This window comes from Balaenoptera acutorostrata, chromosome 2, assembly GCF_949987535.1.
Source record: "Balaenoptera acutorostrata chromosome 2, mBalAcu1.1, whole genome shotgun sequence".
Lineage (NCBI taxonomy): Eukaryota > Metazoa > Chordata > Mammalia > Artiodactyla > Balaenopteridae > Balaenoptera > Balaenoptera acutorostrata.
The window spans coordinates 20,779,558-20,851,646 of NC_080065.1; the positions used below are offsets into that span (position 1 = coordinate 20,779,558).

The window sequence follows — 72,089 nt, forward strand, 5'->3', positions numbered from 1 at the left end:
CTTTCTTCCCACTGCCATAAGAAATTGAATACATTTAATACCCTGCTCTAATACCCGTTTCCCAATTCTATCCACCGTCATTGGATTTATATTGTTTTACCACAATTTCCCTTGTAAGTTTATCAATGACTTCCGTATACTTATTTTTCAATCCTCATATTTCTTTTTTTTTAACATCTTTATTGGAGTATAACTGCTTTACAATGGTGTGTTAGTTTCTGCTTTATAACAAAGTGAATCAGTTATACATATACATATATCCCCATATCTCTTCCCTCTTGCGTCTCTCTCCCGCCCACTCTCCCTATCCCACCCCTCTATTCACCTCATATTTCTTGATTTCAGTCGATCTCTCATTCTTCTTTAAAACTCTGTGTCCATGGACTTTACAGCAGAACACTTCCCTATTTTTTTTTCCTTACAATCTGAACACTTTCTGGATCTTCTGTTTAGATTTCTGTGCCCTCCGCCTTATTTTTAAATGCAGAATATTCTTATCCCTCTAGTCTACACTGTCTTACAGTCTTTTCTTATAACTCTATATTCTCTTGATAATTATGTTGGGGACTCAGCAAACTTTACTCAGTAAAGGACCAGAGAGTAAATATGACCAGAGAGTGAATATGGCTTTGTGGGTCATCTGGTCTTTGTCATAATTACTTAGTTCTGAATTGTAGTGTGAAAGTAGCATAGACAATGTGTAAACCAATGGTGTAGCAATTAAAAAGCAGCATTTAATTTACAAAAATAGGTAGTTTGGCCCTTGGACCATACTTTACTGGCCACTGATCTTGTTCAGTATTGTGAATTTTATTTGTCTCTGTACTATTACAATATATGTACTTTCTAGCCGAGAACACTTTTGTTACCGGTAGAGTTTTTGTTTAACCCATTATTTGATATCCCCATTTGGCTGCATCACAGAATCTCAAATTCAGGATTTCAAACTATAGTCATAATTTTCTATTTCAAAAATTTCTTTCATCTCAGAAAATGCCAATATTATCTTAAACCATTCTTTCAAGACAGAAAATTATGAGCTACATTTGACTTCTTCCGTGTCATAATCTCTTACATCAAATCAGTTTTAAACTTGTGTCAATTATTTTACCTAATTATAATATATATATGCACCTAGATAGTTATCCAAGGGAAAAGAAATCATAGCTATCCAAGAGAAAATAAAACATATGCCCAAATCAAGAACTACACATTAATATTCATAGCAGCATTATTCATGGTAGCCAAAACTTGGAAACAATCAACTACTCATCATTTGGTAAACTGACATACTAATTGTATGTATACTATACATATCCCATAGTGGTTTAATCAGAAGACAAACAAAATTTGGATCCATACTTAAAACAGACTATGTGGAAAACATTTAAATACAATAGACTATGTATAAATTACATGATTCCATTTATATGACATTCTAGGGGGGAAAAAAACCCTATAGTGATAAAACAAAGCAAATGATATAGATGGTTGTGCAGGAATAGAAGAGAAAATTAACCACAAAGGGCCTGGATGGAATTCTTTGGAGTATCTGGTACATTCAATATCAATTATGGTGGTGGTTTTATGACTCTATAAAATTGCCAAAACTCATCAAACTGAATACCTTACAGGGAGATTTTTTTGATATATAAACCATACCTCAACAAAACTGTGAAAACAAAATATAACCAAATAGAAAAAAATCAATCGATTCTGCTCTATTGAAAAACATTTTTCTGACATTTGACTATCATGTAGGTAACATGACCTACACAACTCTTCTTATTTCGACTCCCACCTTTCTATCAGTTTTGTCTCCCACCAGTTGATTCCTGTTTGTCTGCATCAACTGTTTCACTTTAATAAAGGTTTCAGTTTAATAAAGATTCAGTGGTTTCAGTTTAATAAAGACTCAGTGGTTTCTCCTCTGTTCCTCCTTCTCTGCCATCTTCCTTAGCTAGCCCAAACACAACTTTGAATAGATTTGAAATAACTCCATAAGGAAAAACTCTCATGATAAACTTTACTTAGGTCTCCTGTTGTCTGTTCTCATAATGAACTATACAAAAGTTTTTCACACTCATCAAACCTATCATTACATATGCAGTATTAGTTATTCCCACTCTGAGTGTATGTTAAAGTCAGAGATGGTGACTTTCTTGTTTATTGCTTTTATATTGTGGAGAACCTAGTGAAAAGTAGATTCTGAAATATATATTAAATGTATACATTTTTAAATATCAGTTGTAATCTGGTAAATTAGTTTGCTAGGGCTACCATAACAAAATATCACAGACTGGGTGCCATGTACAACAGAAATTTATTTTCTCACATTTCTGGAGGCTAGAATTTCAAGAAATGGCAGTGTTGGTTTCTCCTAGGGCCATTCTCCTTGACGTGAAGATGTCTGCCTTTCTGTGTGTGTGTGTATATCCCTGGTATCTCTTTTGTGTCCAAAATTCCTCTTCTTACAAAGACACTAGGCATAATGGATTAGGGTCCACCCTAGCGGCTTTATTTTAACTTAATCATTTCTTTAAAGACCTTATCAATGTACTAGGTATTAGAGCTTCAACATATGAATTTGGGAGATGGACACAAGTCAGTCCATAATATCTGAGAAATAAAATCAAATGTAGATGGCAAAGTACACATTGGCTTTTTTGGGGGGAAGGAGTAGTCTAACAATCTCTCTGGAGAGTGAGTTCTCAAGGACAAGGTAATGTGTTATTTTCCTTTCCCTCTCTCTGCACCTAATAGCCTGGCACCTAAGTAGAGAATTTAACAAAAAAAAAAGTTTGTTATATTTAATTTCATTAAACTGAATTAAATACAAGGACACAAAATAAGCTCCTTTACCACTGAGCAATTGATATTCACTTAGCATATACATATTCTTAATGCATTAATTATGTGAAATACACACAGAACTTGAGGGAGAATCTGGATATTTTCAGTGCTGTACTTTTTAATTTTCTAGCTTGGATTCTGCTGCAAAGAAGTGAAGACAGGTGAAACCACCAGTATTGCCACAGAGAGGTAATCAAACCAAGTTTTTTTTAAAAAATAAATTTATTTATTTTATTTACTTATTTTTGGCTGCGTTGGGTCTTCGTTGCTGTGTGAGGGCTTTCTGTAGTTGCAGCGAGTGGGGGCCACTCCTCATTGCGGTGCACAGGCTTCTCATTGCGGTGGCTTCTTGTTGCAGAGCATGGGCTCTAGGCACTTGGGCTTCAGTAGTTGTGGCTCGCGGGCTCCAGAGCACAGCCTCAGCAGCTGTGGCGCACTGGCACAGCTGCTCCAGGGCATGTGGGATCTTCCTGGACCAGGGCTCAAACCCGCATCCCCTGCATTGGCAGGCAGACTCTCAACCACTGCACCACCAGGGAAGCCCCCGACTTTATTTTTTAAGATTAGCTTTTAAGAATTAACCGAGTCTTAGTTAATTCATTGCATGTTTGCTCAGCAAACTAAACTTGGGATTCTTTCTAGCACAACTTACTCATTTTATTATTTCTTTAAAATCATGAATTTATGGCAGATTATTTCAACTGTATGGGAAATAGTTAAAGATGCCTTACATTTGTGGGTTTTATCTATTAGTACTCTTTACGCAAGTTCAAGATGTTTAAGTCGTAGCTACATATACAGGGTGAAATTAATCAGGCTTTCTAGAACATTAACATCTCTCAGAAGTGGAAGGGTGTTTGATCATTTTTGGAATGTAAAATCATGATGAAAGCTGATGTGATATGCTTTCACATAAGTAGTTATAGCATGAATAAATCAACTCAAAACGTTTGCTCCAACAATAAATGCTGGAGAGGGTATGGAGAAAAGGGAACCCTCCTGCAGTGTTGGTAGGAATGTAAATTGATACAGCCACTATGGAGAGCAGTATGGAGGTTCCTTTAAAAACTAAAAATGGAACTACCGTACGACCCAGCGGGACTACTGGACATATACCCTGAGAAAACCATAATTCAAAAAGAGTCATGTACCACAGTGTTCATTGCAGCTCTATTTACAATAGCCAGGACATGGAGGCAACCTAAGTGTCCATCAACAGATGAATGGATAAAGAAGATGTGGCACATATATACAATGGAATATTACTGAACCATAAAAAGAAACGAAATTGAGTTATTTGTGGTGAGGTGGATGGACCTAGAGTCCGTCATACAGAGTGAAGTAAGTCAGAAAGAGAAAAACAAATATGTATGCTAAAACATATATATGGAATCTAAAAAAAATAAATAAATGGTTCCAAAGAACCTAGGGGCAGGACAGGAATAAAGACGCAGACATAGAGCATGGACTTGAGGACATGGGGAGGGGGAAGGGTAAGCTGGGACAAAGTGAAAGAGTGGCATGGACATATATACACTACCAAATGTAAAATAGATAGCCAGTGGGAAGCAGCCGCATAGCACAGGGAGATCAGCTCTGTGCTTTGTGACCACCTAGAGGGGTGGGATAGGGAGGGTGGGAGGGAGACACAAGAGGGAGGAGATATGGAGATATATGTATATGTATAGCTGATTCACTTTGTTATAAAGCAGAAACTAACACACCATTGTAAAGCAATTATATTCCAATAAAGTTAAAAAACAAAACAAAACAAAAAGCATTTGCTACTTCATATGAATCAGGCAACAAATATCACCTTTCATAGCAATTGATTTTTGCCATTAAATATTTTCTGCATATATTTTTCAAATTAAAACCTTGAGAAGTATACAAATAGTTTTATCTTTTCCAAGTATATGATATATGTCTTTCATAAAAATTGAGAAACAGTTAATGTTCATTTACTTATGGGATAATTACTCATTTGGGGTTCTTTTTTGTGTTTTGGGGCCAAGATTGGTTGAAATTTTTTAACTGCTTTACCATTTCTGTTTAAGCAACTTTTTCTTGAGCTAGAGTTAGTGCACTAATTTTTCTCAGTGAAAATGATTAAAAGATGCCCAACTTAGACTAGAAGGGAAGACCGATTTCACCTAGGGATTAATGATTGTGAGGAGTGCTAAGAAAGGACAACAAAGGATTCTCTGGAAACAGTAAAAAGACATTAATACAAAAGCACCATTTAGAATAAGAAGTAATAGAAAGTGCTTAGATCAGTAAGGATTTCCCAGCTCTGGACAGACTTCAGCAACCAGCTCCCCAGTGGTAAAATTGCCACAGGCCAAGAGCCATGGCTCTCAGGGGGCTCATTTTTTTTTTTTTTTAATTTTATTTATTTATTTATTTGTTTATTTATGGCTGTGTTTGGTGTTCGTTTCTGTGCGAGGGCTTTCTCTAGTCGTGGCAAGCGGGGGCCACTCTTCATCGTGGTGCACGGGCCTCTCACTATCGCAGCCTCTCCTGTTGCGGAGCACAGGCTCCAGACGCGCAGGCTCAGTAGTTGTGGCTCACGGGCCCAGCTGCTCCGCGGCATGTGGGATCTTCCCAGACCAGGGCTCGAACCCGTGTCCCCTGCATTAGCAGGCAGATTCTCAACCCCTGCGCCACCAGGGAAGACCGGGGCTCATCTTTTTAATTTTGCTTCTCTCTGGGATTGTAGCCTTGTGATGCCTGCCATTCACTAGCCAGAAACAGTTATTTAATGTATATTATTCTTTTTTAAACAATTATTTATGGTGGTAGGGCTAGTCTGGTATCATTTTCTTTACTTTTACTAGAATTAAAGTGTTTATTTTATTTTAAAATGCTCCTAAAATATATTTTCCAAATGAAAAATGATGCTGAGCAACTTTTCATCTTATAGGGCATTCAAATATTCTCTTTTGTTATTTACCTCTTTAACTTTTATTCATTCCTTTAAATGATGTTTTAAGCCCCGAGGTTGTCATCTTTTCTATTTTGCAACTCTCTGTACTTTAAGACACCACCATGGTTCCCGCATCACTTGAACTCCTCATTCAAATTATACTAGTCAAACATACCTGCTCCCTCTGCTGAAGTCTTGTTTCTAGTAGGCTACTTTTGTGATAATGTAACTGTTTTGCCATTGTGTGTCATGCACTATTGATTTCCAGTTCCAAGAAACACTAGAATCATCTTTGCATTCAAACCCAAACAGTTCAGATAAGCAATCCCAGATTTCCAGTTTTGAGGATCTGTTACTTAACTTTATTGTTAAACATTATGTCTATCACTGTTCAATCCAGGGAAGATAAACTATCTATCTATTTTACCAGAAAGAATTAAGTACAAATATTTAGGTAAATAATCTTAGAAATGGCAGTGTGTTAGTTTGCTAGGGCTGCCACAACAAAAATACCACAAATCAGATGGCTTAAAACACAGATTTATTTTCTCACAGCTCTGGAGTCTTGGAGTCAAGATCAAGTTTCTGGCAGGGTTGGTTTCCTCTGAGGCCTCTTTCCCTGGCTTACAAATGTCTGCCCCCTTGCTGCCTCGTCACATGGTCGTCACTCAGTGCATGTGTGGCGCTGGTGCATTTCTGTATGTACTAATCTCTTCTTATAAGGACAGTAGTTAGATTGCATTGGGGCCCAACCTAATGGCCTCATTTTAAATTAATTACCTCTTAAATACCTTATCTTCAAACATAGTCCCATTCTGTGGTCCCTGGGGTTAGGACTTTGTCATACAAATTTTGGGAGGATGCAATTCAGTCCACAACAGGTAGGATACACCAGCTCTAGGTTGTAAATCTAGAAATGGCTTCCAGAAAACCACAAAACTGCCTCTCTAGGGATTTAGGAACACAACTGGAACCAAGGAATTCAAGTACACACTATTAAAACTGGCCTCAAAGTGTTACCGAACTCAGGTTTGGCTCCTTACCACTCATAAGCCAATAATTAAAGAGGCAAGTCTCAATAGAAAGGAAAGCTGCTTTAGTTAGGAAATCCAGCAATCTGGGGAGATGTTGGACTTGTGTCTAGGGACCAACTCCAAAGATTCTGCTCAACCATGACAATTCTTAAAGGAAAAAATGGGGGGAAGAATCTCAGTGAATTATCCAGGCAGGAGGTTGGGTTCTGCAGCAATCTCCATTGCATGCAGACTGGTTGACTCTCTCTTCAGATGTTATCTTGCCCTCATGATCTGCCTGCAGGATTGCTTAGGGGGCTGTTGGGGGTAGAGAGCTAATTATTCTTTACTTAATTCTTCATTCTTACTTTTTATCTAGGAAAAGAATCAACAGGTTAGACAAGGCATGGTGTGCATTCAGGAGAGCATAAATCAGGAGTTAGGTTAAATTGCCCAGTGATCTCATTCCTATAATTAGGTTATTTTAAGGTTAGAGGGGAACAGAAGTGGGCAAACAGGAACGGGGCAAAAGATCTGCTTTCAAAAGGATCAGGAAATGACTGAGAAATGCACTGCATTGCTTGTCTGATACCCTGCTCAGAACTGGTTAAAATACTTTAAATCCTCATCTCTTTTTAAAATGCCTTTAAAAAAAAAATCTTTAGCCTAATTAAATTTCTGATTGCTTCAATTTTTTTGATTCTTTGAGTACAGATAGACAGGTATTATGATTTTGTTTGGTTTTGTCTGGGTGGACATGGCGTTGTAACAAAACAGCTTCAACCGAGGAGGTCAACGGAAGACCCTCACCAGCAATCGGTTCCAAGATAGTAAGCAAAGAATTGCAAACTACCATGTTAAGCTTAAGCACAAAGCAAAGTTTATTGAAGCATAGGTACACTCTCAGAGCGGGAGAGAGAGAAGGAGAGCGGGCTATGTCAGCGAAGTGAAGCAAGCCCAAAGCAAAGTTTATCAAAGCAAAGGTACACTCTCAGAGAGAGAGAGCGCGGGCTGTTTCTGCGAATTGAAAGCAGCATTCCCGTACAGGCTTAAGGGCACCTTTAAGGAGCATTTTGCAGGGAGGAGGGGTTGAGTGACAAGGGATCATTATTTGATTGACAGTCGCGAGCTATGTAACAAGTTTACTGCTGCGCATGCTCTCACCCTTGAATCGCTAAGAAACGCCCACTCGGGGGCAAAACCACATGTAGATTTTATTATAATTATGATATAATGAGTTTGGGTTTACTATAGGTTATACGCCTGCCTGGTCTGGGCATGCGCAGCCCGGGGAAGTCCCCTCATGTTACTGTGCTCACTCTTTATCAGGATAAACTGCCCACCACACAACCATAGTTTCGCCCGTTCTGGGTGTGGTCAAGGGAGAGTTCCCAGATGGCTGGGTGTGAATCGATTTCTTCTTGTCTTTCTCGCCACTGTCTCCTCTTTGCTGCTAATGACTACCTACCAGTTTAATTATTGTCATTAATTGTGTACATATCTTTCTCAATATAGCACCATTTTTCCCATTGACAATTGCATTAGTCATCAATTGTTAGGCTTCACCTTTCAAATGTTCATTTTGCAATTATATTTATTGGGCATGTTAAATATTGTGCATTTGTAAAACAAATTTCCCATATTGAAATAAAGTAGGTTTGGCTCAGAACACCTTCATTTTGTTTATTATGCTGACATTTTGAATCTGTAACTAGGTTTAATTTTAGCTTTATAATACTCCTTCTCAGGTTCACTGTCATTCATTCTATAGATGAATGTCTTAGTTGGAATATTTGTATGAGACATATTCAAATGGAAGTTTAAACATGAGACAGGTTGAGGATGGAAACTGTAAAGTATATTTTATAACAGATTAAATATGAGTATGGAGGAAACATAGAAATCCAGCAGTATAATTTATATATTTATGGATGATCCTTTCAGTTTTTCATTAATTTTGCTACAAGTAATTATACATGTTAATTCCCAAAGTTATGAAAAATAGATTTTACTTAAATACAGTGACTGTTTCACTGAATTCCCTTTTGTTGCTTTGGATTGTTTACCTGAGTGGAATCTATATTGATTGCATTTCTCGTTACTATGTTGGTAGAGACTTAGAAGGAAAAACAGATGAATTTGGGATTAAAAAAAGAAACTAAATTGCCTTTGCATAGCTGATTGTGGTGTTAAAAAGCGTTAACCTAACAAATATGTCTATCTCTGTGTCTCCGTATCCACTTTCTATTTCCCTGTTTCATTACACCTTCAACCCAGAAAAGAGGCAAAGTCCACCTAAGTGAGGAGATTCCTGACCCTGATTGGATCATGTTTATCAAGGTACAGTTCTCTGTGTTGAAAAGTCAAGGGCTTTCTTTTGTCCCTTCTAATTTATGCTTCTTAAGCAATGATATAAAATATAAGGCTATTCCTGTATCTATATGGTAAATTAGTATTCTTGCTTACTTCCTTTTTTTTTCTTCTACAAGATATTACGTACTTTGATATTCTATTCACTTTGGGTTCGTGACCAACTGAAAATTAGAGAGTATTAGAAATTAGGAATATGTCAACTCTTAGAGGGAAACATAGGCAGAAACTCTCTGGCATAAACTGTAGCAAGATCTTTTTTGGTCTACCTCCCAGAGTGATAAAAATAAAAACAAACAAGACATAATAAAACTTAAAAGCCTTTGCACAACAAAGGGAACCATAAACAAACAAAAAGACAACCCACAGAAAGGGAGAAAATATTTGCAAATGAAGCAACTGACAAGGAATTAATCTTCAAAACATACAAACAGCTCATGCAGCTCAATATCAGAAAAACAAACAACACAATCAAAAAATGGGTGGAAGATCTAAATAGATGTTTCTCCAAAGAAGACATACAGATGGCCAAGAGGCACATGAAAAGATGCTCAACATCACTAATTATTAGAAAAATGCAAATCAAAACTACAGTGAGGTATCACCTCACACCAGTCAGAATGGCCATCATCAAAAAGTCTGCAAACAATAAATGCTAGAGAGGGTGTGGAGAAAAGGGAACCCTCCTACACTGCTGGTGGGAATGTAAATCGGTATAGCCACTATAGAGAACAGTATGGAGGTTCCTTAGAAAACTAAAAATAGAGCTACCATATGATCCATCAGTCCCACCCCTGGGCATATATCTGGAGAAAACCATAATTCGAAAAGATACATGCACCCCAATGTTCATTGCAGCACTATTTACAATAGCCAGGACATGGAAGCAACCTAATGTCCATCAACAGAGGAATGGATAAAGAAGAGGTGGGACATATATACAATGGAATATTACTCAACCATAAAAAAGAACAAAATAATGCCATTTGCAGCAACATGGATGGACCTAGAGACTGTCACACTGAGTGAAGTAAGTCAGACAGAGAAAGACAAATATCATATGATATTGCTTACATGTGGAATTAAAAAAAAAATGGTACAAATGAACTTATTTACAAAACTGAAATAGAGTTACAGGTATAGAAAACAAACTTATGGTTACCAAGGGGGAAAAGGGGGGAGGGATAAATTGGGAGATTGGGATTGACATATACACTCTACTATATTTAAAATAGATAACTAATAAGAACCTACTGTATAGCACAGGGAACTCTACTCAATACTCTGTAATGACCTATATGGAAAAAGAATCTTAAAAAAGAGTGGATATATGTATATGTATAACTGATTCACTTTGCTGTACAGTAGAAACTAACACAACATTGTAAATCAACTTTACTCCATTAAAAATTAATTTAAAAAAAAGGAATATGTCAAGGTCTTGGCTGAAATTTTTGCAGAGCTTAGCACTGACACCTGCAGAAAGATATGAGATATATACCTTCTAGATAATAATTAAATATTTCATGTTCCTTCAAGCATCTTACAGAAGAACAGGTGATAGTTCAGGAAGAATTCCTGTATTTCTTATCATTTTTGTCAAATTCATATTGAAACCCTATCCTTATCAAATATATCTGTACTGTCAGAGCAGAAAAACGAATATGTGACAGGACAAGAATCTGGAGATTCGAGTATCATTTTGGCATAAATAGCTCTAGAATTGGTAAAATACTTTCCCTAATAATTGGAAATTTCCATTATGCCACAGACACTAGCAAGAAACGGGTTAACTCTTGGAGTTAGAAAAGATCACCTGGATAACAAAAGTAGAGAGCAGCTATTTTTTTTTTAAATACTGTTCTTGCACTCAGAGGATCATTTTGTCAACACACCATGCAGAAGAGGCAACTGCACTTCTTAGGAGTAGGATTCCATCATGCGGTAGATAGTTGCCACATCTTGCTTTCTCAAAATTGAAACTACGTTTTTAGCAAGTCCTCCATGTTGTAAGTCTGGTGAAATCTCTAAGGAGGGAAACTGTCTTTCTCTCCACTTGTCTTAGTTAGTTCTCAGACATGGTCCTGATGAATCATCACACCTCTCAATACTCACATCTTAGTGTAGTCCCCTCACCTATTAAATTAGTCAGGCCCTGTGATTCACTTTAACTAAATGTGGCAGAGGCAACCTTGTGCCAGTTGCACAGTTTGCCTTATGAAGCCATAATAGTTTACACTTTTCACTCCTGGAAACCCTGAGTTATTATATAAAAATTAAGGAACACTACTGGGAGAACACATGGAAAGGCCCCAAAAAGAGGCCATCTGGACACAGCAAAGCTGCACTGAGACTGGGACTCAGGAATTCAGTGTCTTACTGAGCCCCAAAACCAGCCTTCCCCAGCAACACAAGATACATACACGAAGCCATCTTGGAGCAACCATCTGACCTTAGTTACATAAGAGACTCCAAATAGAAGGGCATAAGGACACCCAGTTGGGCCCCAGTCAAACAACAGAATTATAAGGAATAATGTAATAATGGTTTTTATTAAGCCACTAAGTTCTAGAAAAGTAGGTAACACAATAATAGATCACCAAAAAACTACAGGCTAGCAACTAAGGCCTAGGTACATGACCAATCTTGGCCAGTTGTTTGCTGTCACTGGGAGAAATCTGTCCTTGTTTAACTGGGTTAATTGAAAGTGACAGCACTGAAAATTCAATTCATATTTAGGTATGGGACTTCAGTATCCCACAAAAAACACTGGCAAAGGAAATATTTTTATTATTACTTGGAGACACCTGGAATGTTGTAACATGCAGTGCAGTGAAAGCAGATTTTTGCAGGAAGCTTTTTTACTTTCACTTAAAGGACGTTAGAAATGCAAGAGCTTTGTGGGTATACTGGCTACTTCATTAAGTGAATTAACAAACAAACCTGAAAGCACAAAGTTTTCCCACCAAGAGAATTATAGTATTTAGATAAAAATACTGGGAGTGGGGATCTGGAAAATGTGTGGTACTAGATACCATATTAACAGACCCTGAGGGTGGTCCACTAAAAAGTAAAGAACATGAATATACATGAAAAAAACTTATTTAAATATGTACAAGCAACTAGATACAGTGTGATAGGTCTAGCAGCTTTGAATGGTTTTAATTATTTCTTAGGCTAATTGACTAAGACCTGGCCTCAATAGCTATACATAATAAATTAAGTGGCAATGCAGGAAATTCTTTAGTATAATTTAGATGAAGAAACTGTAAGCCTTTTGGGGATTTTACTTCTTGAGTGACATTTACTTGTTATATATAGCCAATATTACTACTCAAAAGATATTTCTGCTGATAAAGTTCAGAGGCTAGAGGAGCCTAAGGAAACATGACAAGGCGATGTAATGAGGTATACTCATTGGCATCCTGGAACAGAAATAAAAAAGGATATAAATAAAAACTAGTGATATACAAATAAATTAAGGACTCTAATAATAATGATGCATCAATATTGGTTCATTAGTTGTTACAAACGTACCATAGTAATGTAAGATATTAACAATAAGGGAAACTGGGTATAGGGTATTGCAAAAAGCAAGGCTAGATTTTCTTGAAGAGAACCATACAAATATTAGATGTATATCTTCCTTTTAGCTTTCTCTCAAGGGAATTTCAGTCCATGGTAGCTTTGCGCTAAAACAAAAGGATCTGACCTGGCCATAGAATTATAGGACATTATTTGTGAAGTGACGTTAATACCTGTGGACTCAATAAGTCACCTGATATATTGGTGAGAGGTGGAGTTTATAGTGGACTGACTACATAGACGGTTTTGACATGAATACGTCCCAAAGAAAGCCTAGAAAAAAAAAGACTGCATCTTGTGCTTACTTTCTTTGTAATTGAGTTTATACTCAGAATAGTGATGCTTACCAATTGGCAAAACCACTACGTTGGATCACTGAATAAATGGGCAATGTATATTTAGATAAGCACATCCAAATAGATGACTTTAAGCTACTGGAGATCTCCCACTCCATCTTAAGAATGTATCCAAAGGCATCTCCTGCTAGGAATCAAAGTTAAAATCCTGCACTACCAAAAATAAAACAAAACAATACCTCACCACAGAAATAACAGTTACACAAGCAGTAGTGGATGAATACAAAAATATAAAAGAACATGGAAAATTTGCAGGTAAGGAAAACTAGTCCCACCTTCTAATCTCTACAAATGTTGCTCCCAAGCAGGTGAAAATTGTCAAAAATATCAATATTGATTGAAAGAATTTTTTGTAAAAAAAGTAAGAATGGTCTCAAAACAGATATAAAAGACTCCTGATTGACAACAGAAGAGGGTGAAAAATAAGCTAACAAAGTTCAAGAAATATATAGAAGAGAAGTGGAAATGATAATAGAAAATGACCCCATGTAAGAGGCAATACATAGGAAAACAGACACTGCTGAAAATAGAGTAACATAAAAACTAAAACTGAGAAACACAATATTCTATTTTTTAAAGATCAGAACTTAAAAATAATTGAGATTATAAATTGACCAGGGTCTATATGTTTATCTAAAATAGACCAGAGTCAATTTATAAGAAATTGGCATATATGATGATATATCATATATAATTATGATATATGATATCATTATTATAATAATTATAAAGCAAAATTTTTAAATCTAATATTTGGAAACAGTGACTGTATTTTCAGTTGGCCAGAGCCTTGGATTATGTGGGAAGTCCCTAAAGCAGTGAGTGAGTTAACATTGAAGTAAGAAGGGACAGATCTTACTCAGGGGGAAACCACTTGAAACTGTTTGGAAGATGCACTCATGGTCCTAAATGCATGTCCTGTATCCAATATCTCAAACTCAGATTGCTCAAGATGGTAATCTCTGGATTGATAACAACTCTCTAGTAACTGTTATCATCAGACCATATTATTTGACTACAAAACAGTTGAGAAATCAATAAGTAAAACAAAACAAACATGAAAACTTTAAAAATTTAAGAATACATCAACTTTTAAAATTAATAAAAGTAATTTTAATAATTCATGAGACAATTAGATCATAATGAAGACCTGAACATCCACAGAAAATAATAATGTAATTCTAGATAACAAAATGTCTAGAATTAAGTCAAAACACATTCATGGATATTGATAGCCTTACATTCTGCATCAGACAGGGTAACAATAATAAGTTCAACATCAAATTTATAAATTAGAAAAAAAATAAACCTAAATCACTTGAAAGGGAAGATTTAAAGTTAAAAATAGCAATTAGTAAATAAAGAAAAGAACTTTTAAAATTGTGAAGTTAAAGCTACTCTAACCTATTTTGTACAGAATAATAGACATATAGAAAAAAATACTGAAAGCACAAACAATTCATAAATGTAAAGGGAATACAGTGACATTTACATCAGCAATTAACATATAAGAGAAAAATTATAAACTACTATAAACTTACAGATTTGAAAACTTATTTGAAATCATCAATTTAGACAAATTCCTAGAAAAATATTACTTACTAAAATTAGCCCAGGGCATTAGTTAAGCTTGAATATTTTGGGGAAATTTTAAAAAATTAAATCAACAATAATAACTTTTATAAAATCAAAACACTTAAGGAAGATAGTATTATGAACATATTTTATAATATAATAATTCTGGCCAATTTTTTTCTATTCTGTAAAGTGGGTAATGCAAAGCACCTGTAAACAATTCACAGAATGTAAAAAGATAAATGGTTCTATTTTTGACTTTCTGGAATAGGCAAAACTAATCTGCAGTGAAAAAAATTGGATTAGTGGTTGCCTTTGAGGAAATAGGGTCAAGGAGCCTGGGAAAGAGATTGAAGGAACTTTCCAAGGAAATGGTAATGATTTATCATGATAGAAGTTTCAATTATATAATATATGCATTTCTCAAAACTCTCATGAAGAGTATACCCAAGATTTGTACATATCTCTGTGTGTAAAGTTTACCTAAAAACAGATGAAAAAACATGTAAACAAATATTGAATTCTAGTTACTTTTGTGCATGCTGAACTCTTTAGGGTTGAAATGGATTATGTCTGCAACTTCATTTGAAATGCATCAGAAAACTGAGATAGATTGACAAATGAACAGAAGTATTAGTGGACAGATAGATAGATGATAAAATTATATGTTCATTCTAGAATCAAGGAGATAAATATATAGGTGCATTACATTATTTCACCTTCTCTGTATGGTTACAGTTTTTCATAAGAAAATATTTTAAAACTGTAATGACATATGTTTTATTTATTCGTATGGGTTTTTCCCCCCTCTCTCCCATCAGAGAAATTTATCACCTTAACTCGCTTTCTTAGGCATTAATAAAATTATCTAGTTAATCTACTGGTAGATTTATCTTCTTAATTTGTAACACTTTTCCCTTTTCCTTCCTCTCTTACATTTTGAATGAAGTTGGAAAAATAAGGCAAGATTGATAGAATAAATATAGTAAGCAGTTAACATAAGTGTGTAAAAATAAGACAGGAAACCCTCCATAGTAGAGGTGAAATCACATATTTGGTCCAGGAGTTTGTGAAAAGAAAAATTAAATGAGTCCCAATTAAACCTAGCATGAGGCTTAGTAGACCTGGTGTTTATTTTTTCATTAGAGATTGGAAGAACACACTCCTGGGAATAGAGTGTTTTAAAGGAAGGTCCTTGTTTTCATGTTAATTAAAAATCAGAACTAACCTCAGACTGAGTAAAGAAATAGCAATTGCTTTTTTAACATGGGCAAAGCACCAGAAAGAGCTTCATGGCATTTAATTGCTATGTGTGAACTTGAAGTTAATAGTATTTCACGCTAATAATTTATCACTCTGTACTAAAAAAGCCTCATAAGCATTTATTGCCTGCTGGGCTTGGGTATCAAAATGATTCTCTGGGTCACAAATTTTGGTTATGATTTTGTGTTTTCTTTATTAACTGTAAATAAAATAATAAAACACATTTTTCTAAACATGATGGTTCAAACTTATATAAACAAGTCCTTTCCAAAATTTTAAATAAATCAATTTTGTCTACTTAAAATTTTTATTTCTTTTCATACAGAAACCTTTATTTTGCCATTGAAATTATAAAATCCATTGCAATGCATTTTCAAATAGGGATCAAAAAATAATTTAAATATATCCTTTTCTGAGAATAATGTGGCTGCATTGCAAACTTTGAAAAAAATAAAAATAAAACTTTAATATAAAAATATTTTGTTATATCTTTTTTCAAATAATTTGTAAGAATCATATAAGTTAACTGTGTAGAGAACAAATCCAATAAATTTCCAATCTAAAACCAGAATGTTTTATAGAACTTTGATTTAATGCATGGTAGTCTACTAAATATTTTAGATTAAGAATCATATATTTTAAAAATTATTACAAAAAGTAAAGCAATCTGAAAGATTTTAAAAAATATTACAGACTCATAAAATTTTCTTTTTTTTTTTGAAAAATAAAATTTATTATGTATTCATTATAAAAGTAATATGTGCTCATTATAGAAAAAGTTAAAACAGAGAGAAAAGTAATGATGAAAATAAAAATCAAGTATAATACTACCATCCAAAAATAACCACAGTTTACAGTTTGATGTTGGTTCTTCTATTCTTATCTTCATATTTGTAGTTACTAAATTGGTATTATACTCTATACACGTTTTTTTTCCACTTGTTCTGTGTCATTAACTGGTCTTCAGAAACTTGATATTAATAATTACAGACTATTCCATTATGTAGATATACTATTGTTTATTTAACTACTCATTTATTATTAGATATTTATAGAGGGAGGGGTTCCCTAAGGTTTGTCTCTAAAAATAAATGACAGTCATGTTTGTTTTGGGAATCCCAAACCCCCTGGCATTCAAAGCCCTTCACAATTTAACTCCACCCTGTCTTTCCATCCTCAGCTGCCTAAGTCTCCGGTGCAGGGCAGATATTTAGCCTGTGTGCACGGATGGAGCTGTCCTGTTTGTAAAAATACTAAAATACTTCAGCAGAGGGTTAAATTGCTAGGAAGCCATCTCTGACTGCTGTCCTGAGCAGCAAAATGTTTATACCTCTAGATTAAGGGAGGAAAGCATTGGGTGAATGAATAAAATCACTTCTAGGGTCCTGTTGTCTGTTCCAGAAACAAAACAAGAGAATTTCAAAGCAACAAACTAAAGTAGAGTCTATAAAATATATTTCAGAAACAATAACTGACTTTCAGACTAGAGGTTTATAAAATTAGACATTTTTACAGATGCCATCTTTGCTGAAGTATTAATTATAAAAATCATATGGAAAACATGTATTAAAAACTGGTTTGCCCTTATGTATAGCACTTAAAACAGTATAAACTCCTAAATTTAAGACTCCAGTTTTAAAGGCCAAGGTACTAAAATGTGACTATGCTTTGATACAGCAAAATTTGCATAAGGATAACTTTATTGAGCTTTATTGAAGAACTAATGAAATTTGAAGTTTCTATGCCCCAAAATATGATTATGTTACAAATGCTAAAATAAAAAATTATTATTATTTTAAGTAATAACATAATTGCTGTATCAATTTATACAAAACCAAAGAAAATTTAAAAATAAAAAAAATTACAAAGCCCCAAGGGCTAGGGAGAAATCTTATAATAGTGAAATAGTCTACAGATTCCAATAGTGTTCCATTCCGAGAAACAGTGCATAAAAATAGAGAATAAAAAAATTATAATACCCTACAGAATGCATGTCTCTTCAACAAAATATGCCTAAATTATTGAAATTCAATTTTTATAATACAATTTTTCCATATGCAATGTAGGTCAAATTTTACCAGTGTGGTAACATTTTTATACCCTGATCCAAATTTAAAATTAATAAAAGATTTACAACCCAGAAAAATATGGGCTCAATATATGCACAATAGCTCACAGAGAAATATACACAATTGCCTTTTAAATAAATGAAAGTATGTTCAGATTTCTTATAAAACTGAGACTGTAAATCAAAATTACAGTGAGATATATTTTCACACTTTACAGGTTGAAAAAATCTGTAATTTTAAAACCCTTCTGTTGTGAAGAAAGAGCCAATTATTGTTGAAAATACAAAATGGTACAATTTCTATGGAAAAAAATTGTAACTTCTTTGACTTTCAATTTTGGGATTTTTAGAAAACAATTCCTGAAGTAAAGATAAGTGCTCATTCTTATTTGGTGAGTACAAACCCAAGACACTGAGAATGAGGACAAAAGAGGGGAAAAATAGAGAAAGAAGGAGATCTGTTGGATGCTGGGATAGACTCTCCCTGCACAGAAGAGCAAGGTATTCTAGGCTATTCAGCCAAGTAAGATGTTATCAAACAATTTGATTCATAATCTACACCTCAGATCAGTTCACAGGTGGTAGAAAAGAGAAGGGATTTATTAACCTAGTTCTTTCCTCTCTCCTAATTCTCATGGTCAAGATTCATTTTATGGACTGACAACTTTACTGCAATTTAAAGTCTTATTGTTTGGCTCCTCTCCTTACCAGGCAGGAAGTCAGTTTCCATCTCCTTTATTGTTTCCTTTGGAAAACAAAGACTCTGGGCATTGGTTGGTCATCTGGCTGCACCTGAGAAGCAGGGTTCAGCACCAGTGGGCAAGCAGAGTCCATCAGCTGTGAAATCACCTGAGGCACAGTAGGCAGCTGAGGGTTTACTGGAGGGACCTCGGCAATCTGGAGAGGCTGATAATATGTACTATTTGTACCACTCAGGTCCAATTGTTTGTCTGCATTATAACAAGCTTCCACAGTACAACTTAGTGTCACTAGTTTTTGTCAGTACAAAATACACTCAATTTTCCTAAGAGGATAGATCACAGAGTCTCTTTCAAGGTGGTTCTAAGTCACAATCCCCTGTAAAATTTAAGGATATAGAAAAACAAAAGCACAGTCCCTGCTGACTCAGCTGGTCTCAAGGTTACGTAACAGATATGTATCATCTTTCTTCCGCCAAACCGTTCTAAATATCCCTCACCTCCTGCCAACGCTGTGACTGGTTTAGTTTGCTTACCTGTTGGAGAGATTGAGGTCTTCAATCTCCAAAGTGTCTGAACTTTTTAATTCCTGCTAGTGTCTGGATTTTTATAGTGCCCAGGGACAGTTACTACTTGACTGGGAGACACAAAAAGACATCTAAGTAAATTCTCTGGATTCCAGAGTGGTCCTTCTTACCCTCATTATGTGCTAGTAACCTTAGTTTTTCGTGGTAATGAGGATTGATTGTTTTAGCAAGTAATTTTTTTTTCCTTTGCTTATCCACTATCATGAGGAACCCAAAGTAGCAGAGTACTGCACATATTCCAGATCAATGAATCACTTGCCAGTCCTCTTATGAGGCGTTGCCTCCCCTCCATGAACAGTTCTTGTAACCCAACAGACCCAAGTTCTTAAGAATGGAGAGCACAAATGCCAGACATGGAAAACTGAGTTTGACAGTGAGATAAGCTAATCATTCTTACACTCTTTGGTCTAGAAAACCATGTGTAATAGCAGTTGGAGACACAATCTAATTTATTGTTTGTTTTAGTTCAGTGCATCTATCTCATTCTATATAAAAGACTGCACATGTTTAAACTCCTTAAGATACTCTTCATCTGAGTCTTCCTCTATGTAGCCAAATGTTTCCCTATTGGTATGCATTGAAAGTTAACTCTATAGTTAGAAGTCTATTGTTACTGCTCCTTTAATATAAAATTTTGCTTTTGTTCTGAGAAAATTGTATAGCATACCATGCTGGTATTTAAGGCATTTTGTAGGACTCCAGATTTTAGTGTTGGTAAACTATATATATAGATATAGATATAGATATAGATATATAGATATACACACACACACACACACACACACACACATATAGGCAATGGCAATAGGTAGATCAAGCTCAGTGAAAGGGAGCCTGTATGCTTTAACCCACGCAGACCCCTTGCCCACTCATCCGAAACACTCTGTCTTTGGCTTATAGAGCAAGCACAGGTATAGGCAAGAAGAGAGGCTGGCTTGCTGGTTTAAACCTGCTTGGTGTGTGCAGCCTCTGCAGTGCATACTCTCTAGTGGGCTTAGATTTGAGCCATAAAGATCATCACTCATTATATACACCCTGAGAGCTCTATCCATGTATCTTTTCCCCAGAAATCCTTGGTTGTAGCTAGATCACTCTTGATGAGAGGAAGTCCATATGGTTTACTCCTCCTACCATTTGCTTCTTGGAATTTTGAGAAGTGATGTTTTGGCATCTGTTTTGTTTTGTTTTGGATGTGCCACTAGATGGCAATCACAGTTGCATTTCTGCCATGCCATATGGTGCAGACACCTGGGGGTTTGATGATCCAAAATATCTTGTATAACAAACTATGTGCAATATAATTACCGTGGACAAGGATCTCATGCAATATCAGAAATTAGCTACAAAAATTCCAACATCACATATTATCACAACTCTATAAGTAATTCTCAGCATAGACATAGTTTTTAAAAAATTTTCCTGCTTATATAATGTTTTAGCTTTAAAATTTTATAATTGTTACAAAATTCTAATGTTTCCATTGAAAGAATTTGTAACATGATGGTGATATAAAGGTTCAATTTGAATTAACTTTTATGAGTTTTGAGTCAATAATATTTCTAAAGTTGAGGTTTGCTAACTGCTTTTGAGTACCTGTCATATACTCCTAATGAATATCTTCATGGTTATAAGACATAAATCAATTACATTTTAGTAAAAGGATGTTTTCATTTTGATTATAATGTATCACCACATGTAGTAGATTAAATTATTGTTCTTAATTTCAATCCGCTGCAGTAATATTATGCACTGATTATGGCATCCTAGTGAATGGGATTTTATTTGCTGCCTTTGAAATTAATATTTTTCCAAAACACACACTTACATATGTGTGTGTATGTGTATATAAATATATATACACACATATAAAAAAATCTTAAGATTTTAAGACTTTATTTTTTATTTTTATTTTTATTTTTTTTTAAATTTTATTTATTTATTTTATATTTATTTATGGCTGTGTTCGGTCTTCGTTTCTGTGCAAGGGCTTTCTCCAGTTGTGGCAAGTGGGGGCCACTCTTCATCGCAATGCGCGGGCCTCTCACCATTGCGGCCTCTCTTGTTGCGGAGCACAGGCTCCAGACGCGCAGGCTCAGTAATTGTGGCTCACGGGCCCAGCTGCTCCGTGGCATGTGGGATCTTCCGGGACCAGGGCTCGAACCCATGTCCCCTGCATTGGCAGGCGGATTCTTAACCACTGCGCCACCAGGGAAGCCCAAGACTTTATTTTTTAGAGCAGGTTTAGATTCACCAGAGTGGTACATTTGTTACAGTTGATGAACCTACATTAATACATCTCTATCACCCAAAGTCCATAGTTTACATTAGGGTTTACTCTTGGTGTGGTACATTCTATGGATTTGGACAAATGTGTAATTAATGACATGTATTCATCATTATAACATTATGAACACTGTTTTCACCGCTCTGAAAATCCTCTGTGCTCCACTTATTCGTCTCTCTCTCTCCCCTCAAACCCTGGGAACCACTAAACTTTTTACTGTCTCCAATGTTTTGCCTTTGCCAGTATGTTATATAGTTGGAATCATACAGTATGTAACCTTTTCAGAATGACTTCTTTCTTAATAATATTCATTTAAATTTCCTCTGTCTTCCAATAGTTGGATAGTGCCTTTTTCAGTGCTGAGTAATATTCTAATGGGTGGATGTATCACAGTTTATTTATCTATTCACCTATTGAAGAGCACCTTCATTGCTTTCAAATTTTGATAATTAAGAATAAAGCTGTTATAAACATTCATATGCAGAGTTTTGTATGGATATAAGTTTTTAACTTTTGGAGTTATTGCTGGATTGTATAGTAAGAGTGTGTTTATTTTGTAAGAATTGTCTTCCAAAGTAGCTGTACAATTTTACATTCCCATGAGCAATAAATGAGAGTTCCTATTGCTCCATATTCTAACCAGCATTTGGTGTTGTCAGTGTTTGGGATTTTTGGTTATTCTAATAGATGTATAATGTTATCTCATTGTTGACTTAATTTGCATTTTCGTGATGACATGTGATGTGGAACCCCTTAGATATTTTTATAATGCAATCAAATATAACAGAAATGTGATTTCAGTGGTTTACTAAAAAGAATCTTCGTAGGAAAAAATTGTAAATGTCTTAAAACACATGAGCTTTAATGGGTTCATGGAATGGCTCTCAGACCTAAACTCACCCACAAATAATACACAATATTCACAAAATAAACTCAAAATCACTGGGCAGCCCTGGCAGCTTATAAGAAAGGGTGGACCCCTTTATATATAGACCTATATAAATTTATATGCAAGCTCAATTAAAATCAAATTACCTAATTTGTTTTTTAAGCCAAAAACTGGTACTTATTAGATGATTTCAGTCATAAAAAGTTTTAAAAGTACTGGAGTATGTTTACTATATTTCTCTAAGCGTAAAAATATTGTTCTTTTAAATTTTAACATTGTGAATATAAATATCAATTACAGCATAAGCTTTAGCACATAAAGAATTACTTTTAGCTTGCCATCTAATTTATCTATATGAAATAAAAAATTATCTGATGATACCAGACAAATAAAAATACCTATACTTAACTCATCATGATATTGATAAAAAGTAATGATGTTAAACAAAAATAAATGAATTTAATATTACACACCACACAAAATTTTACATTCATTAGTGTTAATAATTTTATAACTTAGAGTTGTACCATAAATACTAGAACCGAAATCTTTGACTGTCAAGTTTTAAATTATATTTGTTATTCACATGGTTTCAAGTCAAAATATTGCAAATACTTGAGTGATTTGCATTTGACCAGTATAGGAATGCACATAAGTCTTTCTAAGGAAATAAATTAAAAATTAATTTATAGCAATTCAAAGTAGAGACCACATAAAATCAAAATGAGCCCAGAAACACTGCTGATCCAAAATGATAGATTATAATACATCCACCTGACAGTGCAGAAACCAAGCCATCATGAATAAATATAAGAAGAGCCTTGAACAGCTTAATAAATTCCTGTAAATCACTGCCTCAACTCCATTTACTGTGTCAGCAGCAACAAAGATACACACATTGGTAAATATGATGGAACTTAAATTCTGATGATGAGGAAAAGATTGAATAAGATTAGCAACCATAGTACATAGACTTATTTGTGAAAAATTTTGGAGCCATACTTATGTATAGAAATAATTATTTCTTCTCTTTATAATATGATGTGTGTAAATTTTGACATTCAGATGTTCATTATTTTGAAAATATTTTCATCAGAATGTCTAACTGTGTGTGTGTGTGTGTGTGTGTGTACAATCTGTCAAGAACTTAAATGTTCATTCACATATGAGTCTGAAAACAAAATTTCTAATTAGTTTAAATGCCCAGGGATTGTGAACGTAAAATAGTGTTGAGCAGTGAGGAAGACTACAATAAAACATGTGCATTTGTGGAATAAAAGTTTGAATTAGTGACAATAAATTAATAAATATATAAAAGAAATTATTTTTCAGACACTTTCAACTCTAATTTTTAAAGCTTGTGTTATTCAAAAATTTTGAAAAATATATTAATACACAATTACTTAGTTTTGCTTCCTTTTTTTCCCCTCTTTTTAAGCCCATTGATTTAAATGGCCTTCTCAGAGATTCTAGACATAGAAGTAAGGTGGCACCCAGGTCTCCTCCTCATCCTTATTTTAACCAGAATGTCTTCCTAAAATATTCCATTTGAGGAAATCCCTAAACTATTTAATTTTAAAAGCTGTTTTTCCCTTTCAGCACTAAAAAGAAATGAGCTATCAAGCCATGAGGATACATGAAATAATCTTACATGCACATTACTAAGTGAAAGAAGCCATTCTAAAAAGGCTACCTACTGTATGATCCAACTCTATGACACACTGGACAGGCAAAACTATGGAGACAGTAAAAAGATCAGTGATTGCCAGGGCCTGGGGAGAAGGGAAGGATGAATAGGTGGAGGACAGAGGATTTTAGAGTAGTGAAAATAGTCTGTACCATAGTATAATGATGGACACATATCATTATACCTTTGTCCTAACCCATAGAATGTACAGCAGCAAGAGTGAAAGGTAATGTAAACTATGGACTTTGAGTGATAATGATGTGCCAAGGTAGAGTCATCAGTTGTAACAAATGTATAAATCTGGTGGGGAATGTTGATAATGTGAGAAGCTATACATGAGTGAGGGTAGGGGTGGTTAGGAATCCTGTGCTTTCCCCTCAGTTTTGTTGTGAACATAATACTGGTAAAAAAGAAACTCTATTAAAATAATAATACTATACAGAAATTTTCCTTTATTTAAAAAAGAGTTTCTATTAGATTTTGAATTTGCTTTTAATGTATTCATTTCTCAGTTTAGTGTTTCTCTATTCTGGATAGCTCTCTGTTCTTTTTTGCAGTAAATGTCACTTAATATTGAAGATGAGGTATAATTTTTGTCATCTTTATATTTCATACTTCAGTAGATTTTTTAAAAAATAAGTATTTACGATAGTGAGAGGCCCGCGCACCGCGATGAAGAGTGGCCCCCACTCGCCGTAACTGGAGAAAGCCCTCACACAGAAACGAAGACCCAACACAGCCAAAAAATAAAAAAATAATAATAAATAAATAATAAATAAAAATTAAAAAAAAAAAAAAAAAATAAGTCTTTACTTCCTGCAATTCTCTGGCATAATGTATTCTTTCACTTGTAATGTTCACTTTAGTAACAGATTGTTTGTATGTTTATTTTTCCTTTTTTATCCTACATTAAGGTAAATGTTTCAAACTTTTTATTTAGTCTTCAGACATAATTCACACATTTCTCTTAGCTCTTCTCACTGTACACCACAGACATAATTTACATGATATCTTTAGCTTTCCTCATTGTATACCTGGATGAATTTCAGATTTTTTTAAAAAAAAATCAGGTTTAGATATTGAGTGATGATAGATATGCCCATCTCAGACCAATATCTCATGTTCATCATAAATGTTAGTATTCTTCAGACCTCAATCATCAGTCACCTTATCTTTTCAACTTTTTTTTTTTTTGTCCTCCCAGGCTGATTTCATCCACATAATTTTTGTTTCAACAGTACCCATAAGCTGATAAAATGTACACATATATTTCTATTTAATTCCTTTTAGTTTTTCCTGAGTTCTAAACCACATATAATTGCCTAAATATATCTCAGTTTGGATGTCTCTTGAGCAAGCCAACAATTTCAGCATGCCAAAATATTAGCTCATTTTCCATCTACATAAGAACTTCTTTTCATTTAATCAATATTTATCAGTCTGCTCCTTTACCCTCCTTCTAAATACAAACTGGTTTATCAGTTATCACTTCTTAATGAAAATTTGACAAATTCCTGACTTTGCCTTGGATCTTTTGACTATTCAAATCATTTCCAAAATTCTGGAAACTGGGGTTTCTAAGTCACAATAATTTTTCTGTTGTTAACATTCTTTTCTAAAGCAAATAATATTCTCTTTGATATAGTTTGATTTTCCTCGATTCACTCTAGAAGTCTCTGTCTCCCATCAATTTACTTTATCTCTAAACCTTCCTTAACTATATCTTCACCAAGAGCTCCTACTACATGAAATAAATTAATGTTCTTCTAGAGCCATTTCCTCTTATGCCTCAACATCTGTAAATGGCACAGTTTCTGACATTTCTTTACATTTACCCCAAATTAAACTCTTCATCCTCTTGGAAGTATTTTCTAAATCTTATCTTTCTTTCCTATATCTGGAGAGAGAGAGAGATATATTATACACACATATAGATATGCATATATATCTGGCTATATATATACATAAATATGCATAAATTATATGCATATATATAAATTATAATGTAGCTGATATTTACTTGTTTTCTCTGCCACTACCTGGAAGATAGACAATGTGTTCTTAAATCCTGGATTCCTAGCATTTAGCACAAGTGTGTCTGGGGACGCATCATACTTTTTATAAGGGAGTTTAATAACTGAATGCTTAAATTTCTAATATATGTATGATATATAGATGATATTAACAAATAATTAGTAACTTATCTGATATTTTTTAACCTTAAAGTGAGATAAAAATGTAAAGTGCATAACTTTGTATAATTTATATTAAATCTCTTAGATGACCTCACATCTCTGCCTACAAAAACTCATCCACCAAAAACAAAAAGTTATGTATAGTGTGTAGATAGTGGGTTTTGTTTCAAATTAAATATTAAAATTAATCATAATTTTATGTTGTAATAGAACAAAGCTAGACAAATGTTTTTATATCTTAACTTGTCTTAAGACTCAACTATTGAGTCAATAGGATTTTTTATTTTTCTCATTTCTGGTTGCATAATGAAAAGAACATTTATGTTACTGAGTCCAAGCTCATACTACTCATGGCATGACAGGCCAATAAACTGAGAGACGAGGTGTTGAGGTGAGGAATAGCGACTTTATTTGGAAAGCCAGCAGACCAAGAAGATGGTGGACTAGTGTCCCAAAGAACCGTCTCACCAGAGTTAGAATTCAGGCTTCTTTTATACTAAAAGGGGAGGGAGTGTGGCTGGTCCTTGCAGACTTCTTGTTGCCGGCCAGGTCCTGGAGTGGATCTGATAATCCTTTGTTCTTGCAGCTGCCCATGTAGATCTGGTCATCATGTTTCTGTAAACCTCCAACAAGACAAATGTTATTTTCTGTTCTGCCACTTTTTATCTCTATAGGAATGAAACGTTTTATGGCTTTAAAGGTCAAGCCTGGGAGGCAGAGCCTTGAGAAAGGGCTATTATGTATCCTTCAGGCTATAGACAATATTCTTTGACTGATTGAAGAGACCAAGGTGCTGAGCCTGCATGACTAAGCACAGGCAACAGAGCACAAAGGTTAGAGCTAAAGTAATAGATCCAATATGGAGTCAGGTTTGTTCTTCTCTGTTGTATTGAGACTGGAAGTTGCAACTTCTACTAATGATATAAAAGACTTCCATGTAATGGACTAGTGAGCAGCTGGTTGTGATTTGACTGAATAAATTTGATGTGTTTAGCAATTAAATAAACAACCAGATACCTGAACTAAGGTTGTATCAGCTGTAATTGCAGTCATCAAAGTTTTGATGATGGCTGAGATCCTATATTACTTTTCTGGTTCTTAGACTGGGGAAGATAGTAGATTATCTATGATACAGGGAAGCTTGGAAGAATAAAAATATTATGCACAAAGAACAAGGTGTGAGAATTTGGGGTGGGCACACCGAATGATAGAAATCAATTGAAAATATTTTTATTCAATTATTTGTTGATTCATTCTCATTTCAGTTATTCAATAACTGTAAATTAGAAAACTATAACAGATGTTCAAGTTTAAGAAAATATTAGTGTCTTAGTGTTTATTGACCATGCATATATTCAATACATTAAAAAAACCCACTTGGAATACACTGAAAAGAAAAAACAACTTAAATGTAGTCTCCTAGAGTTTAAAACATTCTTAACATTATATTTGCATTTAGTAGTTAAAAAAAATTATAAAAATTTTATCAGGTAGTCAGATTTCTACCTCTTAAAAAGGTAGGAAACTTATTGCTGCTTTTTCTCTTCCACAATCCAATATTTGAAGATGCCATAGGCGCCAAAAAGCAACTAATATGAAAGCTTAGTTTAACCAAAAAGAAAAAAGAAAAAGAAAGAAAGGAAGGGACGGAGGAAGGAAAGAAGAAAGAAAGAGAGAGACGGAGGGACAGAAGGGGGTGGGAGAGAGACAGAGGTGGGGGTGAAGGAAGGAAACAAGGAAGCAAGGAAGGAAGGAAAGAAAGTCAGATCCCATTATGAGACTCCATGATCTGTTGCTCAAAGTGTAAGAGGAAAAGCTCCCAATGATAAGAAATTAAGAGAAATATTTTAGTTATATATTTTATTTTCTCTACATTGTGCTTCTACCCCATCACTACTGCAAAGCAGAAATGCAGCAGCAACAGTATGTGATGGAGTGGAATCGTCACACCAAGCCAACTCACAAAGCATGGCAGGTGTGGGAGCTGATAAGAGACACAGGCCCACTGCTCAGCCCAAATGCATTTTCTCCTTACCTCTAGGGTACTGCAGCTCAAGAGAACTTTTGGAAAGAGCAGTTCCTCTCACAGAGCACAGGGAGAGTTTATTCTTTGGTTTGTGGGTGGGAGGAAAAACAGCAAGTGGTTGAGCCAGACTATAAAATAAGAGCAGCTAAACCAAGCTAAAACCCACAAAAATATTCTCTGCTCTGTCAGCAGCTATACTAACCAGGACCTGAGCTCCAGGCCCTCATACATAACCCACTGAGAGAGCATATAGCCCCAGAGAAATATGAGTCTAATGGTTAAAAAAAATACCAAGCAACTCAACTGGCCTAAAAGAAACATCACAAATGAAACAACCTATAGCAAATGAAGCAGAATCATGTACCCAGGACAAGTTAGTATTGCGAATAAATTTTCGTATATTCCCAGAGTTTAGAAAAATTAGAAAGTAGGATTAGAACATCCAAAAGATGAAGGAGAAAGTACTGGATAAGAAAAGAAAAAAGTGAAGGCAAAGAATTACCAAAGAAGGTAATGGGTGGGTTCAATATCAGAATAGACACACAGAATAAATGAATGAAGTGGAATAATAGTCCGAAGACCTATCCTAGAAAGTATAAGGGAGAGAAAAAGAGAGGCAATATGCATCAGAACGCTTAGGTGACTGGAGTTTAGATTTAACATTAATATATTGTAAAATATTAATGATAGAGAAGAAATAATTGAAGAAATGACTAAAAATTGCCTATACTTAGTAAAGATATTAGCCCTCAAAATGAAAGAGCTAATGTATTTCTAGTAGGTAATAATAAAACATCACTGAACCACACTACAGTGAAAATTAATAATAAAAAAATTGGAGAAAAATCACTAAGCCTCTAAAGAAAAAAATAGATCATATAAAGTAAATAGAATCAGATTGAAATAAGATTGATCAACTGCAAAAATGGATATAAGATGAGAGTAGACTAGTAATTTCAAAGTAATACTGGAAAACATCTTCAATTTTATATCATGCAAAATAATTATTTAAATCTGAAAATAATATAAAGATATTCTAAGTCACACAAGATCCTCTTGAAAATAGAAAAGCTTGGAGAAAATCAGTCATAAAAGAAATGCATTTACAAGAATGCAGTTGTGAGAAAAGTAAATAATTGATTCATTTTCCAGTCACAAAAGTAAAATAAAATAACAAGAATATTTATAAACACACACACACGTTGATAATATTAAGACATTTAAAGAGTAACTTTTCAAAACCCAGCCTCTCCTCTTGGTTTTTTAAAGTACCATTTTATAGAATATAGATATCTAAAACTGCTTGCCTATGCAGACTTACCTACCTGGGTGGGAGGGGGAGAGGGGGTAGCTGGAAAACATGTCTGACCATTGAGTTGAAAGGTGAGGTTTATCCAGAAAGATCCTTACTTTGCTAATAGAGTAACCCCTGCCTGATTCAAATGTTCTGTTTTCACCTGAAATGTAGGCAAATTGGGAAAATTTCGCCAGTCATATTAAGACTAGGGAGCAACAAAGAGTTGGACTTGTGAGATGTACTCACAAGTACGACATAATTAAAATATGGCAAGTGTCTGGGTTCTGCTATTATCACTGAACTATTCTGTTTTCTTCCCTTCAGTTTTACTATTACATGATGAACATAAATTCCTCTCTGTTTACGCCACTGTAGCAGAGATTTTTTAAAATTTTCAGCTAAATGCATTTTACATTTTAAAAATATCAATGTATCTAAGCCAGAAAATAAGACAATAAATACTATTTTTTAAAAAAGATAATAAAGAGAACCATGAAATAAAATGGCGGATACACCCTCATTATAATACTTAACACAATAATAAATGTGCTTAACTCACATACCCAACAATATAGGTGAAGGTTCTATAATTAACAAACAAATATAAACAAAACCAAAAAATAACTTTTAAAACTTACAAACATGATCTGCAATTTATTTTCTATGAAACACTTTAATGGTTACATGTGGAAATATAGAATGGCAAAATATTTAGAGAACTGGAAAAAGATGCAGTAGATAAAGATGACTGCAAAAGAAGAGCAACTTTAATCAAATTTAAAGCTAAATATCTTAATTGACAAAGAGGAACATTTATAGATATATTCAAACTTTCATCCAACTTTTATTTTTTCACTTCATGTAGTCCTGACTTGTTTGAAAACTTGAAGATACAGAGGCCATAATGTAAGCTACCATCCCCATTAAATTTGCATCTGATGGTATTCCTAGCTATGACTGGGTGTAATAATAATACATGGAATATTTACTTGAGCACTGGTCCCATTCCTTCCAAAGGGCTTTTCTCCTGCAGTTGTCTCTTCACTCTTCATTTCTTCCCTTTCTATAAAATAATTATCATAGAAACTCCGTGAAATATTGCAGTGCATATGGTAAATGACTGAGGTAGCACTCAGAATCAATCTTTACCTCCTTCTAGTGTAAATTCCAAAACTAGAGAGGCTGAGATACTAAACATTTTATTTCCCAGAGCCCTTGTAATGAGTGTTTTGGATATCAGGTAGGTTCTACCACCTTGCTGCATCATGAGAGATTTGGAAGCAGCACTGGGATAAGAGTGTGTCTTCTAGCTCTTTTACTGTCAGGCAAGCAAAGTCATAGACAAATTGGAGGTATTTGACAGCAAAGTGTCCACCATGTCATTAGCTTAGTCTGGAGACTAGCTTCATTGCTGTTACGTGGTGATTGCAAGAGTGGTGGTTGCTTCGTAATCGTTAAATACCAGCTACCTTGAAGTCAGTAGTTCCAATGTAGGACTTAGGATTCCCTGCATTTAGGGAGGGGACTGTCTGGGAAGAAAATTCACCCCAAATATTTCAAATGAACAACTGTAAATGGATTAATAACAGAGGTGTGGGCAGGGGTAAGGGAGCACAGAAGGGATATTGATGTGCCCGGCATTAGTTATGTCACTTGAGCTGAGGAGGCAAGGTGAATACAAAGTGTCACTGTAGCCCTGGGAGAGCTCCACCCCGGGGAAGCTCTGCTGGGCAAGAGCTGATGTCTTCTGCTAGATTGATGTTGTTGTTTCAATATCTAATTACATGTCTCTTTAGTCTTAAAATCATTGTGTAGTGTTTCTATTTCCTGCCACAAAATCCTAAACCCCTAATTATAAAATTGCTGTCTTGATTCCACATCCTTACTGCATCATTTCTATGCAACTCTTTACTGCAGCTGAAAAGTTTACACACTCCCTGTCTCCATTTCTTCTCTAATTTTCTATTTGACCCAATCCACAACGAGTCATCCCTACTCTTTCGCCCTCACCTTTCTTCAGATCAGGTTCTTGTCAAAGTCACTAGTGGCTTTCGTTTTGCCAGAAACAATGATGAAATTTTAGTTCTCATCTCTCTGAACCCTTGAGTAGAAACTTTCTGTAACACTTTGTTGTTTCCTCCACTCTTCATGAATTCACATAATCCATCACTGAATAACTTTCATCATTGCAATCTCTACATATCTGAGACCTTCCCGGTTGCAGTTCTCAGACCTCTTCTCTTCCTTGTCTTTGCTTGCTCTTCAACTAATCTCATTTAGTCCCATGGTTTTAAACACAATCTCTATTCTGATGATTCACGAATTTATATCTCCAAACCTTCTTCCCCTTACATTTAAGACTTATATAGAAATGTCTCCTCAACATCTATATTTGTATATCTAATGATTATTTCAAATGTATTGGGCTTTTGAAGCAACTTGATCTTTCCACAACTACCCAACTTTCTAAATGGTATTTCCACATTTTCTCATGTTCAGGCAAAAATATTTGGAGTCATCCTTGATCTCTTTCTCTCTCATACTTAATAGAAAATATGCCAGGAAAGGCTGCTGGATCTATGTTTAAATTCATTCGGAGGCTCTCCACCTGTCACTATCATCACAGCTAGCAATTTGACCCAAGTAATCATAATAACTTTGCCTGGATTACCAAGACAATTTCCTATACTGTCTCCCCATGTTTTACCAATTTTACCCTTTATTCTTCATACAGAATTCAAAATGGGCCTTAGAAGCTGTAGGTTAGGTTGCATTATTCCTCTGCAGCAAACACTCTAAACGGTTCATATCTCACTCAGAGGAGCAGCCACGTCATTCATTCCACAGACTAAAAGCCCTACATGAACAGCCAGCTATTTCTTTTCATATTTCCCTACCTTATCCTGCCCCAGCCAGGAGGGGCTTCTTTATTTTCCTTGAATACCGAACTTGCATTTATCTCATGCACTTAGTACTTGCTATTCTCTCTGCTGGGCTATTCTCCTAGAATATGTCTGGTTCACTTCTTCACATTTTTTCTCAATATCCTATGTCAAATACCATTTTGCTTTTGATCTCCATTTCTTAAATTGCCTGTATGGTCACTTGGTATATTGTTGTTCTTGTGTGTTTGTGTGTGTGCATGTATGTATATATATATTTCTTTGATGCCTCTCCTCCAGCAGTAAAATGCAAACTCCATGAAAACAAACACTGTAATTCAGGGCTCATAGTAGGCAGAATTCTAAGATGGCTCCCACTGATACCCACCTCTTTGTTTCCATGTCCTGTATAATCCCTTCTCATTAGTGCAAACTGGGCCTAGTGACTTGCTTGTAATGAATAGAGTGTAACAAGAGTTATGGGATGTTACTTCTGAGATTAGGTTGCAAAAGACAGTTGATTTCCACATTGCTCTCTCTCTCTGTCTTTCTGTTTCTTTCTCTCTCTGGTTCTTCTTGGGTACTTGCTCTAGTAGAGCAAGCTGGAGGGACCCATACGGCAAGGAACTGAGGATGGACTCTAGCCAATCACTAATAAGAAACTGAGAGTTTTGTTCAACAACCATTGAGGGACTGAATCCTGAATCACATGAATGTGCTTAAAATTGGATCCTTTCCTAGTGAAGTCATCAAAAGAGACCAAAGACCTGGCTGACATTTAAAAAAATTTTTTATTGGAGTATAGTTAATTTACAATGTTGTGTTAGTTTCAGGTGTACAGCAAAGTGAATCAGTTATACATATACATATATCCACTCTTTTTTAGATTCTTTTCTCATATAGGCCATTATAGAGTATCGAGTAGAGTTCCCTGTGCTATATAGCAGGTTCTTATTAGTTATCTCTTTTATATATAGTAGTGTGTATATGTCAGTCCCAATCTCGCAATCAAAGCTATTATGAGGTATCACCTCACAGTGGTCAGAATGGCCATCATCAAAAAATCTACAGACAATTAATGCTGGAGAGGGTGTGGAGAAAAGGGAACCCTCCTGCACTGTTGGTGGGAATGTAAGTTGGTACAACCACTATGGAGAACAGTATGGATTTTCCTTAAAAAAACAAAAAAAGAACTACCATGTGACCCAGCAATCCCACTCCTGGGCATATACCCAGAGAAAACCATAATTCAAAAAGATACATGCACCCCAATGTTCATTGCAGCACTATTTACAATAGCCAGGACATTGAAGCAACATAAATGTCCATCAACAGAGGAATGGGTAAGGAAGATGTGGTACATATATACAATGGAATATTACTCAGCCATAAAAAAGAACAAAATAATGACATTTGCAGAAACATGGATGGACCTAGAGATTGTCATATTGAGTGAAGTAAGTCAGACACAGAAAGACAATATCATATGATATCGCTTATATGTGGAATCTAAAAAAATGGTACAAATGAACTTATTTACACAACAGAAGTAGAGTCACAGATGTACAGATGTAGAAAAGAAACTTATGGTTACCTGGTTGACATTCTGATTGTAGCCTGTGTGAGATTCTGAAGTAGAGGACCTGGTTAAGCCATGCTAAGACCCTTGACTCTCAGAAAATGTGAGAAAAATGTTGTTTTGCTCCAATAAGTTTTGTAGTATTTGTACACAGAGCATAAATAATGAAGTGCTATATCCCCTCCATAGAGGAAATACTCAGCAAATACTAGGAAAATCATATTAAATTGTCATTTTTAAGGTAAAAAATGTTCAAATGTCAATATTTTCATAAACTTTAACATACATTTGTTGAATGGAGTAATGAAGAACTTGCAGAAATGCAAACAGGAACATAAAAGTATAAAGTTCCTTAAAGAACTTAAATAATTTAAAGTAGTACTTAACTCATTTAAAGTAATTAAGAGGTAACCAGTATAACTTAGTGGAAAAAAAACAGTGGTTTTGAATGTCATTTTTCCAGTTTCTGGCAATGAGATATTTGGTAAATTATCCTCAAATATTTTTTAATGGATAATATTAAAGGTCATGAAGAACCTAGTGGCAAGACGGGAATAAAGACACAGACCTACTAGAGAATGGACTTGAGGATATGGAGAGGGGGAAGGGTAAGATGTGACAAAGTGAGAGAGTGGCATGGACATATATACACTACCAAACGTAAAATAGATAGCTAGTGGGAAGCAACCTCATAGCACAGGGAGATCAGCTCTGTGCTTCGTGACCACCTAGAGGGGTGGGATAGGGAGGGTGGGAGGGAGGGAGATGCAAGAGGGAAGAGATATGGGAACATATGTATATTTATAACTGATTCACTTTGTTATAAAGCAGAAACTAATACACCATTGTAAAGCGATTATACTCCAATAAAGATGTTAAAAAAAAAGACAAAAAAAAATTATTTTGGAGTATTGTTATGAAGATGAAGTAATAAAATCTAGAGAGCATAACTAGTTTACTGTTTGACATAGTGAGTTTTTAAAAAATAAGTACTGTTCAAGAAAAAATATTGCTTTATTTTACTATATGTCAATATAAATTTGGGGGGGGTTTACCATAATATGAGGAAACTGAAAAATAAAGAAAGCCAGCTAAATATTTGGTATAAAAATATTGGGCATAAATAATCTTTCTTTACACAATCCACTTTCTAACATTAATCATTTATAATTTTATTTGGAATATTTATTTCTATAGAATCAAGATAAAGCTCTTAGAAGTTATTTAATCAATTAGATTTAAGGTCAATATTCTCAGATAGCATCATAGTTCAAAAGGAAATGATTATCTTAGTTTGAATCAAAGCCATATATTTAGGTTCAGAATTAGACTTTTCAGTAACAGCTTCTATAAAATATTCAAAAGCTAGAAGACATTTATCTTAAATGTCAAGTAAGGGACACACATTTTAGAAGCAAATCTTGGTGATTTATGTCTGATGCTTTTCTATTTTTTGTTAATACAGATATATTAGTAAGCTAAAACTTTAACAAAGGATAAAGAAAAATGGTGGAAGAAATCTCTTTATATTTAAGAAAGCTATGAGAAATATTTTCATGATGGTTGTCCAAATAGAAAGAAAAACAATACTAATTTGGGGAGCATATCCTTATGTCTGGAAAACATAGGAAATATGTATGTATAGTATATGTCTGTCTCATTTGAGGAAGACGGTGAACATTAACTGCTAATGATCTCACCGTATATTCACAAATTTTGTTAAAACAGTTTGTTCTCCGTTATAAATATTTATATACTATGTTTTGCATTTTAAAATTATGTGAAACGCCAAAATATTTTATTCAATTTGTATGATTCCAGATATGCCTTTCTTTCAGTAGACATTTGAAATATACAGAGTATGGTTTCACATAGATAAGAAATGTAAACTATTGCCTGAATTCAATTCAATTATAACTAAACACAACTATTTATGAAATTGAAGAGCATATTATGATTATGAACTAAATATATTAGTATGGTATGGACATTGGTGACATATAAAGAATGAAAAAATATGAATAAATATGTAAATGGCACAATCATCTTAGAATGCTAGAAAATATTAATATTATTATGGACTTTTATGCATTTGTAATTTTTTTGCTTTAGTTGTAAAAAATGTAGGCCTATTGACAAAATTTGTATTTTTATTTATAAAACATTAGGTTGATTGTAAAATATGTATGTGTGTACACACATGCACAGAGTACACATATACATATATACATATGTGTAAACATATTAAGACATGTATACATACATAAAGTGGACAGTACATTATAAAATCACACTTGCATAAAATATCACCAAGAATGACACAAGAAATTTAATAACTGGATTGACTTTGAGTAAATAAAGTGGGTGACTGAAGTAACAATACTGTGATATAGAATGTTTCCTGTCTAACTGTATCAGTCATTCCTTACACTACAATTTAAGTTCTTGAGCTCTCACTGGTGCAGTCTCAGCTTGAACTCTAACTGGCTTCAACTGGTAAAATACAAAATGCTTCTGCCTTATGTTCATAACCCCCCCGCATTTGGCTCTCTCACTGGTGCTTCTCTGTAGATTTGAGATGCGAGATTCCCTGGGATCCACCCATAACTGCACAACCAAAACTATAGGTGAGTTACTAACCATGCGGTGAACTCTTGATAAATGAGAATTGGAGACAAGCAAATTAATTCTTTGCTTTTCTTTTGGCTCTCCTACTTCCCTTGCCTCACTGGCTTTTTTTCACCTTAACTCTATTCCCTGGAATTATAGTTCCTAATAGAATGGTAGTATATAAACTTTTACTGTGATTTCTGCTTGTTGCGGGGCATAGGCCAAGACAGTTGGTTCCAGGAGTGTTCTTAAAACCAAACCCTCAGGATGGAATTTTGGAACTACATTACTCATGGTCCTGATGGCAACAAGTTGGTCTTAGTTAACCCCTGGCATCTGTGGAGTCATGATTATTATCATTCTCAACTATTATTAATTGAGATCAGTACATTTGGCAAATGACCTGTTGACATATGCAGTAACTGTGGGGCTTGAAGAGTAACCGACTCAGTGATAAGAAACATTGTCCAAACCAGAGTCACAAGGATTTTCTCAGTTTCTTGTATCTTTTCTTATAGGGGTTTTATAAGTTTTAGCTTTTACATTCACATTATAATCCATTTTGAGTTTTATTTGTTTGTTTTATGGTGTGATTATTGGGTTGAGGTTTAGTGTTTTCCCGTCAAGTTGTTAAGGCAATATTCTTTTAGAAGACTAATCATTCCTAATTATATTGTATGGTAGCATTTGTTGAAAACAAGTTGACCAGATATATGTGGATCTGTTTTGGCCTCTCTGTTCCTCTCTGTGTACCTTTATGTTCATCCTAATACACTCCATCCCCCTACCCCTAACAAAATCACCATCTTGATTAATGGAGATTTTTATTAAATAGCAATTTGATAATATAAGTTCTTCTACTGGGTTTTTCCTAATGAAAATGTTATTAACTATTCAAGGTCCTTTGCATCGTCAAATAAATTTTAGAATCACATATATGTGTGTGTGTGTGTGTGTGTGTGCGCGCGTGCACGTGTACACACACACACATAAAGTGGGTGGTGTTTAAATAGAAAATGCAAGGAGTTTATAGATCCACTTGGGGAGAATTGAAGTCTTACTATGCTGAGTCTTCCAATCTATGAACACAGTACATGTCTCCATTTATTTGGGTCCTGTTAATTTTTTCTCAGGATGGTTTTGTAATTTGCAGTGTACATATTTATACATATTTGTTAAATCTGTTATTACATTTTCATCTTTTTCGATATCATTGTGGGTTTGAATCAAATTATACTCACCATAAAGCTAATGTTGGTAGAATTTTTATTTGTCATAAGTGATCCATTTATTCTCCACAGAAAATTTTAGTGTTCTTTTTTGTTTTTGTTTTGTTTATTTTGTTTTCTTTATAACATTCCTTTGTGTGGGTTGTTCCTTAGATTTTTTTTTTTAATGGTCTATGGGCCCTTTAATTCTAACAGCTACTTTTAAAAAATTATGTAATTAATCACCATCTTTTCTTCAAATATTTTCTTGTCTGTCTTAAATTTTACTTCTTTTGAGTTTCCTGGTTTGTTCTTCTGTGCTTCATTCTGGGTGGTTTCCTCAATCTTGTGTTCTTATTCACTTATATCTTAACTCTGTTTGCTATATAGACAACTTATTGTGTTCTCTACCTCTCCAATTATGTATTCTAAAGCTAATTATTTGCTAATTTATAATTATTGGCTGACTAATTCTAATGTTGCTACAGCTGATGAAATAGATAATCTAGAATACTGTGTTAGACACTGCTCTGTCAACAACATACAGGAAGGAAAGCTATCGTACTGTTCATAGCATCCCCAGAAAGCTGTCTGTAGTAAAGTAGATGAGTCTTTGGGTGGAAGATACATAAAATTGAAGAGGAAATCACAGTTAATTAGATCTCAATTCATAAAACAACTTAAATTCAGAATTTCTCCCTGCACCCCAAAGTTAGACAGTTTATGAGGTGAAACTTACTAAATGGCAGTTGACCATAATTGGACTATAAGGGTGACTGCTAGTTATCACTTTGTCCACACATATTTGTCTCACTTCTAGTATACCTGGACTATGTTCTGAGTTGAGGGCGAGGTCTGTGGTTTTAAACAATAATGGAGAGGAAGCAAGGGCAGAACTCAACAATTCCTTTCCTATTTTGTCTTCTTACAACTACTGTTTCATTTTTATCTTTGTACATACAAAAAGGTGGCTATTTTACACTTTTATTTCTTCTATATTTAGCTAACTTTTTCATTGTACTTCCTTAATTTTAAAAAAGTGTATTTAGCTATTTTTGTGGGTTTGAATTTGTATTCTTTTTTCCAACTACAAATTTTTAAATATGATTTTATTTCCATTTAATAAAAATTACCTTATTTTTCATTTTATCAGAGCTTCATTATTCAATAAATCCAATAATCTCCACATTGCACTGGAGATCCAGTATTTTAATTCTACCCTTTTTTTAACCCTACAAATTATTATCTGTGCTATTACTGGTGATTTTATTTTTATTTCAATATAAATATTTATTAATATTTATTACATACTACCTACTCTTTTGCTTACTATTTATTCTCACATCTCCAGAATTCCTTCTGAGTTCATTTCCTTCTTCTTTCTGGATTCTGTCCTTTAGGACTTCCCGAGCATTGTGGAGATATTTGTATTTTTGTACTCTCTCTTTTTTGATCTCCCTGACTCTCTTTCTCCTTTGTCTTTTTTTTTTCTTTCTTGAGAAAACTGATTACTGATTCATTGGTACATAACTCTAGGTTAATCGTTATTTCCTCTCAGGATTGCAAAATATATTTCATCTGTTCTCTGTGATAATTATAGGTTTAATTTTTTAAATATATTTCCACTCATATGTTCTTTTGCTGCAAGTGTGTAACCTGTTTTATAGATATCTTTCACCAATTCTAGACACTTCTTAGCCACTTTCACTTCACATATTGTTGCTCACTTCTCTATTTTCTACATTCCCTCCTTCTGTAGTTTGAACTAGATATTTTGGACCTCACTTTGCCCTCTTTTCCTTTTATTCCATTTCTAAACTTTCTTCCCTATTTTCTTTATCTACTTGGCATTCAGTAATTTTTCAGATATATCTTCCAGTTTAACTATTCTCTATTCAGCTATCATTCACCTGAGTTATTTAAACAACTTAAATATTGTCTTATTTTTAAAATCTCCTGGATTATTTTTGATTGTTATCTTATTCTTTGAGCAATATTTTAATTATATTTTATCTTTCTGAAAATCCATAATTATTACTCTCAATTCTATAATAATAATTTCATTTTTTATTTCTTTTTCTGCTATCACTTCTTTTGTGTTGTTTCTCTCTGTGTTGCTGACTTTCACTGGAGAACTTATATTTGCTTGAATTTACTTTGTGAAAGCTTGGAAAAAACTAAGTAAGGATGTTGTTTTTGCCCTACTTTGAATTTGAAGTTGCTTCTTTATAACTAAAGTGTTCTACTCATCTCTGTTCACTGATTTATGGTTTCTAATATAGACTACTTTTTCTCTCCCACCTCATCTTCATTGCCACTTATAATATTGATATTTGCATTTTCTTCAAAATTAACACCACATGTTTTAGCTCACCTTTTATTTCTTACCAGATTTGCAATAAGGCCACATTATGTACTATTTAGGACTTAGTGTTCAAAAGCAGAATATTTTATCAAAGTATCTGTTCTGCCAGATATAGTACCAAACCCATTTAATTATCTTTGTATGTGGCCAACTGCCTACTAGCAAACAAAATATGTTAGATAATATTAGGAGTGATTAGGATTAATATTAGTGTGATTACCATATATAAAAAGATCTACATATTTATTTGAAGCAATATAAATTCTGATATTTTAAAAATTTTTCCTGTAAAATAAAACACCACTTATCATTAAAAAAATCACTAATTCAAACATAAGCTAATGAAATATTTTCAACTTTTTAGAACTCATACAATCGGATTTTAAAGCAGCACTTAATTTTTAATGTACACTCTTCCAAAGAAATGTGTTAGTTTGTACTTATTTGTATGTTTTGTTCATCTAGCGTGTATTTTAATGTATTCTAAAAGTGTGTCCTTAGAATCTCAGATTAGTTTATAAATTTGTCAATAGAAAGGACATATTTCTTTCCAAATTTGGAATTACCTTATGGTATGTAGCATTCAATTTGGTTTAAAAAAAAAAATGTAATTTTGCAATTCTTTTTCATTTTAATCATTTGAAATTTGGTTATTAAAATATGCAATATTTGGTGGCAGACATAAGCAAAGTAGCTGTGAATCATAAAATCTCAACTTCACAATTCAAAAAAAAGAGAAAAATAAGCAAAATTCTCAGAAAAATTATGAAAAGGTAAAGAGTATATGTTAGTGAATTTTTCTACAGTAGCAAGTAATTCCCCCCAAATCCCATATCTTACAAGAAACATCCATACATTGTTCTCATTATATGCCAAGGTTGTGTACTACCTGTTGTAGCATTTTCTACTGTTTTGACCTTCCAGGATAGAAGTTAAAGTGATCCCCTACTTGAGATGTATCATTCTTTTTGTAGAGGAAAAGAGCATGAAAGCTGGCAAAATTTGCAATAAGTTAAACCTTTAGTTCAGAATTGTCCCATGGCATGCCTACTGAAAGCTCTTTGGTCAAAGCAAGTCACATGCCCAAGGCCCTACCTCAAAGAACATGTTTTCAAATTGCAATAGATAAGGAGATATAATCCTACTTCACAAAAGAGACGAGCAAGTATTGGATAAAATATAAATACTGACTGTAATAAGAGAAAACACACACAAAAAAACAAAGAATAGATTTGTTTGTACTACTTTTAAAAGAATAGGTATAGTAACTCTTTGTTTGTGATGAGAATGCTTGAGATCTTCTCTCAGCAAATTTGAAGAGTACAATACAGTATTATTAACTATAATTACCATGCTGTACCTTGGAGCCCCAGAACTTTTTAATCTTCTAACTGAAATTTGTACCTATTGTCAATTATGCCTCAATAAAACTGAAAAAGAAAGAAAAAAAAGGAATATATGCAGTTCTATAGCTGAACAATAATGCTATGTTTTCATTTATAAACTATATTTATTTAATTGAAAGGATATGTATGTCACGCAGCCTCTACTCCATCCTCCATAGAAAAGGCTTTTGTTAAAGACTACTATAATTATTTAAATTCTGTTACCTAGAATTTAAGTGCGTGATTTGAACATTTACAGAATGTAGATCTTATAGGACTAAATTATTTTTAGTTAACGTAAGATGACTGACACATAAAAGTGAAATGAAAGAAATCTATTTAACTTTGTTTTGTTTCCTAAGTCTAGGAATGTTTGAATTCCATAGCTTTCCCATGGAGAGAGATGACAACTGTCATCCCCTAGTATTGAAATTTGTAGCTTATGTTTTGTGTCTTTTTTCCTTCAAGATTCTGTCATGGTAGATGAGTAGAGTTATCAGCTTTCATTGTGCAAGAATATATAAAAATAACAGAGGGATAGCTAATAGTAAACTGTTTCAATATTTTCCAAATTTGAAACAATAACCATATGATATTGTTAGTATTACTTTGTTAACCTAATATGTCAAAAAGCTACACATTGTATCTATACAGAAATGTGGGACTCAGACTAACTAAATTCAGGTCAGTGATAACACAATTATAAACTAATTTCTAAAATTTAATTTTAGAAATTAAATTTTAGAAACTAAAAATTTCTAGAAAAATTTAAAAATTTTTAGAAATTAAATTTTACTAATTTATGTATATAAAAAATTATAATGTACAAATTATTCTTCATAGCAAACTGGTTTTTCAACAATTTTGTTAAGTTCAGCAGAAAATCTAGAATGAAAATATTCATTTATAAATAACCAAATTTCAAACTCCAAAACTACGGTTTTGGTGGCATTGCTGATGATTTCACTATTTCCTTTATGTCATTCTATTTACTGTTTCTAGATCTTGCTCACAATTCTATGGGAAGAGCTATATATATTCCTCAGAATTATATGTTTTAAATAATACTCCGAAAAGATATTTATTAGTGTTTCAACAATATCATGGTCATGAAAATTCTCAGATCTCTTGCTGTGGGTTCACACTTCTGGAAGCATTACCATACCCATGTCTAGGATGTGCTTCCCAGACTGCCCACCAATCAATGACTGAGGATGGTAGATACAGCAGAGCCAAGACACTCCTGACTCTAAAAAGCATGGTTTGAGATTTCCCATGGACCTGGCCAAAGCTTCCTCAAATCTAAACTACAGTCTGAGCCACATCCTGCCCAACTCCCCTTATTTCTCTGTCTCATTTTAAGGGTTTCATCCCTGCATGAAAGCCTGGAGCCTCTCCTTGCCTGCTCCTGCCTCTTCGCCTTTATCTTTTGCAGGTATCTCCTCAATAAAACCACATTTAATTCCCTTTAGAAGAGCTTAACTGACTTAGGTAGCAGGAAATGGTTCAAGAAAAAGGTGGTAGATTATTCTTGGGTTACTTACTGCCTGGCAAGCTAGGGAAATGTCATTTTGTGTGGTAAGTGGGCTATGGATTGTCTCCAGTATAAGATGGAGTCCCAAATGCTCATGATTTCACTTGTGGTGACTGGAGAAAATGGTCCAGTGAAGAGGACTGCCATTACACTTACGGTGATTCAGGCTTTTGAAAGATTTGGGGGAGAATACTGCCTTTAAGGAATGAGGAGTTGACTGGTTTTTGATGACCTGTATTGATGTCCAGCAGAGAGATTATAAGAAACTAGGGCCATTGTTGGTAAAATCTGGGATGCTGAATAGGGGGATGGGGACATCTGGATAGACTCTCTAGACAGATGATCCTGAAGAAGTTGTCTCTACTGGAGCCCTGGAATCCTCAGAGTTCACAGAGGTGACTCACCAGTCCTTCCTAGTGAAAGCTAACACTTTATGCCTGACAGAGAACCCTGTAGTAGCCTCTCTCACAAGGGCAACAGGTGACCACCTTTCCTCAAGAGATTCATTTCTTCTCCCGTGGGTCACAGGCTGGGAATTAACATTAAATTGCAACCTAATCCAACTGGAATGTGTTGATAAGAAAGAGCATATACACTTATAGAGGAGATATAAGAATTAGCTTATATTAGCAGGAGTTGAAGGAATGACCCAGGGATTGCACTTTGGGGGTACTTGCTGAGTAGGCCAGAATATAAGACTGCATAAGCAAGAATTCTCAGGACATGAGGATTTAACACTCAGGCAAGGGCCCCAGAAAATAGAGATAGCTCAACACTCTAGAAGAATGAAGAAAGAAATGTCCCATGTTGAGCAACAGACATAGCTGAGTTGCCATGACAGAATAAAGAGGCTACAGGAAGAGAGAAAGCTGGATAGAATAAATTACGTGAGTCCAGAAAACCTACCAGAGGAGAGGTTTTCAGGAGGAACCAGAATACATACCATTCACCAAGGCCATCCAAACTGCATTGCATTGATGAGAGGCATCGGCAACACAACAGGTTAAGTGGTAGCGCTCTTCCGTAAGGCTGGGTTGATGACAAGGGAGGCAGTAACAAACTTGGAATTGTTAATCTATGGATCTCAAAATAACAGGAGTGACCTCCAATGTCAGAAAAGCAGCTAAGGTTCATATGACCTAAAGGTGGTGGTAAAGATAGTGAGCATAGTGTTCCAAAGGGCAAAAGAGACAGGCAGCCAGATTGGGTGCTGTTAACGTCTACAGCAAGAAAATGGCACGCGTGGCGGAGCAGAAAGAGAACAGTAGTCACTCCAGTAAAAAGTCATAATTCTCTACTCAGTTTCTGGAACTGTGTCTATTTGAAGATCCATAGCTCATTTATTGGTGAAGAGCCAGATAGCTAGAACAAAGGGTTGTTTGCAACAGTGCAGTCAGTACATATGACAAGGATTTCTTCAGTTCTTCCGCAAAGAGACATATGGCCTTTTCCTTAGGTGACAGTAAATTAAGGAGAGAGCTACAGTTTGATTCTGAAGGCTGTCTGCTGGCAGAATTCCCTTAAGAGGCTAATTAGCTATGGCCCACCCATATTATAGAGGGTAATCTGTTTTACTCAAAGTTTACCGATTTAAATGTTAATCTCATCTAAAAAATACCCTCACAGAAACATCTAGAATAATATTTGACCAAATATCTGGTTGCCATGGCCTAACTAAATTGATACAGAAAAGTAACTATTCCTTTATGTAATATTTTTTCTGTCTTCATTTTCTCCTTCCTCTTCTCTCTGTTCTCTTCTTTCTCCTTCTCCTTCTTCTTAATATCCTTATGCCTTTGTTTGTGTAGAAAGGAGATTAAGAGGTAATAACCAAGAAAGATACATGCAAACACTAATCAACTGCATTCTTATGGTAACCTATAAAGATCAAACTGTGAGAAATCATGATTATTATAAAATAGTGTTATTAATCATGACACAGAGGTTTTGTGTGAAATGAATATTTTGATTTTATATTTTTCACATGCTGATTCTTAATTTACTTCCCAATTAACTTACAAAGTTTTTCAGTTTTTGACGGCAACAATGATTTTTTTTTAAAAAAGTGTTACTCATAGTTTTCCTGACAGCAATATGCAAGAAAAATGCTATGTTTGATAAGTCTGAAACTTACTTAAAAGATTGCAATCTTTACTTCTGCGTTCTCTGTTAAATGTCAGCTATGTTTGGCCATTTACTTAGAGCTAAAATGAGTAGTCAGTTAACCTGATAAGATATAATTCACAGTGCATTTTTCAAGATGATCTGAGGGAGAGTCAGGTGAGGTCCCCAAAGCAAGTTGTACATTCCATCCTGTTGTTTCATATACTGAGAACTGTTGTTTCGTGAAGAAAAATTCAATCTACGCTTTTTATTATTTATTTTTCTGTTATGTAAAGACATGCAATAATATTTAGAAAGGGCTAATTTCTACTTCATGCACTTTGGAAAAGAAGTATGGAATGACAAAACCCTAAACTTTTAGCTAGTTGGCTTAACTTACTGATGGGAAAATTTTGATACATTCATTTAACTAAGAAGTATTTTTTGTGTGTACTATATCAGGTCAGGCACTGTACTATACAATGAAATTATGGTAAATATAAGGTACATTGTGTGCTTCCTCTTAAAGCTTGTAGACTATGGAAAAGAGATAGAAATAAAAATGTCAAAACCATTATTATAGAATGGGAAGTACGGGGTGTTATTCCCTGGGCCCCTAATTAAGAGTCAGGGAGTTTGATTTATTCATGTATAGTGGAATATTTAGAAGACAAGAAAAAATATTCCTGTATCAATTGGTAGAGAAGTCACTAGTATTTTTGTGTCTAGGAGAAAATGCAAACTATCTTTTGGATTACCATTCTTTTTCAGACTTTTCCATGGCCTGGCCCCTTCTCAGTGATGCTGGCTTAAAGGGATTAGGGATCTTTTTGCCCCAGGAAAAGTTACAACAGTGGTGGCGATAGCTAGAACAGATAGTGTTGCATCCTGTTGCAGATACTCCTTGAGAGGAGGGGATGATGTTATCACAGATTATGAACCTGGTATCTTCTCTTTGGACGAAAAACATGATTAGAACCTCTTTATAGATTGTCCAGAATGAAGTCCACTCACATTAAAGGCTCCAAAGACCTCAGAGGGGAACTCACGAGGAAGCAAGAGGGCATCTTTATTTGAGATCCAGAAATATCTCCAGGACCTGTTGGTTTGTCTAGATTATTCCTCGGTGGTTATGTTTTGAGTCTTTGCAGCACCAGCCACCCAGGCACAGTGGCAGACCCCCAAAACAGAGACTGGATGTGACTGTGCATAAGAGTTCTAGCCTTGGACAATAAGCATGAGCTTTTGCGGGACCCTAGAGAATCTTTCCAGGAATATGACTCACTAGATGAATCATCAAAATAGAGACCAAGATTCACTAGAGTGTGCTAGACATTTTTTTTCCAGTTAAGGTTTATTGGAACTCTGTGGTCTAATTTACAATGCTCACATCTTCCAGCAGTCAAGGAAAATCTTTGCAACTGATATTTTTGTAATTTGGAGCTTCCGGCAAAGGGAGGCAGCTTCCATCCAGACGTGCCCCTTGGGGTTTTGGACTCCCTGGGGTTTTAATGACCCTGACATAACTAGTAGGTACATTGCTTTTATTTTTTGTTTTGTTTCTGTTTTTTTGGTTGTTGTTTTGTTTTGAAGACAAGGTGTTAGAAACCACAAACATTTTTTTGTATAATTTTTGTTGAAAGAGGGTAAGATTTAACTGGGTTGGAGATATACACTATCCACTGGGGTGGGAAAAATTACTTTAAAGTTTTTTAATATATATATATATGTATAGATATATAGACACATATATACTACTGTATTTGAGGGAGAGCTGATTATTGTTATAGTAACCTCTAAATACCTGATCAAGTATTTCAAAATGATTTGCTCAGTGGTCTGTTTAAAATTGTAATTTGAGTTTTTCTTTAAAATGAAAATTCCCTGTAAATATTTCCTCTATGTCTGTTTTTAGAAAGTGTTATTTTTGAAAATTAATTATACACGAGTAGACCTGTATGTTTATGTTACCTGAAAGATTGATTATAGTAGGTCTATTTATACATTAGACTAAGCATTGAGGGGATGAATATCCTTGTCTGAAGTTTCCAAATCACATCAAAGAAATAGAGCAAAAAATATATATGTAATTAACAATGATACAAAAATATTGGTCACTTTTTACATTTCATAAAGAATCATGGCTACAGATTTTTTTAAAGTATTATTACTATTTTTAATTTCAGGCAGTTTTTTTTTTTATTGGAGTATAGTTAATTTACAGTGTTGTGTGAGTTACAAGTGTAGCAAAGTAACATTTTTTTTGTAATATTACAAAATATTGAGTATCGTTCTTTGTACTATACATAGGTCCTTGTTGTTTATCTATTTTATATATAGTAGTATGTATATGTTACTCCCAACTTCATAATTTATTCCTCCCCCCCACATTTCCCCTTTGGTAACCATAAGTTTGTTTTCTTTATCTGTGAGTTGGTTTCTGTTTGGTAAATAAGTTCATGTGTATCATTTTTTCTTTTTTTAAGTTCCACACTCTAGTGATATCATATGGTATTTGTCTTTCTCTGTCTGACTTAACTTCACTTAGTATGATTAACTCTAGTTCCATCCATGTTGCTGAAAATGGCATTATTTCATCTTTTTCATGTCTGAGTAGTGTTCCGTTTTATATATATATATATATATATATATATATATATATATATATATATATATACACACACACACATACATACATACCACATCTTCTTTGTCCATTCATCTGTCGATAGATATTCAGGCTGCTTCCATGTCCTGGCTATTGTAAATAGTGCTGCAGTGAACACTGGGGTGCATGCATCTTTTTGAATTATGGTTTTCTCCAGATATGTGCCCAGAAGTGGGATTGCTGGATCATATGGTAGTTCTATTTTTAGTTGTTTAAGGAACCTCCATACTGTTCTGCATAGTGGCTGTACCATTTTACATTCCCACCAACCGTGTAAGAGGGTTCCCTTTTCTCCACACCCTCTCCAGCATTTATTGTTTGTAGACCTTTTGATTATGGCCATTCTCACTGGTGCGAGGTGGTTCCTCATTGTAGTTTTGATTTACCTTTCTCTAATAATTAGCGATTTGAGCATCTTTTCATGTGCCTGTTGGCCATCTCTATGTCTTTGGGAGAAATGTCTATTTAGATCTTCTGCAATTTTTTTCATTGATTTTTTCTTTTTATATTGAGCTGTGTGAGCTGTTTGTATACTTTAGAGTTTAATCCCTCATGGGTTATATCGTTTGCAAATATTTTCTCCCATTCTGTAGGCTCTTTTCGTCTTGTTTATGGTTTCCTTTGCTGTGCAAAAGATTTTCAGTTTAACTAGGTCCCATTTGTTTATTTTTGTTTCTATTTTCATTGCTCTAGGAGGTGGTTCCAAAAAGATTTTGCTACAATTTATGTCAAAGTGTCTTCTGCCTATGTTTTCCTCTAGGAGTTTCATAGTATCCATTCTTACATTTAGGTCTTTAACTCATTTTAAGATTATTTTTGCGTATGATGTTAAAGAATGTTCAATTTCATTCTTTTACATGTAGCTGTCCAGTTTTCCCAGCACCACTTATTGAAGAGGCTGTCTTTTCTCTACTGCATATTCTTGCCTTTGTTGTCATAGATTAATTGACCATAGGTGGTTGGGTCTACTTCGGGGCTCTCTTTCCTGTTCCATTGATCTATATTTCTGTTTTGTGCCAGTACCATGTTGTTTTCATGACTGTAACTTTGTAGTATGGTCTGAAGTCAGGAATCTGTTACCTCCAGCTCCGTTTTTCTTTCTTCAAGTTGGCGTGGCTAATAGGGGTCTTTGTGTTTTCATGCAAATTAAAAATTTTTTTGTTCTAGTTCTGTGAAAAATGCCATTGGTCATTTGATAGGGATTGCGTCGAATCTGTGGATTGTCTTGGGTTATATGATCATTTTAACAATATTGATTCTTCCAGTCCAAGAACATGGTATATCATTCCAACTGTTTGTGTCATGTTTAATTTCTTTAATCAGCATCTTATGGTGTTCAGAGTACAGTTCTTTTGTCTCCTTAGGTAAGTTTGTTCTTAGGTATTTTATTTCTTTTGATGTGATGGTAAATAGGATTGTTTGCTTAATTTTTCTTTCTGATCTTTTGTTGGCTTTAAGTGGGCTTTAACGCTTCTGTTCCCCCCTATACTCCTGGTCCAACCACACACCTGGGGGGGCCTTCAGGCAGATTTTTTTAAAGCTATTTGAATGTATATTCAAGGTCAGCAACAAATCTCATCCTTGGATTTAATACATCTTTTTATTGCATTATAGGTGAATTTACTTTACAAGATAGTTACTTACCTTTGCTGTGATAGATTCAGCAGTTCTTTTTTTTTTTTTTTTTTTATAAATTTATTTATTTATTTATTTATTTTTGGCTGTGTTGGGTCTTCGTTTCTGTGCGAGGGCTTTCTTCAGTTACGGCGAGCGGGGGCCACTCTTCATCGCGGTGCGCGGGCCTCTCACTGTCGCGGCCTCTCCCGTTGCGGAGCACAGGCTCCAGACGCGCAGGCTCAGTAATTGTGGCTCACAGGCCTAGTTGCTCCGCGGCATGTGGGATCCTCCCAGACCGGGGCACGAACCCGTGTACCCTGCATTGGCAGGCGGATTCTCAACCACTGCGCCACCAGGGAAGCCCCAGCAGTTCTTTTATAATAAGTTTGGTTCAGCTCAGCATCTAAATTCTACAAAATTAGTCTTGCTCATTTCCATTTAGATGAGCACCTGATTAAAGTACAATGGCACTCTTGACTTCTTAATATAAACCTTTACATTTTTTTATAGGAAAGTTTTACACAGTTTAACACAATAAAATTTGATGCCATTCAAACACTAAATATTTGTCTAGTTCATGTTTTCATTATGATGTGCTTGAGTTCTAAGGTTTGTGTAAGTGTATAAAGATTTCTAGTAACATTTTCCCCAGAATAGTATTTTAATTTTTATAAGGAACTTGAAAATTAATAGTTAGTATATGGGGAGAAACATGTGAAGAATAAAGAGGTGAAAAAAGATGAAAAATTAAAAATTGAGGATAATAATGAGGATGTGAACTAAAACACTGGCTGCATTGTCTTCTATGAATAATTTTCCAGACTTTACTGAGTATATCCATGTTTTCTCATTCTTCTCAAACATTGTGAGGGATGTCTTTCTTTTAAATCTCTCAGTAATTATTCTTGTTATCCTCTACTAGTGACTTATGAAAGAAATTTCTCCTGCCGTTACTTGATTTTCTCTGTTTCATTAATCTCTTCCTGTGTATTGGATCATCACATCAACATTCAAATATGCTCTAGAATCTCTTACCTCAAATAGAAAAAAAAAAAAAAAGGCAGTAAAAATATTAGTTATATCTCTGAAATAAATGTCTGGTCCAGAAAATAACTTAATGATATGAATTCTGGCACAGACATCACCTTCTTAAGTCCAGGGAAATGTCTTTCTTTGCTTTTTTCCTCCTCTAACACATTACTGTGCATTGTCTTATTGGAACAAGCTACTAAATCTCTCCAACCCTTCAACGTGTCATTGAATTCATATTCTGCAACTTCCTGTCCCAATAATGTTAATCTCACCATTTCTTTTATCCCTTGTTTGATTATATAGAAAGTAAAGATAATATCTGTAGCAGACATAATTGGTTGCCTACCTCACTTTCAATCTCCCTACTTGGTTATTTTGTTCATGTTTTTAATTCTCTCCCATAGGACTCACTGTTAAATCCTGCGTACTCTAAGCTGATCATTAAAATCTTTTTCTCTTTGCCAGTGATAGATCTAGGGATGATTATGAAACTTTGATCCTACCCGAAAGATAAAAAATGTATTTTAATCATGGTTAAATTTGTATTCATCTTCATTTACATTTGGAGAAGTCTGCTGGAAAGAGTCTGGGGAACGTTTCCCCTTTAAAAAAGAAAACTCACACAAGAAGAGTTACCCACATTTTCTACTACACGTTCTCATGTTTACACACAGAGTCATAACCATTTTACTCTCATGAAGGGAGGAAGGCTGAGAACAAAGGTGCTGAGGAGGGCAGGTCAGAAAATAACGAAAAAAGCTGGGTTCTTGATGACATCATTCAGCCACTGAATTAAACAACCCTGGGGGTGCCTGACCTTTAGAGTCTTTGCTATATGAGGTAATAAATTTTTCTTACTGAATTGGGATTTTCTATTTTTTTCAGGCAAAAGAATCTTATATAGTGTAGTACTTACCCACAAGTCTGGTGAGATGATTTAATAAGTTAATTCACATATACCACATAGCAGAGAGCTTGGGACATAAAATACTTAAAAATGGAAATTATTACAATTGAATTTTCCCCTCTTCCTCTCCTTCTTCTCCTTCTTCTTCTCATAGTATTAGTATTAGTAATAATTAGTACTGTTTTATTTTACGATTTCATGCGGTCTAAGTAAATTTAATTTCCTCAATAGCAGTACCATGCATCTTTATGAAAGAAAACAAGAAACAATAGCAAGCAATTAGATAAACACATAACATTTTCTGTAGTTTAAGAATCATCTTTTGGCTTACAAGATTTTCAAATGTAGGGGATTTTAAATGCCTACTCCGTTCTTCATTACCTGCTGAGTTATCCATGACCTAAATATATGCCTCATCCTTATATTTTTACCGTTAGACTCATATGCCTCCTTCAGGGGTGATGCATTCTACTCAATAATGACAGATAATGATATAAAATTTAAGCAAATAGTAATGTTATAAATGGACCTTAATCATTTCAAATCTTATGTTTCTCACTCAGAAAGGACCAAGCTTTCCAAAATAGTAGTGGACCAGATGGAAGAAATGTAATATTCAAAGGCAAATCTATATATGTTACTTCAGATATATCAAGTAAAGGTAAAAATGGATATTTGTTTCTAAAGAGAGATAAAACACCTTGCTAATTTTCATTAAGTACTTAGTCTTAATGAATTTCACTTAAATCATAAGTAATTTTTAAATAGATCTTTATTGGAGTATAATTGCTTCACAATACTGTGTTAGTTTCTGCTGTACAACAAAGTGAATCAGCCATATGCATACATATATCCCCATATCCCTCTTGAGCCTCCCTCCCATCCTCCCTATCCCACCCCTCTAGGTCATCGCAAAGCACCGAGCTGATCTCCCTGTGCTGTGCTGCTTCTTCCCACTAGCTAACTGTTTTACATTTGGTAGTGTATGTATGTCAATGCTCCTCTCAGTTCGCCCCAGCTTTCCCTTCCCACCCAATATCCTCAAGTCCATTCTCTATGTCTACATCTTTATTCCTGCCCTGCCACTAGGTTCATCAGTACCTTTTTTTTTTTTTTAGATTGCATATATGGAATCTATTCCATATATGCGTTAGCATACGTATTTGTTTTTCTTTTTCTGACTTACTTCACTCTGTATGACAGACTCTAGGTCCATCCACCTCACTACGAATAACTCAGTTTCGTTTCTTTTTATGACTGAGTAATATTCCATTGTATATAGGTGCCACATCTTCTTTATCCATCTAGGTTAGTTCTATGTCCTGGTTATTGTAAATAGTGCTGCAGTGAACACTGTGGTACATGTCTCTTTTTTGAATTATGCTTTTCTCAGGGTATATGCCCAGTAGTGGGATTGCTGGGTCATATGGTAGTTCTATTTTTAGTTTTTTAAGGAACCTCCACACTGTTCTCCATAGCTGTATCAACTTACATTCCCACCAACAGTGCAGGAGGGTTCCCTTTTCACCACACCCTTTCCAGCATTTATTGTTTCTAGATTTTTTGATAATGGCCATTCTGACGGGGGTGAGGTATCACCTCACTGTAGTTTTGACTTGCATTTCTCTAATAATTAGTGATGTTGAGCATCTTTTTGTGTGCCTCTTGGCCATCTGTATGTCTTCTGGGACCTAATTAAACTTAAAAGCTTTTGCACAGCAAAGGAAACCATAAATAAGATGAAAAGACAACCCTCAGAATGGGAGAAAATATTTGCCAATGAAACAATAGATAAAGGATCAATCTCCTAAATATACAAACAGCTCGTGCAGCTCAATATCAAAAAAAACAAACAAACAATCCAAGTAAAAAATGGGCGGAAGACGTAAATAGACATTTCACCAAAGACATAAGTAATTTTTTGATTGACTTGAATGCCAGCTTTATATTCAGAGTGGTCAAGTTCAAATAATTTTTGGGAGAACTGAGCACACATGCAACAAAATGTGAGGACATTAATCGAAATTTAAGGACTATAAACTTTCCAAATAACTCTAACATAAAATCAGTGAAAAAATTTAAGCAATATATAATACTGACATAACTGTTGCTTCAGTCTTCTTTTTTTTTTTGAAATCATTTGTTCATTTATTCATTAATATGTTGTCAAATTCAGTTTTCTATACACTATGGTGTTTATTCCATTTTCTGTACTATTAGACGTACATATTTAAAAAAATATTTAACTTATTTTTATGAAGAAATTAAATATTTTCTGAATAAAAGAATCACTTTATTATTGTTCTTCTAGCAACAAACCTGAAACAAGTCTCAACCAGCTCAACTACTCATTTAAATACCTCTGCTCCGTGGCAACTTAGCTAAAGATCGGCTTCACACAATTCTATTCTACGTGACACTGTTTTACCCTGTTACATAGCATATAGTTAAAGAACATTTTTGTAATAAACATGTTTCTCTTTTGATATGATACAGAACAAGTTTTTCACACTTCCCAGCAATCACTCAAATATATTAAAAATTGTATCCTTCTTTAAAAGGCACACACATTTACAGGTTCAAATCTTTATTGTTTTAAAATTCTACATGTCTTTTACAATACAACATTTTGTTATGTTTAAATGACCTCTAAATGGTTAATGTACAATGAATACGATTTTTCTGAATCTGAACCATGAATTACGATGTCATCAATAAGATTATTCTAAACAGAATAATAAAGTGTTGGGAAGGTCTGTGTGCTGCTTGAGAAACCCCCACTAGCTCACTCCTCCCTGTAGAACCCAGGCGACCAATCTGTTCAAAGTGCTTTTGAAGATTGCTGATTATGGCTGATCTTAAAGTCAGTCAATCAAATAAGAGTTCCTTTTTGTTTTGAAACATCAAAGGGCATTTAAAAAAATAAATGAAACAATTTGTTTTAGTAATCTACAGAGGCAAACTCAAAATTATGATTATCTGCATGCAATAACACTCCTCTTTAAATAGTTTTGAAGAATTTATACATTTTATAAAGAATGTGTTAAAGAGTGCAAGTTTTCTGATATTGATTTCACAAAAGGACAAGTGCTGGTAATAACAACTAACACTGAATATCTAAGTTCACGCTAAGGTATATGTAACAGGCGAAGAATATGGCTGATCGTAAACCACAACGCACGGCGTGTGCCCTTTGAGAAAGTGAACTAGTTTGGTCCGCATTTCTAGAGTTACTTGGGTAGAAAAACAAAAACAAAACCATTTTAACTTAGCCAAGGGTTTTGATGAATTTATTGTTCCTAAAATGTAGCCAGGTAAAAAGTAAATGATATACACTAAAGAAGTATGCTGTCGTGTTGACTTGTATATAAAAAGATGGCCTGTTTTTGGAGTGATGAATGAGCACTGTTGGGACAGATCAGAAAAACGTCACAGAATGCCTCAATTTCTTCCATAAATTATACTTTCTTATTCCATGACACAGCTTTCACTCTGTAAAACTTTGTCCCCAAAGGAACTTTAAATCTGTTTTGTGCCTTTTTGGCCTGACAGTACTCCTTCTCCATCACTTTTCCAAGGACCCATGGTCTTCGAGATGCACCTGAGGCCCCCTCACCTGGTTTGAGGTCCAGGGCAGGCAGCGACTCTGAGTGCAGGAAGTACAAGGTGGGACTCATGGTGAAGAGCACGTAATTGTCATGTCATTCGTCCAGGATGATGAGGACCAGATCTCCCACCTGAAAATCTCTAATAGCTATCTTTTCCGAATGCCTTGAGGATACGGAAGACATGCTCTGAGACATCAGTCTCTGATTCAACCGCTTGTTTTCTTCTTCTTTCAACTGTAGTGTTCGTTCCAACAGCATTATCCTCTGCCTTTCTTCAGAGAGCATGTGGACGTTTTCTCGGACAGACATCATGCTGGTCTCTAGCGCTGAGTCCAGCCTGCCTTCACCGAGGGCATCCGGGGCCTCCGCCGGGGGCTCGGGCGCACAGGCCCCATACAGCTCGGGTGTGGCGGCCACCCCCGGCGAGGGGACAGGCCCACCACCCCGCAGCCGGCTGACCTCCTCCTCCAGCCTCTTCTTCTCCTCCAGCAAGCACGCGCGGTCCTCGGACAGGGACTCGATCAAATCTTTGTCCCGCTCTTGCTGCTGCATCGTGCTTTTCAGCTTGTCACTGAGATCACTGATTATGTTCTCTTTTCTCATTTTCTCTCTTGTTAAAACAGTATTAAAATTGGTCTGTTGTTCAGCAATCAAAGATGTTCGCACATTCTGCATTTCTTCGTTTTTTCTTTTCTCCTGCTCTTCAAGTTGTTCTAGAAACTTAGCTTTTTCTTCCTGGAGCTTTTCTTGAAGTTCAGCGACTAGGCTTGAAGAATCTTCTTTGGTAGATTCAATGGTATGACTTTTTGCTATTTGACTCTCAAGATGTTTAATTTTTTCTAACAACTCCTTCTCAACAGCTTCTCTTTCCAAGTTCATTTCTTTACGGGCAGTCTCAATAGCTGCCTCTTTTTCACAATTAAGCCTCTGAATCAGCTGTTCTCGGTCCTGTTCGTGCCTCGTGACACATTCCTCTTTGTCTTTTTCAAGTTTCTGGATAATAGCTTCGTATTTCTCTTCTTGCTGGGTGATTTTCTCATCTTTTTGTTTCTCAAGAGCACTCAATTCTGAGTCCAGTTTACTCTGCAGTTCAGCCAATTCTTCTTTCAGGCCTTTTTCTACTTCAAATGCTTGGTGATGCAATGATGTCACTTTGTTTAATTCGGCTCTAAGCATGTCAGATTCTTCTTCATGTCTACTAATTAACTCTGAAATGCACTGATCTTTTTCAATTGTCATTAAAGTTCTTAGTTCGGCCAAGCCCACCTGATAATTTTCATTATCATCTTGAATCTTTTGGTTTAGTTTACTTATCTCTGTTCTCAAATGTTCTGTCTCTTGCTCGATGAGAGATTTTAAGGTCTCCTTCTGCTGGGCTCTGCTTTCTTCCAGCAAAATTTTTATTTCGTCCGTTTCTGCTTCCTTCAGGGCAAGTTCAACCTCTAACTTACATCTCATGTCCGACAAATCAGAAACCTTGAGTTTTAATTCCTGGAGCTGCTGTTCTTTTTCCTGGATGACTGTGGCATGAGAATCTTGCATCTGCTCGATTCTTTGTTGATTTTCCTTTTCTAATTTCTCCAAACAGACCTCGTGGGCGGTCATGACCTTCTTGAGCTCCTGAGTGTGCCTGACCTGCAGAGTGTCCTCTAAGTCCTTCAGATGGCCCTGCTCCAGGCACTGGAGCTCCGCCCTCACCAGCTGGAGCTTCTCATCGTTCTCCATGCGGAGCTTCTTTAAGTTGTCCAGCACGGTCTCTCGTGACTGCTTCAGTTCTTCAATCTCACAGTGTTGTGTGTGCATTATACTTTCCATCTCTAACAACTTCTGATCCTTTTCCTTCTGCAGGCAGATGACAGCTTCTTTCTCACGTTTAACCAAAGCAAATTTGTTACCTTTATTTTGTAAAACCTCCTCAAGGCACACCAAGTCTCCTTTCAGCTTTGTGATTTTGTTTTCATTTTCTTCACTCTCTTTTACTAGCGCCTCAAGTTTGCCCTCATATTCACTTTTTAAAGACTGTAGTTCTTTTTGGTGTCTTTCATTTAGTGTTATTTCCAAAGAGCATTTTACTTTTTCAATAATGTTTCTTATTTCTACTGCTGTACACTTTAAAGAATTTGAGAAGTCACACTGTTCCTTCTGCACAAACGTTCGGAAGTGGCAAAGGTCCTCCTTTATGGTTTGTACACTGAGGTGCAAGTCGTGGGCAGTGACACGGCACTTCTCCAACTGGACGCTGAGAGACGTGTGGTGGCCCGAGTGCTCCTGACCTCGGGCACTCGTGTCCTGCATTCGCCTGCTGTCGATGGCATTGATGACTGAGGAGTAAAGGGATTCCACCATCATCTCTGGACTCTGTGGGTCACTGACAGGATTGGGAGATGACAAGTTTTCCTCTATGACAAACTCATTCACTGCAGACATGAAATCTGACTCAGGACTTTCTGCTAATGAATCCAAGTCTAGCGAGGCCTGTTGAAGACTCTGACCTATGCTTGGGTGGGGGATAGTTTCAAAATCAAATGCATGTGCATCAATGCTATCCGGAGACAACTCCTCTAAGGGACAGACTGCAGGGCACAAGGGGCCCCGCACGGTGAGTGGAGGGGGTGTTCTGGGTGAGGTAGTAGCTGTGATTCCTGTCGTGCTTTCTATCTGGGGTGAGGAAGCCGCCTGTGGGGAGGTCTGACTCGCGGATGCCTTTTGTTCACTCAGTAGGTCTGTAATGGTCTGTGACATTTCATCCAAACTTTGTGCTGCTTTTACCAAATTATGTAGAGCAAGTACATGCTGGTGTAGAGGGTCAAAGTCACAAAGTAAGGGCACCCTGAGGAATGGCTGAACTTCGGAAGGACAAAATGATTGCAGAAACTGTAAATCTTTTAATGAAATATCTGGAAGTTCACAGTCAAACTTTCGAGGCTTCTGTGTACAAAAGGATGGGGGCCAGGAGTCCAATCCCCTAAACAGACGATTTCTTAAAAAGGACTTCCTAAATAATTTCCCAAAGGATTCCCTTTTTGACTTTTCAGCCTCATATAATCGCTTTCCATCTTTGACTAAAGCACCAGCCCACTCCCTGTAGTGTTTTATGAACATTTTTCTCCTGACAACCTCAACAGCAGCTAAGCAGTACATCTGAGGAACTGTACTCAGAGCTTCAACGATCTTGACTCTCTCTAAGAGCTCTATAACGAGGCGGAGCAAAGCCTGCAACTTCTCTCCATCCTGATCAGCATGAAGCATCACAAAGCAACACCACTTCAGTCTGACATGAAGGTTATTTGCTAGTTCTTGTTTGGCAGTGGTGCACTTCTGTTTAATATCCAACAGTTTTCTATGATTTTGCAACATAATCATCAACTGATTTGCATGACTCAGGCACAAGTCAGGTAACACAGACGCATCCTTCAAGTTTTCAGCTCTCATCTGATTAGCTAAAAATCCCTGAGCGAGTTCTTTCTGCTCGTTGACGAGTCGGCCGCAGCTGGCGATCATCTGGTCCAGGGCGTACAGCCGGTCCTCCAGCCCCTTGATGGCCTTCATGTTCTGATTATCGAGATTGGCAATAGTCTGACGGCATTCTGCTATAAAGGGTCGGATGATCCGTGGATCAAGCCTGCTCATGGAGTCAAAGCACCTCCTGACCAGGGATTCCACGTCATTAGGCCTATCCTGCACGTTGATCCAGTCTAACAAAGAAGCATTAAAAACGGGCAGGTCACCGTCTTTAGCATCTACTGCAGCTTCGTCCTGCTGGGCAGGACTTGGACAAGGTTCCCTCATTTCTTTTCCACTTTCAGCATCTGTGGTGTCTGGGGCTACATGTTCCACGGACTTGTGAAATGAGGTTAAGGAGAGTTTGTTCATTGTTGCAGGCATATCGGGAGAGAGCACCAGTTCAGTGGAGGTTTTCATCTCGGCCTTTTCTGAGCCTTCATGTTCAGGCAAGGAATCCAGGCTTCCCAAACATTCCCTGTAACTATGTCTGGTTAGGCACTCCAACAGTGGAATCTTGGCCATGACTGAAACCGCAGTTCCTAAATGAGTAAGTTTTAACTTGATGTCCTCTACGGATTGCAGATAATTCGAATAAATACTTTCAAACTTGAAAAGTAGCTTTTGGTAGGAATTTGAACAATCCTCCAGATTGGCCATGATGGCAGCCCAGCCCTGGTGCTGAAGATGTTCGTCGTGGACCAGACCTTCACAGAAAGAGCAAAGCTTCTTGGCAACTTCATACATTTCCACTGCAAGTTGTGTCCTTGAAGCAACAGTGTGAAAAACTGCAGGCATCATAAGGGACTCTTCAACTTTTATTTCCACGTCATTTTCTGTTGAAAAGGTAGTTTTAGGAATAGCAGGTAGACGTTCAGATAAGATCATTTCCTTGTTAAAAAGAAAAATTGGATTTGTGTCCGTCCCGGCGCTGTAGGTGCACACTCTCCGGTCCGCGGCCATGCACTCTCCCCCGTTGACCACCAGCACCTGGTGCTGAACAGCGATCTGGTACTTGCTGTGGACGGCGTGCTTCAGGTCTGCCACAGTTTGCACTGTAAGTTCAGTGTCAAATGTCAGGGTGGTTCCAGTGTTCACCAGAAATACATACAACTTCATGATGATTTCTCTGGATTCTGGGAGCTTATACCTCACTCTGATAACGATTACGTCAGGCACTGTGAAAAGGATTTTACCACTTTTCTTAAAAAGCAGATTAAAAGTGGCTTATGTTTGCTTTGCTTGATATTGGCAACTGAATGGCGTTACTGGTTAAACTCAGTGAACGGGCAGAGCCTCCTCCTCCTCCGGCGGCAGCAGCAGGGCCCGGGGCTCCCAGCACCATCTTCCGCCGCCGCCTCGTCCTCGGCGGCTGCTACCAACCGTCCATCGGCGCCGCCAACCGACACAACCGCCGCGGCCGGGGCCGCCGCCTCCGGGCGGCGGGGACGGGCAGGCCCCTCGGCTCTGGATCGGGGGCCGGGGGAGGGCGGGCCGCGGCCAGTCAGAGCCGAGGGGCCGGGCGACGGGGAGCCGAGGCAGCGCCGGGCTCGGCAGGGCCGCGGACACGGCCGCCGCGGGTTTCGCTTCAGTCTTCTTGTAAATTAAATATAAATAACACCGATAAGTAAATTTTCTTATATGGGTTTAATAAAAAATGGTTCTTGAAAATTAAAAAAGAGAAAAATTAAGTACATAATTACATTGGAGTCAAAGTACATTTTATTGTTGTTGTTGTGATAACAGTTGCTAATTTTCAACAATACAGGAATTGTTGCCTAACTATAGTTTTCTTTGTTCCAAATAGATTTTTCAAAGTAAAAATATGACATAAATTTTGCCCATAAGATGATTAGACAAAACTGGCATTGGGATGGAAAATCATGTGTTTCAAGACCCTTCACACCAAGAGATATTTAGGCATTATTACTTAGATTAATTGAGCTTTTATTAAAGCTAATTTTCTAGTATTCACACTTCAAAATACAGATGGAAATAAAATATATAGTTCTCAATTTGGCAGGAGTGTACTATACAATTTATAATAAAGTTGATTTATATTAATTGCTAGAAAATTTATGGGCAACAGATTTATTTTAATGGAGTCATTTATTGTCCTAATTTGTTTTATTGATATTAGGATCCGGACATCTTGCTGTTTTAAAAAGATACTCAAGCACAGGGAGATCAGCTCCGTGCTCTGTGACCACCTAGAGGGGTGGGATAGGGACGGGGGAAGGGAGAGGCAAGAGGGAGGGCATCTGGGGCTATATGTATATGTATAGCTGATTCACTTTGATATACAGCAGAAACTAACACAACACTGTAAAGGAATTATACTCCAATAAAGATGTTAAAAAAAAAAGTTAACAAACAGCAAATTAAAAATGGATGATTTTTTTAATCCATTTACAATTAATTAAATAGTACATTTTGTTTTCTTTTCTTTTTTCTCCTTATGATTGTTGTTTTTCATTGTTGCCCCTATGTCCTTATGCTAATAAATAAAGTTGGTTTCTGCTAAATACAGTATTGAAAATCAAGAAGGAAATACACTATTCTCTTATTCTCCTTTAATTTGAAAATATGTGTATTGGCACCACTATATTGCTTTCAGTTAACGTTAATTTGTGTGTACTTTACATTTTTTATCAGTCTTGCTAAGGGTTTCTCTTAGTTTCCTGTTGCTGCTGTAACAAATTAACACAATCTTAGTGACTTAAAACACCACAAATTTATTATTTTACAGTTCTGGAGATCACAGTTCAAAATAGGTCTAACTAAGCTAAAGTTAAAATGTTTACAGGACCCCATTCCTTCTGCACATTCTGGGAATCCATTTTCTTGCCTTTCTCAGCTTCTAGAGGCTCTCCCCAATCCTCAGCTACTGGCCCCCTTCCATACTTACAGCCTGAAATGAAATCATTCTCACTTTGCTTCCACTGTCACATCTCCTTTTCTGACTCTGACACTTCTGCTTCCCTCGTCTACTCTTTTTCAAAATAAGGACCTTTGTGATTACACTGGCTCACCAGGGTAATTCAGGAAACGCTATGGAGATCCTAACTTAACTGCATCTGCAATGTCTCTTTGCCATGTAAGGGAACATATTCCCAGGTTCTGGGAAATAACACTTACACAACTTGGGAGGGGGTATTATTCTACTACTACAGAGTTTATCAATTTTATTAAACTTTCAAAGATTAAAGCTTATGGCTTTGTTATTTTTCTCTATTTTATATCTTTGCTCTTTGTTCTCATCATTCTACTTTTTATCCTTCTTCTTCCTCCGGGTTTTAAATTTTCCTTTTTCCTTTTTAGAATCTTGAGATGGAGGCTTAGCTTATTGATTTTTTAAACTTTCATATTTAAATGATAAAGTATATCCAAAGACTGTTTTGCCTCAATCATATAAGTTTTGATAAGGTAAATTTCTATTTCCATACTGTCAATAATATATTTTAAATTCCCATTGCATTTTTTTAAACAAGTGTTAATTTAGACACGTACTGCTAATTCTCAAACACATAAGATTATCTCATTATTCTTCGCGAAAACATTTATTCATTTATGTATGTTCACAGAACATATGATCCTTTGTGACTTATTGAGACTTGTTTTATAGCCCCAAAGACTATGTATTTTAGCTGCCAGATGTAGTATTCTATAAATTTCTGTTAGGTAAGTTAGATAATAATATAGTTTAAAACTTTTATATCTAGAACAGATATAGCAGAGGAGAAGGGGTTGAGAGGTGGGCAAAATGGGTAAAAGGGATCGACTCTGTGGTGATGGATGATAACTACACTTTTGATGATGATCCCGTTGTGTATTGAATTACAGTGTTGCACACCGGAAACTTTTATAATGGTATACATCAATTTTACTTCAATAAAAAATAAAGCTTTTATAGCATTACTGATTTTTTTGTTTTTAATTATGAGAAAATCCTATTTGAAATAGCTGTGGTTCATTGTATATTTTTCTGTAACTCCTGTTAATTCTGTCAGTGTTTTAAATGTATGTTGCTTTGTGTTATTACTGGTTATTTTCTAAATTCAGCTTTTTAATCTTTAACTTTTCAAAGTGACTTAAATTATGCCAATTAGCCATTATTGTAAGTAAAATACCATGTATTGTTGCTTTGTCCTTTGTACTTTAGTTGTCACTCATTCTCCTTCTATTATGTGTTATGTATCCACAGTGGAGTTTTTTCTTTAAAGAGTTAGTAACTATTTAATATATTTTATAAATATTATTTTATAGTTAAATTCACAATTTCCCTTTCCGGTGATCTTCATTTCTTCCTGCAGATACGTACATCAGTAAATTTGTGCTCATTTTTGTTTGTTTGTTTTGGTTTGGTTTGGTTTTCTTTGTTTTATCTGAAGAGCTATCAACAGTATTCCTTGCAGTCTGGTTCAGCTAGCAACAAATTCTGCCTTTTCTTGTTTATTTGAAAATTTCATTATTTAACCTTAATTTTGGGACAAAATTATTAGTAGATATAAAATTTGGGGGTTACACATTTTTCCTATAATTTCATTAAATATATGATTTTATTATCTCTGGCTTCACTTGTTTCTGATGATGTTAGCTCTCATTCTTCTTATTGTTGTGCCAGAATATAATGTATCTTTTTATTTTCTGGTTAAATATTATTTTCATTTATGATGTTTGACTATGATGTGACTTTCTTTGAATGTATTCTATTTGTGTCTTGCAGAATTTTTTAAAAATAAGTTTTTGTTTTTAGAAAAAGATTTTAGATTTATAGAAAAATTGAAAGGGTAATACAGACAGTTCCCATATACCCAGCCCCGAGTTACATTCTGCACCCATCCTGGATTCCCCTGACCTCTTAAATGATTTTTTTAAATTTGTTTATATTAATATTTACTATTTGAGCTGTAAAGCTCTATGGAATTTTACAAATGCTTAGTGTCATGTATCTGCAATGAAAGTATACAGCATTGTTTTGAAACTCTGAACATATTCCCTGTATTTCATCATCATTTCTAGCCCCTCTTTAATCTACTGGCCATTGCTGATTTACCATGCCTATAGGTTCTGTCATTTCCAGATGTCATATAAGTGGAATAATTCAGTATGTAGACTTTTGCTACTGGCTTCTTTCATTTTACCCTATACATTTAATATTCATCCATATCCTTTCATGGCATTTTAGTTCATTTATTTTTCTTCATTGAATAATATTGCACTGTTTGAATGTACCACACTTTGTTTATCCATTCATCTATTTCTCTCTTGATTGTCTTTGTCCCTTGTGAAATACCAGTTGACTGCATTTCTGTGCATCTCCTTCTGGGCTGTTTATATGGTTTAATTGATCTATGTGTCTATTCTTGAGCCAATATCATGCTCTCTTGATTACTGTAGCTTTATAGTAATTCTTGAAATCAGGAATTGTTAGCACTACAGCTATGCTGTTAATCTTCTATTATTGTTTTGGCTATTTTAGGTCTTTCTCCTTTCCACATTAACTTGATATTAGTGTGTCAATATCAAGAAAATAGCTCACTGGAATTTTGATTGGAATTGCATGGAATATATAGATACAGTTAAGAAGAATAAACATCTTAATAATATTGATTTTTCCAGTCAGTATACACAGAATACCTCTTGATTTATTTAATCTTTGGTTTCTTTTATCAGCATTTTATAGCTTTGCACATATAGTTCCTATACATATTTTGTTAGATTTATATTTAAGTACTTCATTTTTATGGTACAATATACATGGTATTTTTTTTTTGTTTTTAATATTAACTAGAAATTTATTTTATTTATTTATTTTATTTATTTTTGGCTGCGGTGGGTTTTTGTTTCTGTGCGAGGGCTTTCTCTAGTTGCGGCAAGCGGGGGCCACTCTTCATCGCGGTGCGTGGGCCTCTCACTGTCACGGCCTCTCTTGTTGCAGGGCACAGGCTCGAGACGCGCAGGCTCAGTAGTTGTGGCTCACGGGCCCAGTTGCTCCGCGGCACGTGGGATCTTCCCAGACCAGGGCTCGAACCCGTGTCCCCTGCATTGGCAGGCAGATTCTCAACCACTGCACCACCAGGGAAGCCCAACATGGTATGTTTTAATTTCAAATTTCATTGACTTATTAAATGTATGTGTGTTTATATTTATATGTACGGTATATATACAAAATACATATATATGTATGTATAGCATATACACAAGAATATATACTAAACCATGAATCCTGTGACCTTGTTATAGTCCTTTATTATTTCCATAATTTTCCAAAATTATATTTTTCTGCAGAGACAATCATGTCATCTGCAAGTATAGACAGCTTTATTTAATCCTTTCCAAGCCAAATACTTTCTCTCTTTTTTTTTTTTCTTGTTTTAATGTACTAGCTAAAAATCTCAGTAAAACGGAGAGTAGGAAGAGTAAAAGAGAATATCTTTCCTTTTTTCTGGATTTTAGTGAGAAAGTTTTCAACTTCTTAACATGATATATAAATATTTTTATTTCACGTAATGCTTGTGTCTGGTTTTGGTATTACGGTAATGCTGACCTCATAGAATGAGTTTCCTCAGCTTCTATTTTCTGGAAGAGATTGTGGTAATTGGCACCATTTCTTTTGATTTGGTAAAATTCACCGGTGACTATCTGAACTGAAGGTTTCTTTTTTGGAAGGTTTTTGATTATTGATACAATTTTTTTTTAATAGATATGGGCCTGATCAGATTACCTGTCTCTCCTTGTGTAAGTTTTAAGCATTTGTGTCTGTGAAGAAACCATTCTGTTTCATCTAAATTATAGAGTTCTGCTTGTTGTTCTTTACTGCCTTTTTAACATTCATGAAACAGGTCAGGATGACGTCTCTTTAATTTCTGATATTGGTAATTATTTTTTCTTTTCTTTTCTTTTTCTGTTAACCTGGCTAGAGGTTTATCAGTTTTGCTGGTCTTTTCAAAGAAGTCTTTGGTTTCATTGATTTTCTCTACTAAAGTTTTCAGTTTCAATAACTTATGCTCACATATGTATTATTTCTTTTTACTTTCTGCTTACACTAATATTAAATTGTTCTTCATTCTCTAGTTTCCTGAGGTGGAGCTCAGATTACTGATTATAGATCTTTCTTCTTTCTGAATATATGCACTTAATTTTCCTCTCAGCACTGCTTTCTCTGTATCTACAATTTTTTTAAAATTTTTAATTCTATATAATTGCTTTTTAAAATTCCTCTTGAGACTTTTCTCTGTGATCCACATGAGCTTGAGAAAAATGTATATTTTATTGTTGTTGAGTGGAGTATTCTATAAATGCCAATTATATTAGTTTGATTGCTATTACTGTCCAGGTCAAGTCTATCCTGACTGATTCTGTACCTACTTGATCTATCAGTTTTTGCTTCACATATATTGAAAGCTTGATGTCAGATTCCACAACTTTAGGAGTTTTATGTCTTTTTGGAGAATTGATACTTTTATTAATATGTAATGTCCCACCTTTTCCTTGGTATTTTTAATTAAAAAAAAAATTTTTTTAACATCTTTATTGGAGTATAATTGCTCTACAATGTTGTGTTAGTTTCTGCTGTCTAACAAAGTGAATCAGTTATACATATACAATATGTTCCCATTTCTCTTCCCTCTTGGATCTCCCTCCCTCCCACCCTCCCTATCCCACCCCTCTAGGTGGTCACAAAGCACCGAGCTGATCTCCCTGTGCTATGCGGCTGCTTCCCACCAGCTATCTATTTTACATTTGGTAGTGTATAGATGTCAATGACACTCTCTCACTTCGTCTCAGCTTACCCCCACTGGAATGGTTTTGACCCAGAAAGAATGTCACCAATAAACAGTCTCAGTATGAAACAAGATAGAGAACAACCCCTCAGGGAGCTCACTGTAAGGCTGGAGGCAAGGCCCCTCCTACACTTTTCTTCACTCCCACATGGAGCAAAAGACTCAGTTATGTGTTTATTCCAAATCTTGTAAAGCAGCACTGGCTGTAGGGGCTAACCCTGCCCTTTGCTTCCAGGTGTCCCAAGCTGATTCTTAAATCAGCTTTGTTGACATTAATATGCCTACTCCAAAGTTTTTAGTTTAGCATTAACTTAATATGCCTTTCTTATTCCCTTTACATTTTTTGAATTATTGGAATTTATTTTTAGAATAGTTTTGAGCTTGCAGAAAAATTGAGCAGAATGTTCAGAGTTCCCATATACTCCCCCTCCCACTCCTTCCCTTGCCCTCATTATTACCATCTTGCCTTGGTGTGGTAAGCATGTTAAAACTGAACCTACATTGATACATTGTTATAAAATAAAGTCAGTTATTTTAAGGGCTCACATTCTTTGTGATCTACAGTTCTGTGGGTTTTGTCAAAGGCACGATGTTATGTACCCACCATTACCACCACATCATGTGGAATAGTTTTACTGCCCTAAAAATCCTGTCTGCTCTAGCTGTTCATCCTTCCCTCCTCCCCTCCCCAATCCCTGGCAGATTGTTCTTTTTTTCACTGTGAATATGATAAATTCCAGATTTTCTCCAAATATATTATGGCAGATTATACTCCAACACATGGAAGGGAAGTATTATCACAGTAGTTTTTTTTCAAATATAATCAGACTGGGTTTATGCCTCTCCTACAAAGATTGATAATAATAAAGTATATTGTCTCTAACACTTGTTCACCTGAGTTTGGATTATATAAGAACTACTGAAATAGGCCACCAATCTTCCAACTCCTGTGCTAGAAAGAGCCTCTTTTTTTTTTTTTTTTTTTTTGTCTAAACCATACTAGCCTCTAATGAATTCAGCCAATTAAAGGAACTAAAGGTTTCTTTTCTCATTGTTCCTGTGATCTATATACTCTGTGTGCCTACAAGATGCCAGTATTAAGAGTTCATTCCTTGCATATTCTCTGTCCATCACCACTGCCCTATGCTATGAGGAAGTGCTTCTTCTCCACCCCTCACTTGGGTTACAGAAGGATTAGTCTGTATAACCACTTACTCTAGGCTAAGTGAGGTCTTTGAGTGCCTCATAAGGCCTCTTTAGCCATAGTTCTTGATGCTCTGGACTTACTGGCATGTTCATAGGAGGTTTTGTGGAAATGTAGTTACCTGGAAGTGCTGAGGTGTTTGTTCGCTTGTTTGAAACTTGAGTAACGTAAACACCTTGTTCTTCTGCTTAATCCCCAAGGATTGACATGGGGATGGTTCAATTTCTCCTTTTAGTATATTCAGTAGACTAACGCAGCAATGTGCTGTGTTCTCCTTCAATAGTCCTTGTTGCTCCCATTTACTACCCACATGGTAAGAAAGCTGTCCTACATGTTTATCTCAAACTTACATGGAGAAATTTGAGAAGAGTCAATTAGTAGAACCATCCATAATGTCAACTACTAGTAAGGGTCTATAGAGGCAAACATAGATACATATATCCATATCTGTCTATCTATCTATCTATCTATCGATCGATCTATCTATATCTCCTCTGGAAATTTTTTTCCGTGATACATTAGTTGGTGGGAACGAATTTTTCATAGAATATGTAAAGGCCATTCTGTGTGTACATGTTTGTATATATTTCATAATTTTCCATGTATATGTAGATAGAAATCTACACACCAAAGTTCTACTTCATTTATGTAATTATTAAGGTTATTTTTATAATGAAATGTTAAGATTTCAAAGAATTTTTATCTCCTAATTTTCTCCCAAATATTAATTTAATTATATAGGGGAACATGTAATCTAAATTCCTAAATAGTTATATCAATATTGATGCTAATTTTCAACGCTTTTTTCATCAAGTGTATATATTAATAAGATGTGTGAAATTTTTTAATTCTAGTAATAGCTTTAGGTATAGATTTTTTTTTTTTGATTTCTATGTGTGTGGTGTGTTTTATTATATATTAGTCTCTTAAATCAAATAGAAAACAAAAAGTGGAGCTACAAACCAAAGTTACAACAGTATTAGCTTTTCTCATCGCCCGTCTATCTACTTTTGCCAGAGGTCTTTATTTCTTCATAAGGTTTTGAGCTACTGTGCAGGGTCCTTGACTCCAACCTGAAGAACTCCCTGTGGCAGGCGGGTCTGGTGGTTAAGAACTCTCTCAACTCTTGATTAACTGGGAATGTCTTGATTTCTCCCTCATTTTCGAAGGAAAGTTTTGCTAGATATAGGATTCTTGGTTGACGGTTTCTTTCCTTCAGCACTTGAAGTACATTGAGCCATGCCATCTGGCCTCCGAGGCTCCTGATGAGAAATCTGCTCATGACCTTCCTGGCAAATCTTCTCTCAGCTTCATAGAACTTTCATCATGGACCTTATCGTGTCTTATGCAGCAGAACATTTTGTATAGTATCGTGAAATCAGTTAAGTTGTAACATTATTTTGAGACCAGAATTTAAGGAAAAGGAATTGAATATTTCAAGTGTAGACATTATGAGGTCTTTAAAATTATTACAGATTTTCAAACGAGAAATAAAAAGGCCACTGAAGTATCCTACAGATTTTAATTTATAACAAAGTGAATACCAATATCTAATAACACACGTAAAGAAAAATTTCTTTGGGATCCTTTTTCCTAAGTGTAAAGGGGCCTTGAACTCAAGAAGTGAGAAAACCCCTGTGGTTTACCCCCAGCTGTGATGCGTCCATTTCTTGCTCTGACCTCAGAGTGCACCACTGTGATGTACTTCACAGAGCCCTGTAAAAGGGGCAGCTGGGCCCAGGTTTTTGGTCCTTAGAGCCCAGGAAGCTGCTTTTGGTGACCTGACGGCCTTGGACCTACAGTTAGCTTGTTTTTTCCTTGTTTCTGCCATTTTGTTGATTTATTTTTCTCTTTTCTCTACTCTTTTTTATTTTTCTCATTTTTCTTTCTTCTTTGCCTTTTTCTCATTTTTCTCTATCATTTCTTTTAGTTTTAAATTTTTTCTTCTCAATTTTTTGGTGTTTCTTTTCCATTTCTTCTGCTTTCTTTTCTTCCTTTGTTCTTTTTCTCATTTGTATCTTAATTTTAGTTAGTATTGCTAGATTTTTACAGTTAGCATAGTCAGTACTGTTGGTATAGTTAGCATAGCTGGTGTAGTTAATACTTGATTAGCATAGTTAGTGTAGTTAGTGCTAGTTAGCGCTGTTGGTACAGTTAGCGTAGTTAGCGTTGTTAGTAGAGACAGCACACTTAGCACTGTTAGTACAGTTAGCATTGTTAGTTAGCGTAGTTAGCGTTGCTAGGTAGTGCTGTCAGTCAGTGTAGTTAGCAGGTCACCATGATGCAGGGCCTCACAACCAAGTCTGCTGACAAGAAGCTTCATATTGATGACTTTGAGATCCTCCGCACCACTGGTGAAGGCACCTTTGGTAAAGTGAAGTTGGCGCGGCACATTCTGACCGGGACAGAGGTGGCTCTCAAGGTGATAAAGAAAAGGCGTCAGAGCGTCGCAAGTGTCCAGGCACTTTTCCGGGAAGTGTGTGGTATGAGGATCCTGAATCACCCCAATATTGTAAAACTGCTGGGGGCGATTGACACAGAGGAGGCATTTATTCTGGTGATGGAGTACCTCAGTGGGGGGGACATGTACCACTATTTGAAGATCCATGGCCTTATGACAGAGGCGGAGGCCCGAGGCCCGTTCCAGCAGCTGCTCTCTGCCCTGCAGCACTGCCACCAGAGGGGCATCGTGCATCGTGACCTGAAGCCAGAGAACCTCCTCTTTGATTCCAACATGAATATCAAACTTACAGACTTTGGCCTCAGCAACAAATGTGATGACTCTGGACAAATGGACACAATCTGCGGCACACCCCCTTACTCTGCCCCGGAAATGTTCCTGGGGCAGAGCTACGGCCCTGCGGTGGACGTGTGGAGCCTGGGAGTAGTGCTCTACACCATGGTAACTGGGTGCCAGCCCTTTTGGGGAAAAGACTTCCAGGAGCTGCGGAAGCAAGTCCTACAAGGGAAATACTACATCCCATCTTATCTGTCTTTGGAGATAAGGGATCTATTACAAAAAATGATTGCCCTCAACCCCAGTGACAGAGGCAGCGTGCCTGACCTCATGAGGCATGCTTGGTTAAACATGGGCCAGAAGGAGCCACTCCAGCCACCCTGTGAAGAGGACCTGAAGGTGACAACGGTGACGACTCCGGGCTTGACTTGCAACCAGATCCAGGATGCTGGAACAGGCAGTGTGAGCTCCAAGAAACCCCAGGTAAGGGTCTCCATCGTAACTGTGAGGCCCTTCTGTCGCGGGGACCTCAGCGGCAGTGAACTTGAGCCTTCTCCAAGCCCTGTGGTGTCCCCCGTGAAAAGCAGGTGGCTCTACCAGGGAGAAAACGTGCAGCTGCAGGAAGACCAGCAGGCGGGGCAGAAGACCGGTGAGTCTGCCTGTCCCCCACCCAGCCTGGAGGGGAGGACTCCCACCCCCATCCCAGCCCCCCAGTGTGGCACTGGGACATCCTCCTCCACCAGCAGCAGGATTGGAGCCCCAGAGGGAACCAGCTGCCCCCCGGGTGTGTCCAACACTGGAGGGTCCTCCCACACTGGGCAGCCTGAGAGTGTGTCCTCAGCCACTCCCTCTGGCCACAGCCAGAAAAAGCAAGGGGTGGCTAGGAGAATCTGGAACTTTGTTTTGAAACATCTTTGTTGCAAGCTGCCCAGCATGAGGCGTCATAATAAAGTGAGCCCATGTGAACCCCATGCATGACTGAGGCCGGAAGGTCAGGCCGCCGCGCTCCCTGGGGCCCGGTCCAGTGGAAGATGAGTGTGTTCTCTGCGCGGCCTTCAGAAGCATCGTATCCAAGACCCTGGCCAGCTCAGAGGATGGTCCGGAGCAGCCCGGGCGACCGAAAGCGAGGCCACCGTGGCTGCAGGTCTGCCCCTCAACCCCCACCTGGGTGAAACTTCAGAGACTGGACTGTCATTCCTGGGTCATGTCTCCCCTCCCCCACTCTTCTGTCTTCCGTGTTGGTGGGGGAGGGGGATAGTTCTTGTTCCAAGAACTCCTTGGTTCTTCCAATTCTAGTTAATAAACTTGATGCTCGGGCTTCCCTGGTGGCGCAGTGGTTGAGAATCTGCCCGCCAATGCAGGGGACACGGGTTCGAGCCCTGGTCTGGGAAGATCCCATGTGCAGCGGAGCAGCTGGGCCCGTGAGCCACAATTACTGAACCTGCGCGTCTGGAGCCTGTGCTCCGCAACAAGAGAGGCCACGACAGTGAGAGGCCCGCGCACCGCGATGAAGAGTGGCCCCCGCTTGCCACAACTAGAGAAAGCCCTAGCACAGAAACTAAGACCCAACACAGCCATAAATAAATAAATAAATACTTTTTAAAAAAAACAAAAAAAACTTGATGTTCCAGAAAGATGTATCACACCCTGCTTTGCATCTGCTGTGATGTATAGTGCTCAAGGAGACACC

At 36.0% G+C, this 72,089-nt stretch overlaps 1 pseudogene; it reads right to left on the bottom strand.

Moving 5' to 3' along the window:
• Positions 1-54,836: 54,836 nt before the first annotated feature.
• On the bottom strand, positions 54,837-60,063 carry LOC130707352 (RB1-inducible coiled-coil protein 1-like; annotated as a pseudogene).
• Between the last annotated feature and the right edge of the window lie 12,026 nt (positions 60,064-72,089).